This window comes from Brassica napus, chromosome C5, assembly GCF_020379485.1.
Source record: "Brassica napus cultivar Da-Ae chromosome C5, Da-Ae, whole genome shotgun sequence".
Classification (NCBI taxonomy): domain Eukaryota; kingdom Viridiplantae; phylum Streptophyta; class Magnoliopsida; order Brassicales; family Brassicaceae; genus Brassica; species Brassica napus.
This window is the reverse complement of record NC_063448.1, coordinates 10,197,272-10,265,827: the sequence shown is the minus strand read 5'-3', so window position 1 is coordinate 10,265,827 and position 68,556 is coordinate 10,197,272. Positions and strand designations below refer to the sequence as shown.

Genomic DNA, 68,556 nt, shown 5'->3' with positions numbered 1-68,556 from the left:
TTTATTTTTTTGTTCGGCCGATTCATAGGTTCTTAAAATTCTTTGTTATGTTATTGCGGCCATTCTAATATATTGTTTCATAATTACAAAACAAGTTCTGAGGTTTTTTTGAGTCAAGTAAACAAAACTAAATTTTACCAGTTCGAAATGCGAAGCAAATATTCCTCATATCTAAATATTACAATCATAATAGTTGTATAAATTAAAAATTTATTATTAACAATACAAGTATATCATTTCTAACAAAAAAAAAACAAATAGCAACAGTAAATCTATATATCTTATTATATAAAGAAGAGTTAACTCTCTTCTGGTGAGGACACGTCAGCATCCACGTCACTAAGTCGATGGCCCTGAGAGTGACACGTGTCCAAGTTTCTGAATTGTTTTTTTGTTTGGCGAAACAATTGATTTTGAGCTTGGGCAATTTAGTCACTTGGACTGCAACATAAATATTTGGTGCCCAACATTTTTTGTCTTTGTTTTCAACATTGTGACTAATCATTTCTAGGGTTCCAGCCGTTTTTGAACCGATAATGGAGCCTCAATTACGTTACGGAGGAAAACTATGTCCGGCCAATCCCCGGTCTAAGTTGTCGTTGTGTCGAATCGACTAGATTTCTTCCCTCTTGCATTGGAAAATTAGCAACTTTACGGAACTCACCCGGATTCAATATGTGTCATTAAAGTTATTCTTAAGTTCATCTCTTCCACTCCCTACACGATTCTCATTCAATGCTCTCAACTTGTTTCCAGTCAGTGAATCTATAGATATAAATAGGTTAGACTTGATTCACTAAACCTCATCATTTCATTTGTCACAATTATATTTACTCTAAAAACTTTGACAGGCAAACTCTCCTTGCTTATGAACTCTCGCCTATGAGAGGAAGACAATCATCTGAAACAAGTGCGGCACGATAGAAGGAGGAAAGCGGCGGCGATGGCAGAGAGGAAGAGGGTGAAGGCAGTGGAGGATAAAGGAAGCGATGATGGTGAAAAGGATAGAAGAGAGTATTAATGGAGAGTGGGCGGAGGTTTCTGCATAAAGTAGGACCTTTCATTATACTCTTTTGTGATCTTCGTTTTAATTTTTTATAAAAAGTAAATATTTCATATATGATTTCTTGAATCTGAAATAAATATTCATAGTTATCGCTATTGTGATCTGAAATAAATAGGTTCTAGATTCGTTCGGATAAATATCTGTGGGAGAGTGTATAGCCCAATTGATCAGAGACATTTCTTTACGGCCTATAAAATCTACTAAATTAATAATGAGCTCACTTATTAAATTAGCCGACTTATCTAGAATTCGTCCGTAACAAATTTTGGGGCTTACTGATCTTTACCATCTAGCTAGCAGTTTACGTATTTAAAAAATATTAGATTTCGATCCGCGCAATCGCGTAGATTTTTGTTTTCATTTATTTTTATATATACATTTTATTTTCATTTCTAAATTGGTATATATTATAATTATATGTGTCTATCAATTTTAAAACATAATAAGTTTACGGTATGTTTTTTTCATTGAATAAATTGTTTCAAACTCTCACATGTATTTGTATCTTCTTCTATATATATATATTTTCGGATTATTATTTTATTATTAAAATCGTAATTATATACATAAAGATTAGTAAAATATTGTTTTATTGTCATTTGTCATATTCAAAGATATTGTAACATTTCACAAATTTAGAAAGTTTTTTTTAAAAATAAACTTTTCATTTCACAGATTTATATTATCGAGTTAATAATTAAACATTTAGTTTTTGTTTAATTTTTAAAATAAACTATATAGTTTAAAAAAAAAAAATCATTGGTTTAAGGTAGTAAAGATTAATCATTGTTAGATAATATGATTTTTCTTATTTAAAAAAAATCTTTATAATTTTAAAAGTTAACATCGACAAATGTTTATATCTATTTAATTTATACTATTTATAAATCCAACGAGTCATCTATTGTTTAAATTCAATTATTGATATCCCAATAAAATTCTGGTAGGCCAAAAAATTTAATGATACGATTAGAGATTAAATGTAACATGACTTTCTAGAAATAGGTCCATTAGGTCTATTTTTAAAAATATCACACATGAATCAAAGTTGTGACTTATGTTTTAATATATAAGATATTTAACCTAATGGATATATATTGTTAACAGATCAATTGGTAACCCAACAAACAACCTACAATAGCTTCTTTTTTACAACAAAACCTACAATAGCTAACACAAATTGTTAAACTAAAATAACAATTACTAAAAGTATGTTACGATAAAAAGTAGTACTATAAACTGTATCAATACTATTAAAAGAGAAAGATTTCTAAAATATTTATTTATGAAAGGTTGTTACACCTATTCATTAACTATTTATTATATCATGATCCTACCTTTATTTTTTCTAACCAGACAGTAGTCTTGTGATTTGTTTTTATCATGCTGAGATTTCGTATACCTTTAACCAATTATAACCAATAGACACAATTACCATATAAATTCAGTAACCGTTAGTAAAATTCAATAGCCCATTTGATTAATTTCTCATTTTTGTCACGCACACTAAATTTACTATCACCAAGACATGTGTATTTACAGCTTATTAACCTTTTTTATTAATTTTTTAAAAAAATTGAACCTATCGTCGGAACTTATATTTCACCATTTCTTCATTTGCTAAACGGTTACGTAAAATATTATGATTGCTACAAATATTCCATCTACGAGAACAAGATCATACACTCTTTAAAGTTGATATGTTGATATGTTCAAAATTCCAAAAAAGTCAATATTTTGGTTTATGTAAATACTATAATATTTTAACTACTCTTTCAATGAAAAACACTATTATTTTTGGAGTGCATAACTTATGAAGTTTAATATACTACCAATACTGCAATTCAAAAATTACACTAGAATAAATTAATAAATAGTATCAAATATATTAGAGAAATTCTCTAGGATAGACCTAAAAATTTTTTTGTCACAAATATGGACCTTAAAAATAAAAATGACCAAAATAGACTTAAACGTTTTACCAAAAGAAGTAAATATACACTTATACCCCTAGGGTTAATTAATCTAGACATTAGGGTTTAGGGTTTAGAATTAAGGGTTTAGAGCTAAGGGTTTAGGGTTTAAGATTTAGAGTTTAGAGTTGAGGAGTGGGGTTTTGGGGATATGATTTCAAATTTAAAAAAATAAAATTAAACTAAAATTTTCAAAATAAAAATGCTATTTTGGTTATTTTAGTTTTTGAGATCAATTTTGTGACAAAAACTTAAAAATGTCTATTTGAGAGAATTGTCCAATATATTATCATTCCAGAATTAGTGTGTACAAAAGATTTGTTGCCCATAAGTTATACCGAATTTGATCACTATGTGCTAACCAGCTTAATATTTCACAAAATAACTAACTTCAAATTTTGAGCGTTAAAAATATCTTAAAACTATCATAAATTAATTTTTAAATCTAAAATAAATAAAATATAAAATTATAATAGGTGAGTAATAAAAAACTAATATTGTCATATCAATTAATTTTTTTTTCCTTTCTATTACTATTTTTTTCATTTTTTGAATGAAATATAAAAAAATTCATCAAAGTCTAAGGAATCACAAGCTTATTTAATTTTATGTAACATTAAAAATTATCTGAGTAATTTAATCAAATGCTTTAAAAAATATGTTATCAGAGTTTTAGGTTTTTATCGGATCAACCGGTATCGGACGCGGGTACCGGTATCGGACGCGGGTTAATAGGGGATTTTTGGATTTTTACCTTATTTTTACCGTATTTTGTTTTATACTATATATAGATCACTGGATCTATCGGTTCAACCAAAAGTTTAGATTAGATATGAAAACACTATGAAATTACTGTTTAAAACTCAAAACATTATAATAGAACAACTTTTAAATTACTTATTTCTAATAAAAAAAATATGAATTCAATCAAATTTTATCAAACGGTCAACAAAATAACCCGCGCTTAAAAGCGCGGATCGAAAATCTAGTGTAATATTAATTACTTAACCAAACTCTAAAGTAAAAAATTTTATATTGAACAATATCTTATAAACATTTTTGTCATATATAACGATAACCTTATATATAATATATCCAAGCTACATAAATTTATCTTTAACAATCTATAAAAATACATAGAAAATTAATAATACTTATATATAATACATTGGGTTACATAAATTTATCTTTAAATTGTATTGTTTTGGATGTCTTATCATTATCAAAAACTACAATAAGCAATCTTAAATTATTTTTCAATTATATCGTTTTGGAAGTTTAATCATTATTTTTCAATTATATTGTTTTGGAAAATCCCCTATATCACAAAGAAAGAGGATCGTCTACCGAATTCCTCACCACATAAATAATCAACCATTGTGGAAGTAATGTCGGGATTAGAGAAGGTAAGGATTGACGAAGAAGTCTCAGTATTGGATTCCGACTACAAGTAATCTAAAAAATATACGATTTACATCTATATATTTAAAATTTATATTTTTATGATTATATTCAAATAAAGTTATTGATTCAAACTCTATGTTTTTATTTTACTACTATTTTATCTTATAAACGCTATTTTGATTTTTTTCATATTTAAAGCTATTTTTCTCATTTCCAAATGTATAGAATTTTCAGATCTGAAAAATGTTCGATAAAATAGACTTATAATGAAGTTTGCTTAAAATTTAAAGACAGTAGACTTCATAAGCCATAAATTGTAAACAGACTTTATTAAAAGTCTACTAAATATGATTTTAATTTTTTTTTGTTTTATGTTTTTTTATTATAATTTTTTATTATTTTACAGATATTTATTCCATGGTTTTCAAATCCTTTCCAGTAAATGTAAAATTTACATGTGTCAAATATGAATGTGCATTTTGTGTTTATTTAAAATAAATTTATAAATTCAAGCTTTATTTTTTTGCTTTGCTAATATTCTAGCTTAAAATATATTTAACAAATCTAAATCTATTTTTCAAGTTTTGAAGCTATTTTTGCAAGTTTTATAAATTTGCATGTTATTTTCACTCGGGCCTATCCGGAGCGGTACTTGGGCTCACTATCTGATTAGAAGTATGACAGAATCTGAAGTCGATTTGAAGCGTTATTGACTCATCAGCAATTGGGATTCTCAGAGGAGGTAGCGGCAATGCGTGGGAGCTACCAAAACGCAGAAATTAAATATTATAAAGTATACAAAGGTGATAGTATAGAAAAGTTAAAAGAGAAATTAGTTCCACGAAAGACCGCCGTCTAAGATTCTATTTAAACATACGATTATATATTTAGTCAGAGTATTTTTCTTCGCTTTCTTATTTTAATTGTAACATAGATGATTTAAAATATCCCAAAACCATTCAGTTCAGATCGATGACTCTAAAACTCTGTATACGAGATTAAGTAAGAAAATATTTACTTAATCTATACAAGAATTATTATTAGAAAAAAAAACAATTTTGACATTGTAACAAACCCGCAACAAGTACTAAAACATCTTCGCACATTGGAAAACATCAATTGTGGTATAGGTAATTATATCTATACGACAATTTTGCTATGCACAAGAGAGCATGAGGAATGCATGAAATTTATGGATTTCTATGAACGGCAAACTGACATGTTTGGAGCTGAAAAATATCTTTATAAGGAAAAAGAAGTGTTATGGAACTATATATGATCTTTTATAATGCCATCAAGAAAGTGTTATCTCAATAATTTGTGAAATCGATGTAGTGATTATTACTTTAAACAAATGGAGAAGTTCTTTTGAGTTGGTTTTACGGTGACTAACAAGTGCCTACACTCATTGACCACTACTCAATTTTCATACTTTCCAGTTTTAACGTTTTCTTATTTTGATTAGCTTTGTTTGACTACCTTCTTTGCATTCAATATAACATTCTACTTTTAATAAGAAATGCAACTTCAAATAATCACCACTTCCACCCTAATAATATGTTCAAAGACTATGATTTCAACATAATCATTCATTAACCAAAATATTAAACCACAAATAACACACCAAATATGAGATCAATTTTTTTGTAAAAAAAAATAACATGAAAACCATTTGAATCCCTTACAACATATCAATGCTACAACTTTTTAATATAGAAGCAACTATTGTAATCAAGCAAAATATATCTTATCATATATAATTATTCCTCACCTAAAACTTTTCAAAAGACAAAAATCATTATCATACATATCACTTGCATAGGAGTGCGACACGTGTTATAGGGAAAAATATTTGTGTGCTTTGATAGAATATTAAATGGGCTCAACCCATAAATTGTCGTGCATTTAATTTTTAAAGGGCTTGAATTGGACTTTAATTTAGGCCTTTTACCGTAAACAAAGTCTTCTTGGAGACTGCACCGTCTCTACGAAAACTTGGCAAACCGTAAGTTCTGCTTCTGTTCAACTTACCGATGAAAAAAAATCTGGAAACCGTAAGTTCGAAGCGTCACCTTCAAAGGCTTCATTAACAGTTGTTCTCCACTCCTCACACGACCTATCATTGAATGCATCTCCCTTTACTTGCTTTCACAGAATCTTCGACTATAAAAAGGTAAGTCCTATCCCATGAATTTTATCAGTTCTATCCTCCCAATCATAAGTTTATTGTAGAAACTTTATTTCAGAAGCTTTAGTTTACGGGAGATGATTCGTTTTTGTTTCGTTTATTGATTTTGTTTCATTGTTCATGTGTTGATTATCAAAATTTAATAAGCTTTCGTTTATGGGAGATAGTTAAGATTTCGATTTTCTTAGTTGATTTTGTTTCCAAAAAGATTAGTTTTGATATTTATGGGTTCTCTGCCTTCCACGATCTACAAAATCTTCGACATTAACAATTCATTATTTTTTTTATATTAAACGGTCGTTATATATATAATATTCCATTTTTGTTAACTTCTTTACCTTTTTGTATATTTCACGATTTAGATTTTGAAGAAGGTTTTTGTTCAACCTTTAATTTCAGGTTAGGTCACAAAGAAGATATGAAGAAAAAATCCAGGAGGATAAGGAGGAGTAATCTGGGTTAATAGCAACAGTGGTAAAGTGACTTGGATGTGAAACCTGAGCCAAATCTGAAGAACCTCACGAGATTCAATCAGAGGAAGAGATTACAAGTGGAAACAGCAAAGCTTGATCTGAAATTAAAAGATGTCTTTATAATCTTTCTCCAGACGATCCAGTCAAATCCAGTCAAAAATTTGAAATTTTCATTGATGCTTTAAAGGGCTTGAAGCTAAGGAGAAGATGAAGAGATTGAGACAACACATTAAAAATTACAACAAAATCACTGGAAAATTTGCTATGCTTGATGAGATCATCAATGATGTTCAATATCTTCACAGACAAACGCCTTACTTGGTTGGGAGTGAGTAGCCAATAACCTAACCAACCAACATAACTATAAACTCTGAAGCTACTGGGCAACCCATTGTCTTTGCTTTGCTCTGCTTTGATAAGTCTAATCTGACTTGCTTCGTGTCTGTTGATAATTTATAAAAGTTGGTTTCATAATATTCGAAGATATTTTTCATGAATTCTTTCAGGTACCAGTTGATAAGAGTTCCTTCTAGAGGCTTTAAGAAACTACAAATTTGTATATTTGACTGAAGACGTTGGGAAGGTTGTGTTTGTTGATTCAATGAGTGGCTTATGACCAGATTTCAGAACACTTTGAAAGCAAACTCATTTCCATCTTTGAGCACATGGACTTCCTCTTGATACTCACCGGCTCTCCCCACAAGAAATCTAACAATCCAAAAATCCCAATGTTCCTCCAATCTGTCAAACAAAACAAACTATCCTTCCTACCTTTAATCGATACATTCATATTAATGAAACTTTAAGCTCTTCCTGGATATAATATCTAACGTGAGCCTTTCTCTTTGCTTCCTTTATGAGCTTCAAGATATTGGAGAACTATTTGAAACAGTGTATTCTACGTGAGGATGCATGAGCTCAAACTTTATGTACTCCCCTAGAGCAGCATGTAACATGAACTAAGAAAATGTCTTTTTATTTTTTGTCTGACAGATTAATAATCTACTTGATTAACTACATTCACTAATTTTTTTTTTTGTTCACCAAATTCTTCATTCATAGTTTAACTGATTACAAGATTAAAAGCATCATCGTACAAGACACGATGTGCAAGCCAACAGGCTAACTCCCAAGCATATAAACCAACATAAAACAAGGATAGAGACACAAACTTGTGAAAGTTTGATAAAGCGTTATGCAAGATATCAAAATTGCCACTTGCGATCCGATCTATAAGAGACTGATACCGCACTTCAAACTCTGCAAATAACGAACGATTAGTCACAGTAACATGTGACGTCGCAACACTATCCCAAGCCTCGACTCTCAATCCGATGAGGATCGTTGCATCTACTGGTCCCCAGCGGACCTTCACATAAGATAGCAAACGGCTAGGATAAAGGTAAATTTTCCGGATTTTCAACACTGGAAGAAGATCACCTCTTAACAGGAGGGACTGTGGTGGAAAGATTCTCTCCTGTGAGAAGGAGAAAGGGGATGACGATCTCTCTCGGCCCTGTCGAGAGGAAGTTTTAATAAACATACCCACAAAAGATAAATTTATAGGACTGCTTGATTGAAGCTTTAGAAGTCTCTAATTAGAAGATGATACTGAGCATTAACTTGAGCTCAAACTAGCAAGCTTCGGTTGACAAGCTCGAGACATGAACTAAAGCGCTTGGATATAGTGTCTCATTGAATAATTGACGGTGGAGAGCAAGTGAATTTGACGATGAAGCACGAGCCACCTTTACACCGGCGTAACAATAAAAACGCTTGACGAGATTTGGCGGAATGGCGGAAGCTGTGGCCAACAAAAGACTCTGGACACCAATATTACCGTATCGGAGCCAAAGAGTATCGATGAAACCAAAGTTAAGCCTTTTGTCACATGAATCTGTCTTGCTATGGAAAGGAGAGCAAGCACCGGGCTTAGCAACTGTGAACGGTAATGGTGTTGAAAGGTGATTGGTCTTTGGGTCTTCTGACAAGAGTCGATTCGCTTCGGAGGATGCGGAGTAGAGCTCAGAGCAACCAAGGCTTGTAGATCTGGCGAATGAAGATCGGAAAACACCAACACAAAAGCTTCGTTCACAACAAGATAAATTAGAACAGGTCTTCCCCATAGGGAGAAAGTTCATCGCCCACGAGGACGAAGAGAAGAACAGATCTAACAGTATGGCGGTCTTTGGAGAACGAGATAATGCAGTACAAACGCAACCCTCAAAAGTCAGATCTGGTACCAGTGCAGCTGTGACGGACGGAGCTGGACTACAAGTGAGAAACAAGAGCCAACAGGTTAGGATATGACACTAACGACAACTTGTACAACCATGAACAAAAGAAGAACTTAAGAAACCTAAGAACAAGAGACAAATTTGGAGCAAATCTATAAAAGAGACAAAGGGAGAGCTATGATAGAGAAACAGAGAGAAGGGACGGTAACGCCGGCGAGCTAAGGAGCTGCCGGCGTCGGAATCCATGGAAGAAGCGGTTGCCTCGATTTGTGGGCTTGAGAGAGAAGACGATAAGGCTTCTTCTAACTACATTCACTAACTAACATGTCTTTTTTAACCAGTTCTCTTTGACTTTTCCCTCCAGATACTCTATTCTTTACATAACGAAAGCAAGACATTTACATATTAGGGAAGAACCATACAAAATAGAAATTGTAGAATATAATTATGATCTTGATTTCTTTATTCAGAGAATACAGTTTATAAAACCGTGAATATTTTTTTAATTGTCAACATTATGTATTATTAACTTTAAGGCCAAATGATATACTTAGTTATGTTTAATAAAATCGCAAATAAAAAATGGAAACCCGGTGATCCTAAGCCAAAAACAAAATTTAAATCATTTGTAAATATAACCAAATTTTTAATCGAGAACTAAAGTACACAAGATTTTTTTTTTGTCATCAACTTATACAAACTCTGTGAACCAAACCGGGAGATATTGATCCATGTGAACGACGAAAGACAGATGCTTCCTGACACTGCTTGCTAGGCTATCCGCCTTTGAATTTTGTGTTCTTGGTGCATGGACGATCTATGATACACAAGATAGAATACTGATTACATCATAATTAAATTTTATTTTTAAAAATTATCTTTCACTATCTGACATATATATATATATATATATATATATTGGATATTAAAAACAAATTCTAATTTTTAATAGTTTCAAATTCATATATTAATTTTGTTCTTAGAATACAATGGCAATATACATGTATTATTTTAATCAGCCACAAAAAATATAATATATATAAAATTAAAATAGATACATATATGAAATTAATTAAGAGAAATAGTATTTTAAAATGTTATAGATGCATATATCAATATTTAAGAGAAAATGTATAAAATGAAATAAAAGTATCAATAGATTCAAGAAACAAATGCGTAACATTGCAAATAATTTATGTTTGTGTTTTTTTTTTCTTAAAACAAAGAAACATGCATGCATATAACCACGAAAAAAAAACTAATTCAAATAATTTATGTCCAAACAATTAAGCAATTCAACCAAAATCAACAATTATTAAACGAAGATTTTTTAAGCACAAAGAATATCACAACCTCAAGGCATGAGATAGTATATAAGCAAAATGCCTAGAACATATGTAGTTTTGTACTAACAAATTAACCAGCAACTTAACTATACAAATAGTTTGTCTCATCACTAATCAAAGTAAATATCCCGCGCGAAACGCGTACCGACCCTAGTATTAATATAAGCTGAGTAAAAAATATATAAAAGTTTAAATATTTTTTATTACTTTTTCATTTGCAATATAATATTTTTGATTTCCACTAAGAACATCTTATTTATCCGATTGATTTCAATTTGATATTTTCACATGTTTGCAACCCTTCATAATACATATAACTAAACCTAAAAGCCTTTTAATTTTTAAACGCCTTTTAATTTAGTGATAGTTGTAAACTGAAATAATTAAACCTTTATTAACTGCAAATACACATAAGATAGTCCTAAATTTTTAAAACCAAAATTTTAATTTTGATAATATAAATATTTTAAATTATTTCACCATGCGCAAGGTGCATGTCGTTATATTGTAATGTCTGAATTTATTCTTGTAAGTTTTTTTACCTGATAAGTTTTTTTTTTTGCAAACGAAAACTTTAGGGGAAAGAAGGTGATTTTGATGAAGATGATGACGAAGAAGACAAAGATGGTGAGGAATGATGAGAGGGTTCCTTCCCCATAAACCATATTTGCTTACATGTAATGTGTCAAGTTTGTGTGTTTGAATAGTTCTTTTAACTTACGCAAAATGTCTAATGACAACCAAAGACAAGACAAGCTAGTATTATCTTTTGTTTATATGAAAACTCCTTCCAGCCTTTGTTGCAGTGCCCTTACTTAGAATGGTGTGTGAGTCTTACATAATCTTATCTTCTACTGTTCTGCTATAAAAATCCTTCTCTTGCGTATAACATAATCTTATCTTCACTCAGTTTCGATGCTAAAGATAAATGAATCGATCATGAGTTCTTTTTGACATGTTTATAATTTTTTATTGACACATGTCTTGCTTCTTGTATGTTATCTAATACATGCAGCGAGTTAACGAGACCTAACTTTGACTTGGAAGCTATAATTCTTCCTCTGGGCAACTCTAATTATGATCTTCCATCTTCCTCAAGTTTTCTGACTTTACTTGATAACGCAGTTTTGTAAAATTAACAAACAAATCTGATTTTAGCTGTTTGTAATACCTTAGTTAAGTTACCTGTTCTCGCTTAATCAAGACTAGAGTTTCATTCGTGTGAATATCTTTGAATTTTTTACAAGTAAATATTTGCTTTGTATAATGGTGGTATACATTTTTAAAAATTAATATATATTAAATAATTGTTTAATATGATATTTTTAAATACAATAATTTTGTAGTTTATATTAAATAATTTTGTTTTTTTTTTTAACCGTCAAGTGCATCACCTATATTTTTATCATATATATATATTGTATTGCATTCGAATTGGACTATTTTTTAAATGAAAATATACATAAAATAATATTTTGACAGAATAATTTATATTTATTTATATATTATTTTACTTAACTATTTATATTTTATAGTTTAAATAAATATAATTTCATATTTATGAAAATAAAGTAGATTAATCCATTAGTTTAATAAATTCGAGGGAAAACCCCGCAAAAGTTTTGTTATATATGGTTTTCACAAATTATAATACTGTTTTAATTATTTATGTTTCTTTGTTAATAATGAATATTTAAAACTTAAAATTTATTAAAAGCAAGACACAAAATATATGGATAAGTAAGTATATGTATTATGAATAATTATAGAATATACATTTGAGATTATGTGGAAAATTGGTTATCTATATTTTCGGAATATTCTATAAACATATTAGATTTCATTCTAAAAATGGATGATTTGTTTTGAGTCAAATTATTTGATGTATCCAAACTTTTATGCAAAATATAGTGACTTTTGAATTTATCTACCCTTGCATTAATAGTTATGATTGAGAGCAATTGTATATTAAAACAATGATTAATACTTTGCTTAATTTGTGTGCAATCCTCTAAAACATCAACTAAATAAAAACAGAGGGAGTAATGACTAAATCTATGAGTAATTAATGTGTAAATGGAAAAAGATGTAATAAAATACATAAAAATGAGTTAATAAATATATGCGGAATTATTATGTGAAAGACAAATAATGAAGTAATTAGGATGGGTGAAGAAGATGTAAAACCTGTAATAAAATATTTTAAATATGTAAGTTTTGTACTTCTATTTTAATAATATATATTTAAAACTTAAAAATAATTAAAAAGTGATACAAAATATACGAATAAGTAAATATATGTAGTATGAATAATTACAGAAAATACATTTGAGATTATGTGGTGAAATGGTTATCTATATTTTAGGAATATTCTATAAACACATTAGATTGCCTTCTAAAATGTATAGTTTGTCCAAAAATAAATAAATTAGTTAGAATAGTGAATTATAAACCATTTGATTGAAATAATAAAAAACTAGTGAGTAAATCAATTATTATTTAGTTAGAATATCGGTTTATGTAATTTTTATGCTTGTTTTAAACGAAAAAAATAATTAATGATGAAATCTATGAGTAGTTAATAACTTAATATGTTAATGACAAAAACTAGAATAAAATATATAAAAAGAGAGCTCATAAATATATGTCAAATTACTATGGTAAAGCCTATTAGTGAAGTAGTTAAGATGATTGAAAAATGTAAAAACTGTAATAAAACAACTTAAAATTGGTAAAAAAAATTTTGTATTTCTGTTTTAATAAGATAAAATATTTAAAGCTTAAAATTTATTACAAATTATGGATAAGTAAGTAAAAATACTATGAATAATTACAGAATATACATATGAGATTATGTGGTGTACTGGTTATCTATATTTTAGGAATATTCAATAAACATATTAGATTGCCTTCTAAAATGAATAGTTTGTTTAAATATAAATTAATCGTTCGAATAGCGAATTATAAACCGTTTGATTTAAATATTTAAATTTTAGTGAGTAGTCGAAATATTAATTAGTTAGAATAACGAACTAGGTAAATTTTATGTGTGTTTTTAAATGATAAAAATAATTAATGATGAAATCTATGAATAGTTAATATGTTAGTGGCAAAACTGTAATAAATACATAAAAGAGAATTAATAAATATCTGCCAATATTATTATGGTAAATACATTTAATAACTAGTTAAGATGATTGAAAAACGTAAAAACCGCAATAAAACATTTTAAACCGGTAAATTTTGATTTGTACTTTTGTTTTAATAAGATAGAAGATAAATAACTGTCTTTAATTTCAGTGTGTTTCTTTATGATTTCATATCTACTACAAAACACAAAGATAAAGAAAGTGAAAAAGGAAATTGTTAATCTCTTATCTGTTCAAAAAATGAGAAATGTTTACTCGTCTTAAAAAAAAAGGAAATTGCTAGGTTATACTGAAAAAATACAGTTTTGTCACCGACTAAAAAGATCTGATAAACATAAGACCGGCTTAACAATATAAAGGATTCTTGGGCGAATACAATTTTTAGGTCTCTATAATTAATTAATTTTAATTTTATCATCATAATATTATTAAAAGTATATAAAACTTATCTAAAATTATTAATTTATTTGTATTTTGTAAATATAAAAAAAAACAGACTATTATGTCTTTTAAATATTGTGTAAATATGAGATTGAAAGTGGAAAAAGAAAAGTTAGACCCTTGTTGTCATAAAAAAGAAGAAAAAAAAATCTGGGTCCTTTATAGTACTAAATTTGCTTGATTTTAGGTGGGCCCGGGTGATTCCACTGTTTGCCCTCCTACCTAAGCATTGGATAAACAGTCTGGCCCTTGTGTTATAAATATAAGTAACCCTATAGGCTAGAGCAAATCAGCAACAACAAAAAACTTTAAACTCTGTTTCGCCTACTGATATTGCTTCTGTAAGTAGTCATGAAACACAAACTCTCCCACGAAATCGATAACTACCCTGAATCAGACGATGCGGGCACAATCAGAGTCACGGCAAAGATCTTTGGCCAAGATGATAACTCGACATTCACGACTCTGTCCCTTGCCAAAGACTTCATAGATGATGAGAACGAAGAGTGTAAAAGCAAAGAAGACTTGAACTACTTCTTGTTGGAAGCCGGAATCACCGAAGATGTTATCAATAATGCGATATTGGAGCTAATTGTTTATGTTGATGAGGTAACGTGCCCTGCAAGTATCGAGTACTCTCCTGGCTGTGCTTTGAATGTTCGGTTGGATCTTGTTCCTGATTATCTCGATGATGATGATGACTCTGAGATTCAAGAAGCTGCTCAAGTCTCGTTTGATGATACTAGCAATATCCGGTTTGGACCAGCTAGCAAGCTCGTGGTCAAGTCGCTACCCAGGAAAGTATACAACAAGAAGATTAAAAAGGAAAAGAAGAAGAACAAGAAGATGGTTAGCTTGGAAGAGTGCAGGATTTGTTTGCAAGAGTTTAGCAATGGAGGAATGGTTGTGACTTTATCATGTGGACATGAGTTTGACGAAGAGTGTATCGTAAAGTGGTTTGAGACCAGTCATGTTTGTCCATTGTGTCGTCTCGAGTTGCCTTGTCAAGATGATGAGCTATAGCATGTCAAGATTGTTGGGTTGAACTCCGGTTGCTTATTGTAATAAATCATTGTTTAAATATCATTTAAATCCGATATTGTTGTTTTGTTACTTCAGAGTATGTTTTTATGTAGTATCAACATACCATCTTTTGTTGTCTCAAACACCTGGCCAACATCAACATAGGAACAATATATATTGATTATATTAATTATCATTTATACAAAATATAAGGTTCCTAGACAACATCTTTTACATGCAAAATGCCTAAAACTCCCCTGAGTACATGATACAAGCTCTCATACATACTAACACATTATACAGGTACACACTCTATATATATACATTCAAACTAGTCCTTCTTAAGATGTAAGTCCAATCATCATCTATAGAATAGATTACATACTTGAGCCCTCTCTTGAGTTAGTTTGGTTGCTGCAATCACCAAGGATACATAGACATGTTCAGTTTAGTGGATCATATATCTAGATAGTTTCAATGGAAGGTGTGAAAAACGCAAACCTGGTTGTAAGAAGTTTGACCCAAACATTGATTCTGAAACCCAATTTTGATGATGATGATCAGTGGCAAACATGGTTGATCATGAGGGATTTGAAAGCAACTACTACTACTACTAGCTGTTGGATCAAACATTGATGAAGGATCTTGTTGTTGTTGCAAGTTGTTCAAATCCATTTCAGTTTTTATCTTCTTCTCATGATCTTCTTCCATTCCAAGAGTAGTACCAAATGGTGTAGGATACGAATATTCTTCCCCAATTTATTCGAAACCCAAACAACCATCTCCTTGCTGTTCAAACTGCTCAAAGGTTTGTTGCATTTCTGGTCTTCTTGTTTTACAGACTCAAAGAAGCAGTTTGAGTAAACGAGAAGCTAACCATCCATCTCTCTGTTTTCAATTCAGTAGAGCATGACTTGAGAGAGCATTTTTGGAAATGAATAGTAACTATATATTGTGACTTGAACTCTTACCTATTAGGAAGAAAGCTGAAATCACCAGGTAATATTGTTTGCTGGTTACTGTTATCAGGAAGCCAAGTCACGGAGTGAGCCTCTTGCATGGTATTATTACCTCCCATCACCAAGGGCAACTGTATCCCGCTTTGAAACTGCAGTATTAAGGCTTTGGTCTTGTTAAGAAATTGTCCTCATGAAGACAGATAGTGTGTGAGAATATAAAGTTCTCACATTGAGGATTTGACTGGGACATAAGTAATATATAAAGGATTTGAGCCAATCCACTTACATCCACTTACCGCCAATTTGTTTTAAGTTGGAAACCCAAAAAAGTTAGTGAGAGATGGAGAACAAAATGGTTTTAACCTGTGCTCATAAACTTCACACACCTTGTGAAACTGGACTTTTTCTATAGATTTCCTCGATGATTTTCCAATAAAAAGAGGTGCTCAGTGTTTTCTATTCTATTGATGTTTGTTCAGCAACTGAAAACAGCCACCATAAGAAGAAGAAGACTCAAATATGACTGAAACTAGATTTCAAGATAGTTGAAAAACTAAAGAAAGTATAATATTTCCACACCTTAGGCCTTAGCCTCCTATGAAACTCCATAAGCTGAGCTTGGAAAATGGCTAAGTGGTTACTTTGACCCTGTCGTGGGGGTAAAGGTAACAAAACCTTTAGCAATCTGACTCAGAGAGCTTTAAAAGTATCTAACAAAATTCAAGAAACCATGATGGTTGATACATACCTTGATAGTTTGATTCCTGCAACATAAAGAGAAGACACCATCTCAGAGGCTTATTAAACACAAAAGTATGGTTAGTAGTTATATGAATTCATAGCAGGTACCTTGCTCCTAAAAGCTCATGTATGTTTACATCATGATCAAGCTTTCTTAGAAGTCTTCTTTAATGCCTGCAATGGAGCAAAAACAAATAAGCTCAGATACGTATGTCAAACAAAACAAAAACGTTGATGAGAAAGGAAGTAATCAGGTGAGGTTTATTCTTTACTTCAAGGCTCTCCAGCTTCCTGTTATGTCAAAAAAAACACAACACTTTATTTTAGTTCAATAGCACAAATTAGATGATAGGGTTGAGACTTGAGAGTAATCTATACTTTTACATAATAAGGCTTACCTTACCTTTTTGTCCTTTCTTGTGGAGTTAATTGAGCAAACTTAGAAATAACCTCTCAGTGCATTATGTCATCTATATTTCAATTTGTTTTTGTTTTTTGTTTTTATTATTTCATTCCTATTTGTCCTTTCTCGTTTAATCATTATGTCATTTATATTTCAATTTGTTTTTGTTTTTATGATTGCAAGAACATAGTATTTGCAAAAAAAAGGAAAGAACATAGTATTTGCAAAAAAAGGAAATTGTTATTCTGTCGTCTGTAAGAAAAAGGAAATTATAAATCGTCTTGAAAAGAAAAAGGAAATCATAAATCGTATTACTAGGTTATACTAAACAAATACTATTAAGTAACCGACTAAAAACGTTAGATAAAAACTAGTCCTTGTGTTATAAATAAGTCACCCTAGAACAAATCAAGTTCATCGATTCAGTTTCTTTTTTCAGAGCGACTATCAAAGAGAAAAAAAAAGCGTTAAACTCTGTTTTTTCGACTGATATTTGCTTTCGTAAGTAGTCATGAAACACAGATTATCCCACGAAATAGATAACTACCCTGAACCAGACGATGTGGGCATAATCAGAGTAACGGCAAGGATCTTTGGCCAAGATGATAACTCGACGTTCACGGCTCTGTCGCTTGCAAGAGACTTCATAGAGAACGACGAGTGTACAACAAAAGAAGACTTGAACTACTTCTTGCTGGAAGCCGGAATCAACGAAGATTTTATCGATAATGCGATACTGGAGCTAATTGTTTATGTTGATGAGGTAACTTGCCCTGCAAGTATCGAGTACTCTCCTGGATGTGCTTTGAAAGTTCGGTTGGATCTTATTCCTGATTATCTCGATGATGATGATGATGACTCTGAGGTTCAAGAAGCTGCTCAAGCCTCGTTTGATGAAACTATCAGTATCCGGTTTCGACAAGCTAGCAAGCTCGTTGTCAAGTCGCTAACCAGGAAAATATACAACAAGAAGATTAAAAAGGAAAAGAAGAAGATGATGAGCTTGGAAGAGTGCAGGATTTGTTTGCAAGAGTTTAGCAATGGAGGAATGGTTGTGACTTTATCATGTGGACATGAGTTTGACGATGAGTGTATCGTAAAGTGGTTTGAGACCAGTCATGTTTGTCCTTTGTGTCGTCTCGAGTTGCCATGTCAAGATGAACTATAGTATGTCAAGATTGTAGGGTTGAACTTCGGTTACTTATTGTATTAATAACTCATTGTTAAATATCTTTTTCCATCCGAGATCCTTTTGTTTTGTTCTTTTGAGTATGTTCTTTATATAGTATCAATATACCATGTTTTGCAACACCTAGCCAACATCAACATATAAACTATATTTCACAATCTCTCATACATACTAAAACCTTATACATGTACACACTCTCTCTCTCTCTCTCTCTATATATATATATATATATATATATATGGAGATTATAGCAATGACTGGAAGTCTGAAACTAGTCCTTGTTCAGACATAAGTCCAGTCATCATCCTAGAATAGATTACATACATGAGCGCTCTCTTGAGTTAGTTCAGTTGCTGCAATCACCAAAGATAAAGAGACATTAATTTTGGTGGATCATATAGGGAAGAAAGCTGGAATCACCAGGTAGAAAGCTGGAATCACCAGGTAGACATTTATATACTGCGACTTAGGACTCTTACCTATGGGGAAGAAAGCTGGAATCACCAGGTAGTATTGTTTGCTGGTTATCTTTATCAGGAGGCCAAGACATGGAGTGAGCTTCTTGCATAGTATTATTATCTCCCATCACCAAAGGCAACTGTATCTGATGTAGCGTCATCCTCCTCCTTCTTGGCTTTGGTTTTTACTTTATTTTCTTTTCCTTTAGTTTACATAATTTTATCGGCTTCCTTTGTTAACAAAGATAAGGAAACCTTATGATCCTTATTCTTTAGGGCTTTTGCTATTTCTTTTGCTATATATATCGATACCTTCGGTGTTGTAAAAGGCACAACTAATTTGATTTAATAAAAATAGCTTTTATAAAACTCTAAACCTTGTTCTCGGATAGAGCTTCGACTCTCAACGATCTCAAGAAGGCATTTAATCCAGGCATTCTCAGAATCAATAGATTACTTGTGTTATATGTAGCTTGCACTACACTAGTTGGTATCAGAGACTTTAGGTTTTGATTTCTCAATCCAAACTTTCGATCTTTGTTCCTTCCGGATGACCTCTTCAACGAATTCATCCATCATCATGCCCTCCACGAAAACAAACACCTGAAAAACAGCAAGAAGAACTCCGCAATACGTTGGAGAACTTTACCGCCAGACTTCATGATACTCTTCTTCACGCCGTCGAAACAGCCCTCGCAACCGCTATGCAACGACAACAGAACAATCCGGGTCACGCAGCTCAGCATCAACAACAAGGTTTCGCTCATCAACACGCCCGTGGGGAAGACTCTTCTGATGATGATCTTGCAGAAAACTTGTTCGCTAATCCTCAAAACGTCCGTCACCAAGATCGTGTCGCCACTCAAGCTGAGCATCAACTCAATAGACGAGAAATTCAGCCTGAAGAAGGACGATGGGATTCCGGGTTTTGGGTTGAGATTCCTGAGTTTTCGGGAAACCTTAGCACCGAGGAGTTCTTAGATTAGGTAAGCTCCATTGAAGAAATCTTAGAATTCAAACGAATTCCGGGAGATCAATGTGTTCCTTTAATCGCATCACGCTTCAAAAACAGAGCAATGGCGTGGTGGTAACATATTAAAGAATCTCGACGCCGATCGGGTAAGCCTCGTATCGATTCATGGGAACAACTCAAGAAACACATGCGTCGTGCATTTCTCCCATACAACTACGAACTAAACCTCTACAAAAAACTACAATCTCTCAGACAAGGAACTCGTACGGTCGACGAATACGCAACAGACTTCTTTCATATGGTTGCTCGAACAACCCTCGTCAAAACAGAGGAACAACTTGCCTCACGGTTCATCGGCGGTTTGCGCTATCAAATTCCGCATGGTAGCAGTTTAACCCTCTCACGGTTTCGGAAGCACACCAACGCGCTCTCGCGATGGAAATTCAGTACCGCTCTTCTTGGGGAACCTCTACGGCACGATCCCGAGCTGCCACCTCTCAAAACACGGAGACGAGTACAGCGACCGCATCGGAAACTACCAATAAATTTATTATTCCACGTACTGGGAATGCAACAGCTTCAGCAACAGATTCCATCGCCCAAAATCGATCTCGACGAACAAGGGCTCTTTGATGCTTTTCTTGCGGTGAAAACGGACACATAAAATCTGCATGTCCTCATCAAAACCGTCGCGGGTTACTCAACCAGGATGCTAATTTTGAGGAGGAACCACAATATGACACCTCCGGGTCGGACCAAGAGACAGAGACAGAGTTGATTGCCGGTGATACAGGTGCTCACGCACTAGTATTTCGACGCAACTGCCTTCTCCCTCGTTCTAACCAAGAATCGTGACTCCGTACAACCTTGTTTCGATCCACATGCACCATTCATGGCAAGATTTTCAAGCTTATTTTGGATTCGAGCAGTTGTGCCAATGTTATTTCGGCACTAGCCGTTAAGAAACTGGATCTCAAATCCATTGTTTATCCTTCACCATATAAACTTCCTTGGCTCAACAAAGGCGTTGAACTCACAGTCTCTCGTCAAGTCATGGTTTCATTCTCAATTGGATCCTACTTAGACTGTGTTTGCTGTGATGTTGTTCCTATGGATGCATGCCATCTTCTCCTTGGGCCCCCTTGGCAGTACGATAAGGATGTAACCCATCACAGCAAGGCTAATACCTACAGTTTCGAGTTTAAGGGACTTACTATTACCTTATTACCATCTCCAGAGGTAGCTCCTGCAGACGAGACCCCTGCAACACCAGCATCGTCAACGTCAAAACCAGGAGTCACTCTTCTCTCCCCACCGAAAGCAGCTTTCGAAGCTCAACTTCGAAACTCAGAAGAGGTAAGGGCATTGGTCGCGGCACTAGTTTCTTCTTCACCTCTGATGGACACTCCACCAGAGTTCGGCCCACTTTTGTCTTCTTTTGAGGAAGTTTTCCCACCGGACCTCCCTACCGGTCTACTGCCTCTTAGAGACATTCAACATCACATAGATCTCTTGCCTAACTCTACCCTTCCGAACCAACCTCATTATCGGATGGGTACACAAGAGCATGATGCACTACGAAGGCAGGTGGAAGAACTCTTAGCAAAGGGTCGTGTACGTGAAAGTCTTAGCCCAGCAGCGGTTACCGCTTTGCTAATCCCAAAGAAAGATGGTACTTGACGTATGTGTGTCGACAGCAGAGCTACCAATAAAATAACCATTCGTTACCGTTTTCCCATCCCGCATCTCGACGACCTCCTTGATCAAATAGGCAAAGCATCTATCTTTTCGAAGTTAGATCTTAAGAGTGGTTACCATCAGATTCGTATTCCTCCAGGCGATGAATGGAAAACAACTTTCAAAACCCGTGAAGGACTGTTTGAGTGGTTGGCCATGCCTTTCGGCCTCTCTAACGCCCCTAGCACTTTCATGAGCGTTATGAACCAGGCCCTTCGTCCATTCATTGGAAAATGCATCGTAGTCTATTTCGATGATATCCTAGTATTCAGTTGTAGTCTCGACAGTCACCTACAACACTTGCACGATGTTCTTCAAGTTCTGCGACAACAAAAATTATTCGCAGCCTGTAAGAAGTGTGTTTTTGGGACGTCTCAGTTTCTGTTTCTAGGTTTCATAATCGCCGCGAAAGGACTGTAGGTCGATCTAAACAAGATTGAAGCGATTAAGTCTTGGCCGGTTCCACGGACTATCACAGAAGTCCGTAGTTTTCACGGTTTGGCTTCGTTCTACCGTCGCTTCGTGTGAAATTTCAGTGCCATGACTGCTCCTCTTACAGATTGTATGAAGGGAACTTCCTTCACGTGGACGACAGCGGCTGAAGAGGCTTTTCAAATAATCAAAGACCACCTCGTGTCGGCTCCTATTCTGGCCTTACCCGACTTTACGACAGTCTTCGAGCTACATTGTGATGCATGTAAGACTGGCGTTGGCGCAGTCCTAAGCCAACAAGGTCGCCCCATAGCTTTCTACAGTGAGAAGATCGTCGTTTCTCGTGCCCGTTATAGTACCTATGACGTTGAATTCTATGCCATCGTTCAAGCTATCCAACATTGGCGTCACTATCTCTTTCACCAGGAGTTTATACTTTTCACCGACCATGACGCCTTGAAACATCTGGATAGTCAGTCTAAGATATTTTCGTGGCATGCTTCATGGATCGCCTATTTGCATCAATTTACTTTTGTTATTCGGCATCAATCTGGTAAAACAAACAAAGTTTCTGATGATTTAAGTCGACGCCATACTCTCCTTGGAACGTTTCATACGACTGTTCCTGTACTCGCATCAATAGCTGACTTATATGCTACTGATCCTTACTTCGGGCGAATCTGGTTTGAAGTACACTCCCATACGCGTACAGATTTTGCAGTCTAGGATGGCTTTCTCTTTCGCAATAATAAGTTGTGTATACCAGAGGGCAGTTGGCATTTGCGCATCATTCAAGAACTACATACTGAAGGCCACATAGGCCGTGATCGTACACTCAAGATGGTTCTCAATTCCTACTCCTCCGACGATGTTGCTCGCTTCATTGAACGGTGTGTGGTCTGCCAAACGTCCAAAGGTCATGCGTCTAATGGTGGGTTGTACATGCCATTGCCAATACCAATGCAACCATGGACAGATATCAGCATGGACTTCATTCTTGGGCTTCCTCGAACACAACGGGGCCATGATTCAATCTTTGTCATCGTGGATCGCTTTTCAAAGATGGCTCACTTTGTGCCTTGCAAGAAGACTACAGATGCGGTTCAGGTTGCTCAACTCTTTTTTCGCGAGGTATATCGACTCCATGGACTCCCCTTGTCGATTGTTTCCGATCGAGACTCACGCTTCTTAAGTCACTTTTGGCGCACTCTTTGGAAGTTGTTACGTACAAGTCTTGATATGAGTTCGGCATATCATCCCCAGTCAGATGGACAAACCGAAGTTGTTAATCGTTCTTTAGGCGACATGTTTCGTTGCTTGGTAGGCAGTAACATTTGCGCTTGGGATACAATTCTTTGTCAAGCTGAGTTAGCCTTTAATCATGCCATCAACAGGAGCACCAAGTTCAGTCCCTTTCGCATCATCTATGGCATAGTTCCTCGTGGTCCTATTGACTTAGGTGTGGTGCCAGATGCTACGCGTGATCATGGTGAAGCCGTTGATTTCGTGGCTGGCATCTCACATATCCATCAACAAGTACACGATAACCTCCGCCTCACGTCAGCTCAGTATAAGGAAGCCGCGGATAGGCATCGCCGTGATGTTCAGTTCGAAGTGGGAGACAAGGTGTGGGCTGTCTTAACTAAAGAGCATTTTCCTCCTAGTGAATACAACAAACTGAAAGCTCGCAAGATTGGTCCTCTAGAAATTGTGGAGAAAATCAATGCCAACGCTTACCGTCTAGCTTTGCCTGCAAATGTTCGATGTTCAGATGTTTTTAATGTGAAGCATTTGGTTCCCTACGTTCCACATGATGTTCCTGAAGATTCGAGGACGAATCTTTTCTTACCCCGGGAGACTTGATGCAGCGTCATCCTCCTCCTTCTTGGCTTTGGTTTTTACTTTATTTCTTTTTCCTTTAGTTTACATAATTTTATCGGTTTCCTTTGTTAACAAAGATAAGGAAACCTTATGATCCTTATTCTTTAGGGCTTTTGCTATTTCTTTTGCTATATATATCGATGCCTTAGGTGTTGTAAAAGGCATGACTTATTTGATTTAATAAAAAGAGCTTTTATAAAACTCTAAACCTTGTTTTCGGATAGAGCTTCGACTCTCAACAATCTCAAGAAGGCATTTAATCCATGCATTATCGGAATCAATAGATTACTTGCGTTATATGTAGCTTGCGCTACACTAGTATCACACTGTGAAACTGCAGTTTAAAGGCTTTGGCCTGGTTAAGAAGTTGTCCTCATGAAGACAGAAAGTGAGAGAGGGGAGAGAGAACTAATGGTTTTAAAATGTGTTGTTGTACATTCAATTGGTAAAAGCTGGTTCTTTCCGTAATGTTCCTGCAAAGTAAAGGAAACCGTTTTTGTAACTGATGTTCATATGATTGAGTTGAAAGGAAAATAAATTTACTCACCTTGTGAATCTGGATTCTTACAATAGATTTCCTCAGCGATTCTTCTAGTAAATTGAGATGTTCAGTGTTTTCTATTCTATCAATGTTCTTCCAGCAACTGAAAACAACCACCATAAGAAGAAAAGGAAGATTCAAATATGACTAAAACAAGATTTTAAGATAGTTGAAAGACTGAAGAAAGTATAATATTTTCACACCTTAGCCTCCTATGACACTCCATAAGCTGAGCTTGGAAAATGGCTACTTGGTTACGTAGACCCTGTCGTGAGGGGTAAAAGGTAACAACAACTTTAGCAGTCTAACTCAGGAGAAGCAATTATAAAAAATAACCTTAGATGTGTATTTTATTAACAAAAAGGTCATTTTGCTAAGGTGTCAATTCTATATATACTTTCACACCCTTAAATTAAATAGCCATCTATAACTAGAATAATTACAGAAAATGCCATTGGTCTTACTTATTATACATATTACTATAACTTTATATGAACCTTAAATCTTTAATAATTGGGTAATTCCTCCTAGATAATAAAATATGTTGACATGCCGAGGAATTAACGTTACTACATTACATGGCTTTTGATAATATTTTACCACACCTAACAATAGTAATTATACATGTAAAAAGAAAATTTCCTACTAGAAACATTAGTATAACGTCCGGTTGATATAATCTAACTTGAAGATTGTGCACACGAGAAACGTCTTCCGATGTATCTCATAAGCAGTGCCTTCCCATAATTTGGGATGGCCTAAAGCACAAAAAAATATTATGTGGCCTCTTATATAAATACCAACAATAAATAGTAACATTCAGCCAATACAAAAATGTATAGAGTTATCGAATGGTAAAAATTAAAACTATGTTGGACAAAAAGAGAATCAAACTACGGTATGATAACTCATATCAAACTTTTAAACCATTTGACCTAACTATTATTCAGTGACAAATGGTATTAATGTTTTTTCTATATTTTGTGGCCTAAAGCGGATGATTTAGTTGCCTTATTGCAGGGACGAACCTGCTCATAAGAAACATTTTATGAAGAAATGTCAAAGCTTTAAAAGTTGTTCTTCCTCGTGAGAAACTCCTCATCAAAAATAGAACAACAAAAAACTATTCATAATTCATCAAATAACCTAATATGGATATTAACACACAACGTTGAGCTCCATAAAGTATATAAGCATTCTTTTATACTCAAAGTACCATGGTGCCAAGTTCCATTATAGGTTTTGAATAATTTTTTTTTTTTGTAACTGTAGGTTTTGAATAATTATTTTAAGGTCAAGCAACCTATCTATATTCTAAGAAGTGGTAATTTTTTAAATGCCGCTAATTCATTTAGAACTTCAGTTTCTGTTAAAACCTATAATTGGAGTAATGGACAAGTCTAAATATACGGGAATTGAATCACTAATTAATTCACATACCAAATATACATAAAATCTACTATGCTGAATTAGTGTTAATAAAATCGAATATAAAGTGGACTTGCTATGTAGTAATTGGGTTTATGGTCTTATCTATCTATCTATAATAATAAAGGGGGTGATTGGTAGTTGTTATATGTGTTGTCAACAGCTCTATTTATTTCTATAGCACCAAATTCAGAGCAATCAAGCTTTAAATTTCTTTTTTGAAATCACAGCTCTTGAAATAACCTACAGTTGTACAAGTGCTCTGTAGAGCCAAATATCCAAAGCAATTTTTTAGTGCTTTCCATAAAATTCTACAGCACTAAAATCTAAAGCCACAGCAAAAAATCTAAAGATTTTTTTCTACAACAAAATTTTTAAATCTACAGTCATTACCAATTGGACCCAAAGTAGGGTATTCTTCCTTCTCCTGCTGCCACATCACCACAGAGGATGGAACATTTCGCGACACGTGTCTTCATATCCTTAACTTTGAAGTTGTTTTTCGTGGAGTCCAAAGGTGTTGCAGATTTATGTTTTGGGCTTCGTATCTTATGGTCCAACAAAAGATGCTCTTTTTGGATTGATTGGTTATGGTCCATCATCGTACGGTCCTTCTATTTGCTACTTCAGCCGTCGATTCAGAAAAAGAAACCCTAAGAGCAGCATTAGCGGTGGTATGTACAAGAGTCTCTGAACATTAATTTAATAGATTTATTAGATAACGGAGGAAAGGGAAAAAAAAAATAGAAGAGATGGAGAGGGACGATTCTTGACAAAGAAACGTTTACCTAGGTTAGAGAAGCGTCTCTGTAACGTGTCATCACACGACTGACTTAACTTTTTTCTATTTATGTTTTAATTAAAATGTTAAACTATATTATTATTATTTGTCTGGAGTTACTGCTTCAGAAATTCTAACGTTGCTGATGCTCTAAAGATCTCGATTCCATTTCCACTGTCAAGTAACGCGCAAGAGTTATGTCATTTATTGATGAAAACCCAAAAACCCCCACGGTCCGTTCTTCATTACAGATTTATCTCGGTGGTCTTTACCTCTTTATTCATAGTAAGTATATATAAACTTTCCGATTGTCCTCATGTTCTTCTACTTTTCGCCGTTTGAATATCTCTGAAACTCTCACACAAGCTTTCCCATAATGTTAAATTCACAGATTCATTTCTCTGACTTGAAGGCCGTCCGCTGCAAGGCTGTAGTTCAGAGCAGACTCTGGAGGTCAGTTGATGGCCATCGATATGCTCCTTCTTGATGCCAAGGTAAATTGCTTCATAAGTTTAATTCAGCTTCAAGACGCGGCTTTATATTTCGATTAATTTCAAATTGATAACCCGTGTTTTTGAAGAAGTGAAAGTTGGTTCTTAACGAGCAGGTGAGTTAGCTAGGAAGCAGCTACTGTCCATGTCTGCACTTCAGAAGGTAATTGTTTTTGAAGCTACTTAACATATTGTATTCTCAAATTAGTTTATTAGTGTCACATAATAGGCCGAGAGATATCGGGTCTATAGACATTGGCGATTGAGGTCTTAATGGATTTTCTGGTACAGCAATTGTTTTATTGTTAAACCTTTTTATCCTCAAAATTTGGTAATAACCTTGAAGTATTCATTTCTAGATGATAATCTTATTTTTTTACTTTTATGAGATGAAAAAGATTAACGAGCGTTTATGGGTATGATAATGTTACTTATTTGCTTTGCAACTGTTGTAGGACTGTGGATGTAGACACAATGGGAAGAATGCTTTGTTATTCTATCATTTTCTTATAATACTCAATTCTTATTTTGTGATATATATCTAATTGTTGAAATATGCTTATTTTAAAGAGTGGTCTTTACTTTCGGGTGAACCAGCTTCCGATCCTTCTCAGGGACACCCCGTAATGGAAGTAAAAATCAACCAGTGAACAAACTTTTCGAGTTAAGTATTAGGATAGTGGTGAAGACATCGACATTGACGTCTCCAGCTCCCAAACAAAGGAAGTTTTGTAACTTTGTATTATATGTCAGACTTATTGTCATGTATTTTATATATCTTGCTACGTCAATCTCGGTCTCTCTTGATCAATATCAGATACTGATGTTTGGGGTCTCCATATTTTGGTTCTCTTTATGGCTTCTCTAAAATTGGTGTTGTTTGTTGCAGAATCACATATTGTGTTGTTTTTTTACTTTAGCTGCTTTGGTACTTGGTAGTAAGTTACGATATGGTTGCGGATGTGAGAAATTTAACTTTATAAGATGTTGCTCCCTGTTTGAGTAAAACATTGTTTTGTTACTGGTTAAACTATTAGAAAATTTTATTGGAGTCTGATTCTGAAACTTTTCAAGAAGCTTAGTATGTATAATGGCTTGCCAACATGTTTTACTTTACTTTTTTTAATTGTTCACTGTTTTGAATTCTCAGAGGATTTTGACGAAGCGATGTTATACCAAAGAACAAACCTGATCAGGTGAAGCCGTATCTGATACATATTTGTTTACAGTTGTATCTGATACATATTTGTTTACAACTTACAGTTTTATAGTTGCTTATTTTTGAGAATTGACAACTCTTTTTTTTTTGCTAATCAAGGACGTCGGTGCCCAAAACTCACAGGAGTGGGAGCTTCCACAGTGTTCACAAGATATTGTTGGGAGTACTTTAACCTTCCAATTGAACCTATTCCACTTCAACTTGACTGCAAAGCATCAGAGCTTCACTGTTTCCCGCATTTAGGAACCAATCAGCGTCCACCGCAGTCTAATTTGGAGGTTCTGGTAAAGTTCTGTACAAACTTTAGTCCAGTGCAACTTTATGACGTTGGTAATTACAGATTAGGATGCACTTTGACAGGGTAGGAATAACAATCTGGGAGATGATATGTAAGGTGCTGGAGCAGTCAAAAAGAGCAACGTTCCTGGAGTTAAAAAAACCTCTGTGGATCATGGTACCTGTGTTGGCGATGAAGCGGTTGAAGGTGGACTAGCTGATGCAACTGCTCCAGGTCACAACTCGACTCTGTTAATTGAAGGGAGAGGAGAGGAGTCACCAGTTAAGGAAGATGGGTGCTCTGGAAAGAAGGCACCAATTGAGTGACATCGAAAGAGCAAGGGGAACCAAAGTTACAAGACATGATGATTTATACGTTGCATTTTCAGACATTATCAAGTCCGACTACTTCAAAAATTTTATATCATTGGTTTCCTTAGGTTTTTAAACTCCACCATATCAGACTTTTTCAGTTATAAAATAAAGCTTCCTGTTTGCAAAAAAAAAAAAAACTTTTTTCCTAACAAATCATAATCAAATATTAACAATTAGTGGAGAGGATGGACTGATGCGAAATGCATATTTACGAAAACCAAACCTTGTTCTTAGATTTTACATTAACAAGTCTCACCACTTTGAAAGTTTTATGTCATTGGATGTTCTAACGTAAGACGTCCAGTTTGCAACCGTACCCTTTCCAAACAAAAATAATCAAATAATTAGTGTAGGATGGACGGATGCCAAATGCATATTCACAAAAAAATAAAACATTATTCTTGTCGTGAAATATAAGTCGAGAGAGATGTAATTGTTTATTTGTTCGTTTGGAAAATAGAAACGAGAGAGAAAATGACTATATTCTTGGATTCTTAATTATTATTCAAACCATACAAAGATCCACTATTTATAGTAGTCTAAAGTCGGTTCATCAAACCGACTATTAATTAAAAGACAAAAGAGAAGATAAACATTATCCCCTCAAATAGGTAATCATCCTCTATATTATCTTTAACACTCCCCCTTGATTATCTATTACGTATTACGTAGTGTCTCGTTAAAAACCTAGTCATGAAAAAACCCATTGGGACAAAAACCATGACAAGGGAAAAAGAGTACACTGTCCGTAATCTCCCCCTGAGAATAGTGGACCTAGCTTTCTCTTCACAGGTCACGCAAATGCCGCATTCCGATACCATACACGTGTTTTCGGAATATTGTAGTAGGAAGAACCTTTGTAAACAAGTCTGCCGGATTGTCGCATGACCGTACATATTCGATGTCCACCTTTTTATTTTTCTCGAGCTCCCTTATCTACGAGAAGAATCTTGGAGGGATATGCTTCGTTCTGTTACTCTTAATGTAACCTTATTTGAGTTGAGCGACACAAGCCGAATTATCTTCAAATGTTTTCGTCGGCTTTTTCTCGCTGACTATTCCGTTTAATTCTTATATGTGATGACTCATTGACCGAAGCCACATATATTCTCGACATGCTTTGAAGAAGTCGAAACCTAGGATCGTTTCTCGGAACACTATGTAATCGCGGTTTTACCAATTGTAAAACCATATCCAGTTTGTGTTCGACTTTATAAATAGCATGTATCTGCAAAACCATACCAAACTCGGGTTTTCTAGAATAAATCAACCCTAATTTAAAACATACCTTGGAGAGAACGGATATTCTCGACGCCGTTCTAATTTCCATGAATAGGAAATGAGCAGGATCTTGCAAAGACATTAGTGTCTAAAAGTATATTTAATCAAATACAACTCGCAAGATATATAAGCTCACATATGCTTTATTATCATTAGCATCTCCAAAGTACTTATTTATATAAGATCTTACCAGGATCTTTTAAAACAACATCTCTTTTAACATCGAGAGATCTACCAACCATTGGAGTACTCAAAGGAGTCGCTTTATCCATATAAAAGCGTTTCAATAACATTTTCGTATAGTTTGATTGATGCACAAATATTCTTTCTCGGAGATGCTCTATCTGGAGCCCAAGACAAAACTTTGTCTTGCCGAGATCTTTCATTTCGAACTCTTCTTTCATATGAGTTCGAGCATCATCAACCTCCTTTTGAGTTCCAATTATGTTCAGGTCATCTACATATACAACAATGATCACAAAGCCAGATGACGATTTCTTTATAAAAACGCATGGACATATCGCATTATTCACATATCTTTTACTCAAAAGATATTTACTTAAGCGATTGTAACACATGCGTCCGGATTGCTTTAATCCGTAAAGTGATCGCTGTAACTTGATTGAACAAATCTCCCTGGATTTTTCTTTCAATGCTTCAGGCATTTTCAATCCCTCAGGGAGTCTCATATATATATATCGTTATCCAACGATCCATATAAATATGCAGTCACAACGTCCATGAGATGCATCTCAAGATTTTTAGACGCCGTTAGGCTCATCAAAAATCTAAACGTAATTGCATCCATTACCGGGGAATACGTTTCCTCAAAATCAATTCCCGGTCTCTGAGAAAAACCTTGGGCAGCTAATCGGGCTTTATATCGTGTTACTTCATTTTTCTCATTTACTTTTCTCACGAATACCCACTTATACCCAACAGGATTTACGTTCTCAGGCGTTATGACTACAGGTCCAAAGACATTTCTTTTATTTAGGGAGAGTAATTCAATTTGAATGGCCTTTTGCCATTCCTCCCAATCATGTCTTTTAACATTCCAAAATGGACCTTGGATCGGGATCATCATTTTCATGATCGATATCTTTGGATAGAAAAGGAGAACATTCCATCAACATCTTTTATCTATTACTTTTCATCAAGGTCGTAGTTGATGGAATCCTCATACTTTTCTATTCCATTCTCGTCATCTGGATCCATATCTTTATTTGGTTCGTCTTGAACATTTTCATCTATGCCTTCTTTCAGACATTTTCAGTATCAGGTTCTTCTGGAACCTTTCCACTTATGCCTTCTTTCAGACATCTTATAATATCAGGTTCTCTTTGAACCTTTCCACTTATGTCTTCTTTCAGACATTTTTCAGTATCAGGTTCTTCCGGAACCTTGCAACTTTTCTCAACCAATTTCTTTCGGGGATTTTTATCTCTAGAACCCGCTAGTCTCCCCCTCTTTAATTGAACCCTAGGTTCATTTATTTTGTTACCATCACTTTGTTCTTTAGGAACATCAACTCTTGATGGAACATTTTCAGCGGGTATATCACGTCGTATATGTGAACACATCTGGTAACTGGTTTGCCAAATTATGCAAATGCGCAATTTCTTGAATTTCCAGCTCTCTTTGATTCGTAGGGGGATCAAGGTGTAACAACGACTATGTACACCATGTAATCTCTTTAGGAATTTTTCTAATTCCTCCCCCTAAAGCTGGAAATTCATCCTCATTAAATGGCAATCGGCGAACTGTGCCATAAACATATCACCAGTTACTGGTTCAAGATACCTTATATATGGCTTGTTCTAACTCTTCCAGAGTTTGATACATTCCCGAGAGCATCTTTAACTCTCCAGGGACTACTAAATATCAAGATGCAACTCAAGTCGTTTTTGTCCTGCCAGACATTTCAATATACTGCATCTATTTTAAATTTTCTCCAGTGACCTTGGAACAAGCCGTTTTTCATACCTCAAGGTCATCTTTCATTTTATTCTCTGGAGAACTATACCTTGGACTTTTGGTCCAAAAATCTCTCGTTTTTCTAACGAGCTTTATATCGAATTGATGGCCAATCAATTCACTCTACCCTCGTACATAGAGTTAGATTCATAATCCTTATTTATATAGCGCTTTTTCATTTTATCGTCGACAATCTATTTTCTCTTTGGTTCCATCTTTTTATCCGTACTGATATGGTTAATCGAGATCTCTTTATCATCATCAATGATTTACCCAGGTACCTGACTGTAATATTAACCATATCAACGGTCTCTTCACGAGATTCATCCTCTATTCATATATTTGCTCCTTTTCGAGGACTCTCTGGAACCAAAGTGGTCTATCACGTCTCCAGCGTGTTATAGACTCATATATCGTCCTTTTAGGACACTATTTTCTTATTGGAGCATTTCAGCTGGAATATGAGATTTCATTATTTCATCAAAATGTCTGGCAGGCATTTTGTAAATGGATTATCCTACTTTTCATTGTAATCCATTTCACATATCTCATTCCATCAGCTTATCATATGCTTCTAGCAAACTTGCGAGGATATTTCTAATTATCCATATACTTTATCCCTCTGGATTGTATATGTCGTTATTACATGCACAACTGCATTACACCCGATCATGGGGATCATCTTACTTGAGTTTACTTTATCAAGTTCTTTTTCAAGTGCGAACATAATTTTTTCAATGTTCCACTTACTAGGATTCTTTAATTCTCCCCCTCGAGATGATGACAATCCATGTCTAAAATCTCGTACTGAATCCCACTCTAGAACCAATAACATATTCAATTTTCCCATTTGGGATGAATTATGTTTCAAATCCTTTAGAGTGAGATCCTAATTTGGGGTCTGCTTAAAGAAATCACATATTATGAACTTGTTTGATGATTCAACACCCATGATGATTTCATTTATTTTCTTGACATGTTATATGTGAAAAACTTCTGATTTTTCAACATTTCACAATAATGTCGATAACATTATTGGAGTGGCTATATATCAGTAAACTTCAGGTTTACCACTTATTTATAATTTTGCCATTTTTTTTTTCTTATGTATGTCTTTTCATCATAAGCTCCTCTAGAGCCAATAATAATTTTTATAGTAATAGATATTATACTTACTTATTTTGAGAGAGGAGAAATATTTGTTATCTATCTCCATCCTGAATCTCAAAATCTTATTCAGGAAGATAATTCTCATATCACATCGATATTTTATTTTCATTTTCTGGACCAACCAGAAAATCTGAATCATCAAGATGAGTATTCAAGCTATGAAAAGATGGTCTGGGCTCATAAGAGATGAAGTTTATTTCACTTTCTTTCTCTTTTTCTTTTTGAATCTCGATATAGATCGGCTAAATATTTGGCGTACGAAAACTACGTACCCAATTTTCTTTATGGCCATATCTATAGCAAACCTTTTCTGTTTGCCTTTTATCATCCGACCACTTTCATTTTTCGTGGAAGTTTCTATTATTTTCTTAGGGACGGAATCTTCTTCCTCGTCCTCTCCCACGACCACGATAGCGGTTTCAACCGCATCCACACCCTTGTCCTTTTCAAGAAGGACCGATTTGATGGTTTAGTATCATGAGTTTCTTTTCTTTTCAATTCTCACGGAGGATTTACGTCAACTCCAACAATTTGGTGGATCCTTTCTTTCAAGGATTTGATTATTCAAAGATCTTCTAGATCTTTCTTATGATACACCTCATCTTATAAACCATCATTAACGTGGTGTAAATTATCATGGCTTTATTTTTTTCTCATCCGATATAGTTTCAACTTATCGATGATTTCTCAAAGCTCATTTTTTTCTCAGGTGCATCTTTACACCCACTGCCCAGGTCATATAACTATTTTCCGTAAAATCAAGGGCATTTATTTTGAGCTTTGTCAAATTTGATATGATAACCGAATTCATAGAATAATAATATATAAAGACGGAAATTGAATGCATAATTTAAATGCAGAAATTAAAGGCATAAAATAAAAGCATAACTTAAATTGCAGAAATTTAAATAGCATAAATAAAATTGGAGGCTTAGCCTACCACATGATCCGAGGAGTCTTATACTACCATATTGATCATTTTTCAAAGTCCGAGGAGACATGGTCTACCATTTTGACTTTTACTTATTTCAAGGTCCGAGGAGACTTAGTCTGCCATTTTTTGACCGTTTAATTTTATTCAAGGAGGCAAAGCCTACCACGTGTTTCTCTGATCGTGAACTCATAGCCTACCATAACGATCAGTCGGGGAAGGCAGCGCCTATCATCCCGAAAAATAAACGGAGAAGGTCCAGCCTCTCACTCCGAAATAATAATAAAATTTAAATAAATTAAGTATATTGAAATAGATAAATTTAAACATTACCTCGGCTGGTTTAAGAACTTTCGGATTGATAAGCCTCAGTTGGTCAGAGATTCGTGCTGATAACGTGTTGTGAAATATAAGTCGAGAGAGAAGTAATTGTTTATTTGTTCGTTTGGAAAATAGAAACGAGAGAGAGAATGACTATATTCTTGGATTCTTAATTATTATTCAAACCATACAAAGATCCACTATTTATAGTAGTCTAAAGTCGGTTCATCAAACCGACTATTAACTAAAAGACAAAAGAGAAGATAAACATTATCCCCTCAAATAGATAATCATCCTCTATATTATCTTTAACAATTCTTAAATATTAGTAATACGAAAAAAACAAACACATAACACATTCCTATAAAACTTTCAATTACTTAGTAGCTATGCAATTAAATTTTATTTTTTGTTTGGCCGATTCATAGGTTCTTAAAATTCTTTGTTATGTTATTGCAGCCATTCTAATATATTGTTTCATAATTACAAAACAAGTTCTTAGGTTTTTTTGAGGGGCTTTTTGCAGAATTGACCTATAACTTAAAGTCAAACACAAAACTAACCTCCTTTTTTTTTGAAAATTAGTTTTGCCCTATTCACCCCACAAGTTCATATAATTTACGAAAATGCCATCAATTTTTTTTTTTTTTTTTTTCGAAAATGATATTTTTACTCTCTCACCCTCATCATCTTCAAGTAATTACAAGATTACCATTGTCATCAATACCACAACCACCATGAACAACCAATTTGAAGCTCTTAATGCTCCCAAAATCGATTTACCCTTCTTCTTTTTTCATTCTTGTGAACTAAACACAACATATCTCTCACTTTCTCTCCACAATGAGCTAAAAAAACCAAGATTTTGATTCTAAATTTTTTATGGTTCATAGAGTCATAGAAGCTAACGATTCTGGGTGGGTTACTTTCGTTTGTGATTCTGTGTGCTTGGAGAAGCCTTATGTATGCTAAGGAACTTATCTCACCAATTTAAGGTATGACATCGAGTTTTTTTCCAGATCTGTTCGTCAGACGACTTACTTGGGAAGTCGTCTGGCTGTAGACAACTTACCTGGAAGTCGTCTGGTCAACGCAGAGGTTATTTTTGAAATTGACTTTGAAATCTTTAACCTGAGACGACTGAAAGTTAAGTCGTCTATTTTTGTTTGGTTTCAAAAAAAATTTCAAAGAACCTAGACGACTTACATTTCAGTCGTCATAGGTTAGTTTTGCATTTGACTGGATAATTTCAGAAGTTTGACTTCCCCAGACGACTTACATTTCAGTCGTCTGGCGAAAATTAAAATAATAATATTTTTTTAAAAGTAGACGACTTACAGTTAAGTCGTCATAGGTTAGTTTTGCAATTGAAAAAAAAAATTCAAAATTTAATTATACACAGACGACTTATAATTCAATCGTCCACGAGACGACTTACTTGTAAGTCGTCCAGGATTTTTTTTTCCGAGATTCTGGTCAAACCTCGTAAATCCTGGACAACTTACATTTCAGTCGTCTCGTGGACCACTGAATTATAAGTCGTCTGAATATAATTAAATCTTGAAGTTTTTTTTTCAATTGCAAAACTAACCTATGACGACTTAACTGTAAGTCGTCTACTTTAAAAAAAATATTATTATTTTAATTTTCACTAGACGACTGAAATGTAAGTCGTCCAGAAAAGTCAAACTTTTGAAATAATCCAGTCAAATGCAAAACTAACCTATGACGACTGAAATGTAAGTCGTCTAGCTTTTTTGGAGTTTTTTTTAGCCAAACAATAGTAGACGACTTATTTTTCAGTCGTCCGAAATAACAGATTTCAAAGTCAATTGCAAAAATAACCTCTGCGTTGACCAAACGACGTATAGTTTAGTCGTCTGGACAACTTAGATTGAAGTCGTCCGCGTCTTCTCCGCTAGTTTTTAAGTCTTCTACGTTAGTTTTTGAATAACTTGTATTTTTAAGAGTGATAAGTAACTTCAAGATATGTAAAACTCATATTTACAAAATATGTTCTCTCCCTTAGTTTTACTAAATTTGACTAAGTTTTTCAACGCAAACTTATAATAAAATATGATATGCTTTGACTAGTTACTATTGTTTGTTTCCATCTCTTAAGTATTATTGTTATAGACAATAATGATGACTATTGTTATGAGTTGGAAGAAGGGTTAAAATGCTTCTTAAAATGTTGTATCAATATAAAGCTACCAACATTCTTGTTTATTAAGATGAGAAAAAGGCCATTGGAGTTTATTATTGCATATGAGAGATCCAAAGATAAGAAAAAGGCTACTGAAGTCTATTATTTCATTGATTTGCAAATGTGTAAACACATTGTTAGCACATTTAATACATCTTGGAAAACATTATTACTGATTTTACAAAAAAATTCACAACTAAAAGAGTAGACATGCAATTCACAAAACAGACCACAAACAAAACTATTATAGATCATTCCTCTACAAAGACAAGCTTGGATTCCACTTGAGTAGACAAGACCACACGACTTCTAAGAAGTCCAGACGACTTCCAGGAAGTTCAGACGACTTTGTCAGAAGACTTTTAGGAAGTTCAGACAACTTCCAGACGACTTTACAGGAAGTCCAGACGACTTTACAGGAAGTCCAGACGACTTTGTCAGAAGACTTCCAAGAAGTCCAGACGACTAACAGGTAAGTCGTCCCAGAAGTCTTCCAGATCTGAAAAACCTGCATATTAAATCCAGATCTGAAAAACCTGCATATCCAAAAACGTTCAAATGGCTTAAAAACAGAAAAAATGAGTGAAAGATTAGATAAATCTACCTTTACAGAACACACAAAAATACATTTCTAAAAATAATAGATCTACCTTTAAATTAGTGGAAGATGAGTACCATCTAATTAAAAACCTGCAAAAAAGATAGATTAGTAAGAAAGACATGAGACAAAACTGGAAAATTCATATAAAGTTTGGTGTTTTCAAGTCAAAGAGATTAGAGTGGGCTTGGAGAGTTTTAGTTTGGGAAAAAAGTAAGAACTTTATACAACAAGAAGTTACCAAATGAAGAAAAATCAGACATAAGAACTTACCAAAACGCTCAGATCTATTATGAAAGAGAGACTTCGTCAGAAGACTTCCATGAAGTCCAGACGACTTCCTGGAAGTCCAGACGACTTCCTGGAAGTCCAGACGACTTCCTAGAAGTCCAGACGACTTTGTCAGAAGACTTCCAAGAAGTCCAGACGACTTCCAGACGACTAACAGGTAAGTCGTCCAAGAAGTCTTCCAGATCTGAAAAACCTGCATATCAAATCCAGATCTGAAAAACCTACATATCCAAAAACGTTCAAATGACTTAAAAATAGAGAAAATGAGTGGAAGATTAGATAAATCTACATTTATAGAACACACAAAAATACATATCTAAAATTAATAGATTTACCTTTAAATTAGTGGAAGATGAGTACCATTTGATTAAAAACCTGCAAAAGAGATAGATTAGTAAGAAATACATGAGACAAAACTGAAAAATTCATATAAAGTTTGGTGTTTTCAAGTCAAAGAGATTAGAGAGAGGTTGGAGAGTTTTAGAATGATGAACATTACATTTTTGTTGCAGCCATTTGAGAGGAGGAGAGAGAATGTGTAAATTTTTCTTTATATAGGGAGACAAAAAATCTAATTAGGTTAAATATTTTTAACTCAGACGACTTCCTGGACGACTTACATTTCAGTCGTCTGGTGAAAAAATTAAAACAGACGACTTACATGTAAGTCATCCAGAAGAGTTTAATATTTTTAGCGGGAAATTAAATATTTTTAGCGGGAAACTAAAATAGAAGACTTTCCAGACGACTTACAAGTAAGTCGTCTGGTTTAAATTATTTAAGCGGGAAAATAATTTTCTTAAAAAATTTTAGGCGGAAATATTTGGACGACTTACATGTAAGTCGTCTGTTTTAATTTCTTCACCAGACGACTGAAATGTAAGTCGTCCGAGTAAAATGATCCGGTTAGGTTAAAACGTACATTGGTAAAATTAAAGGTTCGGTACGATGTGGACGACTGAAATATACGTCGTCCGAGTAAATTATTCAACAGACGACTGAAATATAAGTCGTCCACACCCTAAACATAACCCCTAAACTTAATTATCTAATTAAAGACTTCATAAAATCAAATCAAACTTGAAAAGTGTTTACTATACACATAAATAAACACATATAGGTGAAAACTAATTTTTGAAAAAAACATTTTAGTTTTCCAAAATCTAACCCTAACAATACATACAGTACTACAACATATGTTTGCCAAACTCCTAAACCAAAGTATTTCATGATTCACTACTTGCACTCATCTATCTTCAAAACAAATCAATTTTATCATATCTTAATTTATATCACTTAAAACTGTTTATAATTACTTGATTTTTATTTTTCACGCATCAAAATATTTTTTTACAAGATTTATAAATTATTTTTAAAATAAACCGGTACCAGACGACTTACACTTCAGTCGTCCAGACGACTTCCAACATCTCAGACGACTCACACGATTTACTAGGGCTATATTCGTAAAAATGGCTTCTGTTTTTTTGTTTGGTCACAAGGGGCTGAGCTGTAATTTCACTAGGCTTTTAGGTTAGTTTTGCATTTGATTCAATTTTGGGTATAGGTTTGGGGTTAAAATCAAGTTGTGGGTTAGTTTTGGCAAAAATCCATTTCTTGAGTCAAGTAAACAAAACTTAATTTTACCAGTTCGAAATGCAAAGTAAATATTCCTCATATCTAAATATTACAATCATAATAGTTGAATAAATTAAAAATTTATTATTAACAATACAAGTATAACATTTCTAACAAAAAAAAAACAAATAGCAACCGTAAATATATATATATATATATCTTATAATATAAGGAAGAGATTGTTTCTCTTCTGGTAAGGACACATCAGAAAATCAGTGTTTCTGGACACGACACGTGACACAATTTAAACATTTCGCAAGTTTTGGTTTTAGGCTATTATCTGGGTTTGATAAATTGATTAATTCATGATGGGTTGCTTATTGTTCGTAGTCCATTCTAGGAGCATCCGTCTTCTCCATAAAAAAAACTTCACTGAAACCCTAAGAGACGATTCCATTCATCCTCTACGAGAAACTTGAAACGCTTGGTGGTTATGCCCAAGCGAAGAGACGTATTCAACGCAGTCATCACAATCCTTCAAGCTTCCCCATTTACTGCCTTCGTCAATATCTACGACTATAAAAAGGTATGTTCTATACCTTGAAATTCATCAGTTTTTTTCTTATCATTCTAAACTTACTGAGAGATCCATCCTCGAAAGTTGAGTTTACTCTCTCCTTAACGAGACACCTCAGCAGACAGGTCATAAAATTGGTTCACAGGAACGCGACACGTGTCATCGGAAAACAAATTTGTGAGCTTTGATGGAATATTAAATGGGCTCAACCCATAAATTGTCGTGCATTTAATTTTTAAAGGGCTTGAATTGGACTTTAATTTAGGCCTTACGTAAACAAAGTCTTCTTGGAGACTGCACCGTCTCTACGAAAACTTGGCAAACCGTAAGTTCTGCTTCTGTTTAACTTACCGATGAAAAAAAATCTGGAAACGTTATGTAGTAAGTCGGAATCGAAGCGTCACCTTGAAAGGCTTCATTAACAGTTTTTCTCCACTCCTCACACGATCTATCACTGAATGCATCTCCCTTTACTTGCTTTCACAGAATCTTCAACTATAAAAACGTAAGTCCTAGCCCATGAATTTTATCAGTTCTATCCTCCCAATCATAAGTTTATGGGAGAAACTTTATTTCAGAAGCTTTAGTTTACGGGAGATGATTCGTTTGTTGATTTTGTTTCATTGTTCATGTGTTGATTATCAAAATTTAATAAGCTTTTGTTTATGGGAGATGGTTAAGATTTCGATTTGTTTCGTTTGTTGATTTTGTTTCATTGTTCATGTATTGATATTTGTTGATTCATGTATTGATATGTATTGAGATGGTTAAGATTTCGATTTGTTTCGTTTGTTTCGTTTGTTGATTTTGTTTCATTGTCTCCAAAAAGATTAGTTTTGATATTTATGGGTTCTCTGCCTTCCACGATCTACAAAATCTTCGACATTAACAATTCATTATTTTTTTATATTAAACGGTCGTCATATATATAATCTTCCATTTTTGTTACCTACTTACCTTTCGTATATTTCACGATTTAGATTTTGAAGAAGGTTTTTGTTCAACCTTTAATTTCAGGTTAGGTCACAAATAAGATATGAAGAAAAAATCCAGGAGGATAAGGAGGAGTAATCTGGGTTAATAGCAACAGTGGTAAAGTGACTTTGATGTGAAACCTGAGCCAAATCTGAAGAATCTCACCAGATTCAATCAGAGGAAGAGATTACAAGTGGAAACAGCAAAGCTTGATCTGAAATTAATAGATGTCTTTATAATCTTTCTCCAGACGATCTAGTCAAATCCAGTCAAAAATTTGGAATTTTCATTGATGCTTTAAAGGGCTTGAAGCTAAGGAGAAGATGAAGAGATTGAGACAATCCATTAAAAATTACAACAAAATCACTGGAAAATTTGCTATGCTTGATGAGATCATCAATGATGTTCAATATCTCCACAGACAAACGCCTTACTTGGTTGGGAGTGAGTAGCCAATAACCTAACCAATCAGCATAACTATAAACTCTGAAGCTACTGGGCAACCCATTGTGTTTGCTTTGCTCTGCTTTGATAAGTCTAATCTGACTTGCTTCGTGACTGTTGATAATTTATAAAAGTTGGTTTCATAATATTCGAAGATATTTTTCATGAATTCTTTCAGGTACCAGTTGATAAGAGTTCCTTCTAGAGGCTTTAGGAAACTACAAATTTGTATATTTGACTGAAGACGTTGGGAAGGTTGTGTTTGTTGATTCAATGAGTGACTTATGACCAGATTTCAGAAAACTACACCAACGAGATGTGACACAAGAACTCTTTGAAAGCAAGCTCATTCCATCTTTGAGCACATGGATACTCACCGGCCCTCCCCACAAGAAATCTAACAATCCAAAAATCCCAATGTTCCTCCAATCTGTCAAACAAAACAAACTATCCTTCCTACCTTTAATCGATACATTCATATTAATGAAACTTTAAGCTCTTCCTGGATATAATATCTAACGTGAGCCTTTCTCTTTGCTTCCTTTATGAGCTTCAAGATATTGGAGAACTATTTGAAACAGTGTATTCTACGTGAGGATGCATGAGCTCAAACTTTATGTACTCCCCTAGAGCAGCATGTAACATGAACTAAGAAAATGTCTTTTTATTTTTTGTCTGACAGATTAATAATCTACTTGATTAACTACATTCACTAACTTTTTTTTTTGTGCACCAAATTCTTCATTCATAGTTTAAGTGATTACAAGATTAAAAGCATCATCGTACAAGACACGATGTGCAAGCCAACAGGCTAACTCCCAAGCATATAAACCAACATAGAACAAGGATAGAGACACAAACTTGTGAAAGTTTGATAAGGCGTTATGCAAGATATCAAAATTGCCACTTGCGATCCGATCTATAAGAGACTGATACCGCACTTCAAACTCTGCTAATAACGAACGATTAGTCACAGTAACATGTGACATCGCAACAATATCCCAAGCCTCGACTCTCAATCCGATGAGGATCGTTGCATCTACCGGTCCCCAGCGGACCTTCACATAAGATAGCAAACGGCAAGGATAAAGGTAAATTTTCCGGATTTTCAACACTGGAAGAAGATCACCTCTTAACAGGAGGGACTGTGGTGGAAAGATTCTCTCCTGTGAGAAGGAGAAAGGGGATGACGATCTCTCTCGGCCCTGTCAAGAGGAAGTTTTAATAAACTTACCCACAAAAGATAAATTTATAGGACTGCTTGATTGAAGCTTTAGAAGTCTCTAATTAGAAGATGATACTGAGCATTAACTTGAGCTCAAACTAGCAAGCTTCGGTTGACAAGCTCGAGACATGAACTAAAGCGCTTGGATATAGTGCCTCATTGAATAATTGACGGTTGAGAGCAAGTGAATTTGACGATGAAGCACGAGCCACCTTTACACCGGCGTAACAATAAAAACGCTTGACGAGATTTGGCGGAATGGCGGAAGCTGTGGCCAACAAAAGACTCTGGACACCAATATTACCGTATCGGAGCCAAAGAGTATCGATGAAACCAAAGTTAAGCCTTTTGTCACATGAATCTGTCTTGCTATGGAAAGGAGAGCAAGCACCGGGCTTAGCAACTGTGAACGGTAATGGTGTTGAAAGGTGATTGGTCTTTGGGTCTTCTGACGAGAGTCGATTCGCTTCGGAGGATGCGGAGTAGAGCTCAGAGCAACCAAGGCTTGTAGATCTGGCGAATGAAGATCGGAAAACACCAACACAAAAGCTTCGTTCACAACAAGATAAATTAGAACAGGTCTTCCCCATAGGGAGAAAGTTCATCGCCCACGAGGACGAAGAGAAGAACAGATCTAACAGTACGGCGGTCTTTGGAGAACGAGATAATGCAGTACAAACGCAACCCTCAAAAGTCAGATCTGGTACCAGTGCAGCTGTGACGGACGGAGCTGGACTACAAGTGAGAAACAAGAGCCAACAGGTTAGGATATGGCACTAACGACAACTTGTACAACCATGAACAAAAGAAGAACTTAAGAAACCTAAGAACAAGAGACAAATTTGGAGCAAATCTATAAAAGAGACAAAGGGAGAGCTAAGATAGAGAAACAGAGAGAAGGGACGGTGACGCCGGCGAGCTAAGGAGCTGCCGGCGTCGGAATCCATGGAAGAAGCGGTTGCCTCGATTTGTAGGCTTGAGAGAGAAGACGATAAGGCTTCTTCTAACTACATTCACTAACTAACATGTCTTTTTTAACCAGTTCTCTTTGACTTTTCCCTCCAGATACTCTATGCTTTACATAACGAAAGCAAGACATTTACATATTAGGGAAGAACCATACAAAATAGAAATTGTAGAATATAATTATGATCTTGATTTCTTTATTCAGAGAATACAGTTTATAAAACCGTGAATATTTTTTTAATTGTCAACATTATGTATTATTAACTTTAAGGCCAAATGATATACTTAGTTATGTTTAATAAAATCGCAAATAAAAAATGGAAACCCGGTGATCCTAAGCCAAAAACAAAATTTAAATCATTTGTATATATAACCAAATTTTTAATCGAGAACTAAAGTACACAAGTTTTTTTTTTTGTCATCAACTTATACAAACTCTGTGAACCAAACCGGAAGATATTGATCCATGTGAACGACGAAAGACAGATGCTTCCTGACACTGATTGCTAGGCTATCCGCCTTTGAATTTTGTGTTCTTGGTGCATGGACGATCTATGATACACAAGATAGAATACTGATTACATCATAATTAAATTTTATTTTTAAAAATCATCTTTCACTATCTGACATATATATATTGGATATTAAAAACAAATTCTAATTTTTAATAGTTTCAAATTCATATATTAATTTTGTTCTTAGAATACAATGGCAATATACATGTATTATTTTAATCAGCCACAAAAAATATAATATATATAAAATTAAAATAGATACATATATGAAATTAGTTAAGAGAAATAGTATTTTAAAATGTTATAGATGCATATATCAATATTTAAGAGAAAATGTATAAAATGAAATAAAAGTATCAATAGATTCAAGAAACAAATGTGTAACATTGCAAATAATTTATGTTTGTGTTTTTTTTTCTTAAAACAAAGAAACATGCATGCATATAACCACGAAAAAAAACTAATTCAAATAATTTATGTCCAAACAATTAAGCAATTCAACCAAAATCAACAATTATTAAACGAAGATTTTTTAAGCACAAAGAATATCACAACCTCAAGGCATGAGATAGTATATAAGCAAAATGCCTAGAACATATGTAGTTTTGTACTAACAAATTAACCAGCAACTTAACTATACAAATAGTTTGTCTCATCACTAATCAAAGTAAATATCCCGCGCGAAACGCGGACCGACCCTAGTATTAATATAAGCTGAGTAAAAAATATATAAAAGTTTAAATATTTTTTATTACTTTTTCATTTGCAATATAATATTTTTGATTTCCACGAAGAACATCTTATTTATCCGATTGATTTCAATTTGATATTTTCACATGTTTGCAACCCTTCGTAATACATATAACTAAACCTAAAAGCCTTTTAATTTTAAACGCCTTTTAATTTAGTGATAGTTGTAAACTGAAATAATTAAACCTTTATTAACTGCAAATACACATAAGATAGTCCTAAATTTTAAAACCAAAATTTTAATTTTGATAATATAAATATTTTAAATTATTTCACCATGCGCAAGGTGCATGTCGTTATATTGTAATGTCTGAATTTATTCTTGTAAGTTTTTTTACCTGATAAGTTTTTTTTTTTGCAAACGAAAACTTTAGGGGAAAGAAGGTGATTTTGATGAAGATGATGACGAAGAAGACAAAGATGGTGAGGAATGATGAGAGGGTTCCTTCCCCATAAACCATATTTGCTTACATGTAATGTGTCAAGTTTGTGTGTTTGAATAGTTCTTTTAACTTACGCAAAATGTCTAATGACAACCAAAGACAAGACAAGCTAGTATTATCCTTTGTTGCAGTGCCCTTACTTAGAATGGTGTGTGAGTCTTACATAATCTTATCTTCTACTGTTCTGCTATAAAAATCCTTCTCTTGCGTATAACATAATCTTATCTTCATTCAGTTTCGATGCTAAAGATAAATGAATCGATCATGAGTTCTTTTTGACATGTTTATAATTTTTTATTGACACATGTCTTGCTTCTTGTATGTTATCTAATACATGCAGCGAGTTAACGAGACCTAACTTTGACTTGGAAGCTATAATTCTTCCTCTGGGCAACTCTAATTATGATCTTCCATCTTCCTCAAGCTTTCTGACTTTACTTGATAACGCAGTTTTGTAAAATTAACAAACAAATCTGATTTTAGCTGTTTGTAATACCTTAGTTAAGTTACCTGTTCTCGCTTAATCAAGACTAGAGTTTCATTCGTGTGAATATCTTTGAATTTTTTACAAGTAAATATTTGCATTGTATAATGGTGGTATACATTTTTAAAAATTAATCTATATTAAATAATTGTTTAATATGATATTTTTAAATACAATAATTTTGTAGTTTATATTAAATAATTTTGTTTTATTTTTTTGAACCGTCAAGTGCATCACCCATATTTTTATCATATATATATATATATATTGTATTGCATTCGAATTGGACTATTTTTTAAATGAAAATATACATAAAATAATATTTTGACAGAATAATTTATATTTATTTATATATTATTTTACTTAACTATTTATATTTTATAGTTTAAATAAATATAATTTCATATTTATGAAAATAAAGTAGATTAATCCATTAGTTTAATAAATTCGAGGGAAAACCCCGCAAAAGTTTTGTTATATATGGTTTTCACAAATTATAATATTGTTTTAATTATTTATGTTTCTTTATTAATAATGAATATTTAAAACTTAAAATTTATTAAAAGCAAGACACAAAATATATGGATAAGTAAGTATATTTATTATGAATAATTATAGAATATACATTTGAGATTATGTGGTAAATTGGTTATCTATATTTTTGGAATATTCTATAAACATATTAGATTTCATTCTAAAAATGGGTGATTTGTTTTGAGTCAAATTAATTGATGTATCCAAACTTTTATGCAAAATATAGTGACTTTTGAATTTATCTACCCTTGCATTAATAGTTATGATTGAGAGCAATTGTATATTAAAACAATGATAAATACTTTGCTTAATTTGTGTGCAATCCTCTAAAACATCAACTAAATAAAAACAGAGGGAGTAATGAGTAAATCTATGAGTAATTAATGTGTAAATGGAAAAAGATGTAATAAAATACATAAAAATGAGTTAATAAATATATGCGGAATTATTATGTGAAAGACAAATAATGAAGTAATTAGGATGGGTGAAGAAGATGTAAAACCTGTAATAAAATATTTTAAATATGTAAGTTTTGTACTTCTATTTTAATAATATATATTTAAAGCTTAAAAATAATTAAAAAGTGATACAAAATATACGAATAAGTAAATATATGTAGTATGAATAATTACAGAAAATACATTTGAGATTATGTGGTGAAATGGTTATCTATATTTTAGGAATATTCTATAAACACATTAGATTGCCTTCTAAAATGTATAGTTTGTCCAAAAATAAATAAATTAGTTAGAATAGTGAATTATAAACCATTTGATTGAAATAATAAAAAACTAGTGAGTAAATCAATTATTAATTAGTTAGAATATCGGTTTATGTAATTTTTATGCTTGTTTTAAATGAAAAAAATAATTAATGATGAAATCTATGAGTAGTTAATAACTTAATATGTTAATGACAAAAACTAGAATAAAATATATAAAAAGAGAGCTCATAAATATATGTCAAATTATTATGGTAAAGCCTATTAGTGAAGTAGTTAAGATGATTGAAAAATGTAAAAACTGTAATAAAACAACTTAAAATTGGTAAAAAAATTTTTGTATTTCTGTTTTAATAAGATAAAATATTTAAAGCTTAAAATTTATTACAAATTATGGATAAGTAAGTAAAAATACTATGAATAATTACAGAATATACATATGAGATTATGTGGTGTACTGGTTATCTATATTTTAGGAATATTCAATAAACATATTAGATTACCTTCTAAAATAAATAGTTTGTTTAAATATAAATTAATCGTTCGAATAGCGAATTATAAACCGTTTGATTTAAATATTTAAATTTTAGTGAGTAGTCGAAATATTAATTAGTTAGAATAACGAACTAGGTAAATTTTATGTGTGTTTTTAAATGATAAAAATAATTAATGATGAAATCTATGAATAGTTAATATGTTAGTGGCAAAACTGTAATAAATACATAAAAGAGAATTAATAAATATCTGCCAAAATTATTATGGTAAATACATTTAATAACTAGTTAAGATGATTGAAAAATGTAAAAACCGCAATAAAACATTTTAAACCGGTAAATTTTGATTTGTACTTTTGTTTTAATAAGATAGAAGATAAATAACTGTCTTTAATTTCAGTGTGTTTCTTTATGATTTCATATCTACTACAAAACACAAAGATAAAGAAAGTGAAAAAGGAAATTGTTAATCTCTTATCTGTTCAAAAAATGAGAAATGTTTACTCGTCTTAAAAAGAAAGGAAATTGCTAGGTTATACTGAAAAAATACAGTTTTGTCACCGACTAAAAAGATCTGATAAACATAGGGCCGGCTTAACAATATAAAGGATTCTTGGGCGAATACAATTTTTAGGTCTCTATAATTAATTAATTTTAATTTTATCATCATAATATTATTAAAAGTATATAAAACTTATCTAAAATTATTAATTTATTTGTATTTTGTAAATATAAAAAAAACAGACTATTATGTCTTTTAAATATTGTGTAAATATGAGATTGAAAGTGGAAAAAGAAAAGTTAGACCCTTGTTGTCATAAAAAAGAAGAAAAAAAAATCTGGGTCCTTTATAGTACTAAATTTGCTTGATTTTAGGTGGGCCCGGGTGATTCCACTGTTTGCCCTCCTACCTAAGCATTGGATAAACAGTCTGGCCCTTGTGTTATAAATATAAGTAACCCTATAGGCTAGAGCAAATCAGCAACAACAAAAAACTTTAAACTCTGTTTCGCCTACTGATATTGCTTCTGTAAGTAGTCATGAAACACAAACTCTCCCACGAAATCGATAACTACCCTGAATCAGACGATGCGGGCACAATCAGAGTCACGGCAAAGATCTTTGGCCAAGATGATAACTCGACATTCACGACTCTGTCCCTTGCCAAAGACTTCATAGATGATGAGAACGAAGAGTGTAAAAGCAAAGAAGACTTGAACTACTTCTTGTTGGAAGCCGGAATCACCGAAGATGTTATCAATAATGCGATATTGGAGCTAATTGTTTATGTTGATGAGGTAACGTGCCCTGCAAGTATCGAGTACTCTCCTGGCTGTGCTTTGAATGTTCGGTTGGATCTTGTTCCTGATTATCTCGATGATGATGATGACTCTGAGATTCAAGAAGCTGCTCAAGTCTCGTTTGATGATACTAGCAATATCCGGTTTGGACCAGCTAGCAAGCTCGTGGTCAAGTCGCTACCCAGGAAAGTATACAACAAGAAGATTAAAAAGGAAAAGAAGAAGAACAAGAAGATGGTTAGCTTGGAAGAGTGCAGGATTTGTTTGCAAGAGTTTAGCAATGGAGGAATGGTTGTGACTTTATCATGTGGACATGAGTTTGACGAAGAGTGTATCGTAAAGTGGTTTGAGACCAGTCATGTTTGTTCATTGTGTCGTCTCGAGTTGCCTTGTCAAGATGATGAGCTATAGCATGTCAAGATTGTTGGGTTGAACTCCGGTTGCTTATTGTAATAAATCATTGTTTAAATATCATTTAAATCCGATATTGTTGTTTTGTTACTTCAGAGTATGTTTTTATGTAGTATCAACATACCATCTTTTGTTGTCTCAAACACCTGGCCAACATCAACATAGGAACAATATATATTGATTATATTAATTATCATTTATACAAAATATAAGGTTCCTAGACAACATCTTTTACATGCAAAATGCCTAAAACTCCCCTGAGTACATGATACAAGCTCTCATACATACTAACACATTATACAGGTACACACTCTATATATATACATTCAAACTAGTCCTTCTTAAGATGTAAGTCCAATCATCATCTATAGAATAGATTACATACTTGAGCCCTCTCTTGAGTTAGTTTGGTTGCTGCAATCACCAAGGATACATAGACATGTTCAGTTTAGTGGATCATATATCTAGATAGTTTCAATGGAAGGTGTGAAAAACGCAAACCTGGTTGTAAGAAGTTTGACCCAAACATTGATTCTGAAACCCAATTTTGATGATGATGATCAGTGGCAAACATGGTTGATCATGAGGGATTTGAAAGCAACTACTACTACTACTAGCTGTTGGATCAAACATTGATGAAGGATCTTGTTGTTGTTGCAAGTTGTTCAAATCCATTTCAGTTTTTATCTTCTTCTCATGATCTTCTTCCATTCCAAGAGTAGTACCAAATGGTGTAGGATACGAATATTCTTCCCCAATTTATTCGAAACCCAAACAACCATCTCCTTGCTGTTCAAACTGCTCAAAGGTTTGTTGCATTTCTGGTCTTCTTGTTTTACAGACTCAAAGAAGCAGTTTGAGTAAACGAGAAGCTAACCATCCATCTCTCTGTTTTCAATTCAGTAGAGCATGACTTGAGAGAGCATTTTTGGAAATGAATAGTAACTATATATTGTGACTTGAACTCTTACCTATTAGGAAGAAAACTGGATTCGCCAGGTAATATTGTTTGCTGGTTACTGTTATCAGGAAGCCAAGTCACGGAGTGAGCCTCTTGCATGGTATTATTACCTCCCATCACCAAGGGCAACTGTATCCCGCTTTGAAACTGCAGTATTAAGGCTTTGGTCTTGTTAAGAAATTGTCCTCATGAAGACAGTGTGTGTGAGAATATAAAGCTCTCATATGATTGAGTTGAAAGGAGAATAAATTTTATACACCTTGTGAAACTGTACTTTTTCAATAGATTTCCTCAATGATTCTTCCAAAAAGTGAAGTGCTCAGCGTTTTCACTTCTATTGATGTTTGTCCAGCAACTAAAAACAACCACCATAAGAAGAAGAAGACTCAAATATGACTGAAACTAGATTCCAAGATACTTGAAAACTCAAGAATATAATATTACACACCTTAGCCTCCTATGACACACCATAAGCTGAGCTTGGAAAATGGCTACGTGGTTACTTAGACCCTGTCGTGGGGGTAAAGGTAACAAAAACTTCAGCAATCTGACTCAGAGAGCTTTAAAGTATCTAACAAAATTCAAGAAACCATGATGGTTGATACATACCTTGATAGTTTGATTCCTGCAACATAAAGAGAAGACACCATATCAGAGGCTTATTAACAACAAAAGTATGGTTAGTATATGAAGTCGTAGCAAGTACCTTGCTCCTAAAAACTCATGTATGTTTACATCATGATCAAGCTTCTTAAAAGTCCTCTTTAATGCCTGCAATGGAGCAAATACAAATAAGCTCAGATATGAAACAAAAACGTTCATGTGAAAAGAAGTAATCCAGTGAGGTTTATTCTTGACTTCAAGGCTCTCCAGCTTCCTGTTATGTCAAAAAACCCAACACTTTATTTTAGTTCAATAGCACAAACTACATGATAGGGTTGAGAGTAACCTATAGTTTTACATAATAATGCTTACGTACCTTTTTGTCCTTTCTTATGGAGTTAATTGAGCAAACTTAGAAATAACCTCTTCAATGCATTATATCATCTATATTTCACTTTGTTTTTTGTTTTTATGATTTCATTCCTATTTGTCCTTTGTTTTTTTTTTTTTTTTTTTTTGATGATTTCATTCCTGTTTATAAAACACAGAAAAATGTGAAAGGGAAAGAACAGAGTAGTTACACAAAAAAGGAAAGACCATAGTAAAAAAAGGAAATTGTTAATCTGTCGTCTGTAAGAAAAAGGAAATTATCAATTCGTCTTGAAAAGAAAAAAAGGAAATTAGTAAACAAAATACTATTAGGTAACCGACTAAAAACGTTAGATAAAAACTAGTCCTTGTGTTATAAATAAGTCACCCTAAAACAAATCAAGTTCATCGATTCAGTTTCTTTTTTCAGAGCGACTATCAAAGAGAAAAAAAAAAGCGTTAAACTCTGTTTTTTCGACTGATATTTGCTTTCGTAAGTAGTCATGAAACACAGATTATCCCACGAAATAGATAACTACCCTGAACCAGACGATGTGGGCATAATCAGAGTAACGGCAAGGATCTTTGGCCAAGATGATAACTCGACGTTCACGGCTCTGTCGCTTGCAAGAGACTTCATAGAGAACGACGAGTGTACAACAAAAGAAGACTTGAACTACTTCTTGCTGGAAGCCGGAATCAACGAAGATTTTATCGATAATGCGATACTGGAGCTAATTGTTTATGTTGATGAGGTAACTTGCCCTGCAAGTATCGAGTACTCTCCTGGATGTGCTTTGAAAGTTCGGTTGGATCTTATTCCTGATTATCTCGATGATGATGATGATGACTCTGAGGTTCAAGAAGCTGCTCAAGCCTCGTTTGATGAAACTATCAGTATCCGGTTTCGACCAGCTAGCAAGCTCGTTGTCAAGTCGCTAACCAGGAAAATATACAACAAGAAGATTAAAAAGGAAAAGAAGAAGATGATTAGCTTGGAAGAGTGCAGGATTTGTTTGCAAAAGTTTAGCAATGGAGGAATGGTTGTGACTTTATCATGTGGACATGAGTTTGACGAAGAGTGTATCGTAAAGTGGTTTGAGACCAGTCATGTTTGTCCTTTGTGTCGTCTCGAGTTGCCATGTCAAGATGAACTATAGTATGTCAAGATTGTAGGGTTGAACTTCGGTTACTTATTGTAATAACTCATTGTTAAATATCTTTTTCCATCCGAGATCCTTTTGTTTTGTTCTTTTGAGTATGTTCTTTATATAGTATCAATATACCATGTTTTGCAACACCTAGCCAACATCAACATATAAACTATATTTCACAATCTCTCATACATACTAAAACCTTATACATGTACACACTCTCTCTCTCTCTCTATATATATATATATATATGGACATTATAGCAATGACTGGAAGTCTGAAACTAGTCCTTGTTCAGACATAAGTCCAGTCATCATCCTAGAATAGATTACATACATGAGCGCTCTCTTGAGTTAGTTCAGTTGCTGCAATCACCAAAGATAAAGAGACATTAATTTTGGTGGATCATATAGCCATAGATAGTTCCAATGTAAGGTGTGAAACACACAAACCTGGTTGTAAGAAGTTTGACCAAACATTGAACCTGAAACCCAATTTTGATGATAATGAAGATCAGTGGCAAACATGGGTTGATCAGGAGGGATTTGAAAGCAAACGCTACTACTAGCTGTTGGATCAAACATTGATGAAGGATCTTGTTGTTGTTGTTGTTGCAAGTTGTTCCATTCCATTCCAGTTTTTATCTTCTTCTCATGATCTTTTTCCATTCCAAGAGTAGTACCAAATGGTGTAGGATACGAATATTCCTCCCCAATTTGTTGGAAACCCAAACAACCGTCTCCTTGTTGTTCTAACTGCTCAACTTGTTCTCCAGGGATGCTGCGTTTCTGATCTTCTTGTTTTACAGACTCAAAGAAGCAGTTTGAGTAATCAGGAAGCAAACCATATATCCATCTCTCTGTTTTCAATTCATTAGAGCACGACTTAGAGAGCATAGTCTGGAAGTGAATAATTTTTATATACTGCGACTTCGGACTCTTACCTATGAGGAAGAAAGCTGGAATCACCAGGTAGTATTGTTTGCTGGTTATCTTTATCAGGAGGCCAAGACATGGAGTGAGCTTCTTGCATAGTATTATTATCTCCCATCACCTTATGATCCTTATTCTTTAGGGCTTTTGCTATTTCTTTTGCTATATATATCGATGCCTTCGGTGTTGTAAAAGGCACGACTTATTTGATTTAATAAAAAGAGCTTTTATAAAACTCTAAACCTTGTTCTCGGATAGAGCTTCGACTCTCAACGATCTCAAGAAGGCATTTAATCCAGGCATTCTCAGAATCAATAGATTACTTGCGTTATACGTAGCTTGCACTACACTAGTTGGTATCAGAGACTTTAGGTTTTGATTTCTCAATTGAGACTTTCGATCTTTGTTCCTTCCGCATGACCTCTTCAAAGAATTCATCCATCATCATGCCCTCCACGAAAACAAACCTCTGAAAAACAGCAAGAAGAACTCCGCAATACGTTGGAGAACTTTATCGCCAGACTTCATGATACTCTTCTTCACGCCGTCGAAACAGCCCTCGCAACCGCTATGCAACGACAACAGAACAATCCGGGTCACACAGCTCAGCATCAACAATAAGGTTTCGCTCATCAACACGCCCGTGGGGAAGACTCTTCTGATGATGATCTTGCAGAAAACTTGTTCGCTAATCCTCAAAACGTCCGTCACCAAGATCGTGTCGCCACTCAAGCTGAGCATCAACTCAATAGACGAGAAATTCAGCCTGGAGAAGGACGATGGGATTTCGGGTTTCGGGTTGAGATTCCTGAGTTTTCGGGAAACCTTAGCACCGAGGAGTTCTTAGATTGGGTAAGCTCCATTGAAGAAATCTTAGAATTCAAACGAATTCCGGGAGATCAATGTGTTCCTTTAATCGCATCACGCTTCAAAAACAGAGCAATGGCGTGGTGGCAACAGATTAAAGAATCTCGACGCCGATCGGGTAAGCCTCGTATCGATTCATGGGAACGACTCAAGAAACACATGCGTCGTGCATTTCTCCCATACAACTACGAACGAAACCTCTACCAAAAACTACAATCTCTCAGACAAGGAACTCGTACGGTCGACGAATACGCAACAGACTTCTTTCATATGGTTGCTCGAACAACTCTCGTCGAAACAGAGGAACAACTTGTCTCACGGTTCATCGGCGGTTTGCGCTATCAAATTCTGCACTGTAGCAGTTTAACCCTCTCACGGTTTCGGAAGCACACCAACGCGCTCTCGCGATGGAAATTCAGTACCGCTCTTCTTGGGGAACCTCTACGGCACGATCCCGAGCTTCCACCTCTCAAAACACGGAGACAAGTACAGCGACCGCATCGGAAACTACCAATAAAGCTATTATTCCGCGTACTGGGAATGCAACGGCTTCAGCAACAGATTCCATCGCCCAAAATCGACCTTGACGAACAAGGGCTCTTTGATGCTTTTCTTGCGGTGAAAACGGACACATAAAATCTGCATGTCCTCATCAAAACCGTCACGGGTTACTCAACCAGGATGCTAATTTTGAGGAGGAACCACAATATGACACCTCTGGGTCGGACCAAGAGACAGAGACGGAGTTGATTGCCGGTGATACAGGTGCTCACGCACTAGTATTTCGACGCAGCTGCCTTCTCCCTCGTTCTAACCAAGAATCGTGGCTCCGCACAACCTTGTTCCGATCCACATGCACCATTCATGGCAAGATTTTCAAGCTTATTTTGGATTCGAGCAGTTGTGCCAATGTTATTTCGGCACTAGCCGTTAAGAAACTGGATCTCAAATCCATTGTTTATCCTTCACCATATAAACTTGCTTGGCTCAACAAAAGCGTTGAACTCACAGTCTCTCGTCAAGTCATGGTTTCATTCTCAATTGGATCCTACTTAGACTCTGTTTGCTGTGATGTTGTTCCTATGGATGCATGCCATCTTCTCCTTGGGCCCCCTTGGCAATACGATAAGGATGTAACCCATCACGGCAAGGCTAATACCTACAGTTTCAAGTTTAAGGGACTTACTATTACCTTATTACCATCTCCAGAGGTAGCTCCTGCAGACGAGACCCCTGCAACACCAGCATCATCAACGTCAAAACCAGGAGTCACTCTTCTCTCCCCACCGAAAGCAGCTTTCGAAGCTCAACTTCGAAACTCAGAAGAGGTATGGGCATTGGTCGCGGCACCAGTTTCTTCTTCACCTCCGATGGACACTCCACCAGAGTTCGGCCCACTTTTGTCTTCTTTTGAGGACGTTTTCCCACCGAACCTCCCTACCGGTATACCGCCTCTTAGAGACATTCAACAACATAGATCTCTTGCCTAACTCCACCCTTCCGAACCAACCTCATTATCGGATGAGTCCACAAGAGCATGATGAACTACGAAGGCAAGTGGAAGAACTCTTTGCAAAGGGTCATGTACGTGAAAGTCTTAGCCCAGCAGCGGTTACCGCTTTGCTAATCCCAAAGAAAGATGGTACGTATGTGTGTCGACAGCAGAGCTATCAATAAAAAAACCATTCGTTACCGTTTTCCCATCCTGCATCTCGACGACCTCCTTGATCAAATAGGCAAAGCATCTATCTTTTCGAAGTTAGATCTTAAGAGTGGTTACCATCAGATTCGTATTCGTCCAGGTGATGAATGGAAAACAACTTTCAAAACCCGTGAAAGACTGTTTGAGTGGTTGACCATGCCTTTCTTCACAAGTCGCCATCAGAGCCATTGTAGTTGATGTCAATGGAGCCTCATGTTGTTGTCGTTGGTGATTTACAATGGAACTTAAAGGTTTAGACATGTAGAAGAGACGCACGTATTAGAGCCACCGCGTCAGGACACTTCCAGTGCCGATCTACTTTTTTAACCAACCGTGAACCATTGGAGGAGAGGTCCATGTCACCGGAGAGCCATGACATTGCTGTCCGAGCCGTCGCAAGTCACCGCCGTCAAGATCCGAGAAATAACCTCACGATCTCCACCCTTGCTTGCTCAACAAGCTTCTTCTCTTCACTTGGCTTGGTCGCTCACCAATGACCTATCCACCTTCAGCCGTGAGTCTATGCATGAGGTTTAAGTGTCATTCCCATCTTCTTGTACGATCACATGATCTTTGGAATTTTTATTATGGTGCAAGCAACCTGATATGAAAAACCCTAGACCTTTCTTGTGCAGGAAGAAATCCTCTCAAGTTGTGAATCTCAAGTTGAGTCATGTTAGTCGAGGCATGTCTGTGTTTCCAAGCTTTCCGATCTATATCCAGTTTTGGCTAAGGTGAGGGTCTATTCCATAAATCCCGTACTAGTGTAGAATTATTCCTATGTTAGTTTAGATTTCGAATCATGATCTGTCTGTTTGAATTGAGTCTGTTTGAGTCTTGATTGTTAGTTAGTCTATTCATTGTAAACTGGAACTAGGGGTCTAGAGGATTCAACCGGATTGAGTAATGTTAAAAATGATTTATTTATTATATATATGTATACATAGTTATGAGTATGGACTATTGTGAGAGGGCTGGGGTTCAGAGATGTTTGGACTAGCGACGCAGCTTTGGTGGGCGGGGGCTCAGAGACGTCTGGGCTAGCGACGCAGATTGTGTGGGGCGTGGGTGCAGAGACATTTGCATTCGACGCAGCTTTGGTGGGCGGGGGTACGGAGACAGACTGTACTATCGACGCAGCGTATGTATATATATATCCGTATGAGGAGATGCGGGGTGTATGGACTAGCTATATGCTATCATCGCATTGTTTGTGATGTGTGATGCTTTAGGCGTCTTGTTTGTTCATGTTAGAGCTAAACTTCCATAGTGGAAGTTCTATTTACTCAAGTCAGTGGTTTGCGCGTTTAGCATCCCATACCTCACAGAGTAACTCCCCTGTTGTTCACCCCCCCCATCTTCCCATTGCAGGTGAGCTTGCCGAGTAGTTGGATATCTGGACGGTTTGGTGTCTTGGGGATCACATATTTTATTCCGGTTTTACATTTGATTTATTAGACGTAATTTTATAAATCAATTTAAAGATGTATTTCTTTTGTATTTATTTTATTAAATGCTTTGGTATTTTATTCGGTTTTGAATAACTCGGTTTGATTCGGTACTTTTCGGTAAGTAGCACGCCGGTCTCGAAAGAGGAGGAGACGGATGTTACAATTTGGTATCATAGCAGGGTTCTGTCCCGGCTCTGACCTGGGATGGCGATTTGTGGGACTCGGATTTAATTGGTTTTTAGACGATTTCAAAATATTTTTGGGGACTTGGGAATTTTTTTTAAAAAATAGCATCTTTCCGCTCAGTAAGTTCTACCTCAATTGTCCTTTTATATCGATGAGTAACTCATCGTCATTCGTCCTTCAGCTAACAGGGTTCCAGCCAGATGTTCAATAGATGGATGATGTCATAGTTTGCCAGATTGCTTGGGGTTTTATCAGTTTCTTCAGTCGTGTTCAGAGATGGTCCGTGAGTGGATATGTGACGTTTCCGCCACCACCTAACTTTAAGCCATCACTCCACGAGTTTTTGTTACTGGAGCTTATTTGATATGAGAGGTGAGCCATTGGTTGGCATGTGTTATTGTTGTGTATGAGGTAATTGACTATTGGAGGTATGTTCAGTTTGTAAACTCGTGGGGATTGCTTTGGAATGGGGGTGCGACACCTTGTGTTGTGTTTATATTGGAGTTACACTTAGTTTGGTGTGCTAGATTTTGGATGTGTTGATCGTTTCAGAGTGTTTAAGTTATGAAGATTCAGACAGCTGCACAGAGACGCTGGAAGCTATTTGTATTCATTGAGATGTGCCAGTTCTACTCGGAGTTGACGAGTTCATTGGGGATCTAGCAGAGTTAGAGTATAACTAGTACGATGTCATTCTTGGGATGGATTGACTGTCTCCATAAGGCAAGAATGCATATTCATGGAGCATTGGAGAGATTATATTGCCTCCATGTTACATGTTGATGAGTTATTGGAGAGAGGAGCAGAGAGATTTTTGGTGATCATTTCGATGGTTTAGGATGATGGACAACATGAGCTGCAGGATATTCTAGTTTTTACAGATTATGAGGATGTATTTGAAGCCTTAAAACGGCCACCACTAGCCAGAGGAGATGCTCCTACAATTTAGTTGGAACCGAGGACAGTATCAGCTTCTCGAGCTCCATACAGTCTAGCACCAGCAGAGATGGCTGAGTTGAAAAAGCAGTTGGAGGAACTATCGGATATGGTTTTCATTTCACCAATTGGAGCATGTACGGAGGACGTATTTCAGTACACATTATAGACATTATGAGTTCGTGATGATATGAATTGGGTTGTCGAATGCACCTGTAGCATTCAGGAAATTTATGGATGATGTCTTCTGTGAGCACTTGGATAAGTGCGCAATTGTCTTCGTTGACGACATCCTGATTTGTTCTCAGAGCAGAGAGGAGCATGTTAAGCATTTATAGATTGTATTGGGTAAGCTTGGAGAGCATCGGTTGTTTGCTAGCTGAATAGTAGCTTGTGGAAATGGGACATGGTGACAACAGATCTTGTGACTAGACTCCCGATAACCTATTGTGGGAGGAATACTATTTGGGCGATTGTGGATAGACTCACCAAGTTTGCCCATTTCCTAGAGATCAAGAAGACGAACAGTGATGATCAGTTGGCGCAGATTTACATTAGAGAGACTGTGAGGTATCATGGAGTTCTCATCAGCATTGTATAAACCATGATGCAAAAGTTCACATCTACATTTTTGAGAGCCTTTCAGAAGGCACTTGGGACAAGGGTTCATTGAGTACATCATATCATCCGCAGACAGATTGCCAGTCAGAGAATACTATTCAGACATTAGAGGATATGCTCAGGGCTTGCGTCCTAGATTGGAATGGAAGCTAGGAAAAGTATTTACCTCTAGCAGAGTTTGCCTACAACATCTATCATTCAAGTATTGAGATTGCACCGTATAAGGCGCTTTATGGTAGGTCTTGTCGTACGCCACTTTGTTGGACATAAGTGGGGGAGAGGCGAGACTTAGAACCAGCAATGGTTCAAGAGACGGTAGAACAGGTACATATGCTCAAGACTCAGCTTAAGGAAGCCCATGATCGTCAGAAGAATTATGCAGATAAGCGACGTAAAGATTTGAATTTTCAGGTAGGAGACTTAGTATACCTGAAATGAGGATATTTCAGGAGGATCTAAGACTCGGAAAAAAAGAAGAAGTTTAAACGGAGATATGTGGGACCGTACCCCTTTGTGGAGGGTATTAGAACATTGGCTTTTAAATTGCAGTAATCAGTAGAGATAATAGACTTTCATGATGTGTTTCTTTGTCAGTTTTGAGGACGGGTGTAAGAGAGGAAAATCTCATTTTGCAGCCAAAGGACTTTGTTAAAAAAAAAAAAAAAAATTTTGAGGAAAGCATCAACCGCTGGAATAGTTCATGTACAGTTACAGTTATCTGTTAGACATTCAGATATCACTTTAAGAAGCTTTTTATGGAAGATCATTCACACACATGCTATGATGGACCAAAGTGGGGAAACACTATGATATAAAACATCCAATGGTCTAAAGGACGTTGAAACAAATAAAAATGCTCAAGAATCACCTAAATGAAGTTGATGGCAAAAAAAGGGCAGTTAATGCTGGAAAGGTTTGGAAGTTAAGTTGGATTAGATGAAAATTTTCAAGGGGATCTAAGTCTTAGAAGCAAGAATTTAAGCTGAGATATATGAGACCATATCCTATTTTGGAACGGACTGGAGCAGTGCTTATTGTTTGAGTTTATCAGCAGAGTTGTCAGACTTCTATGACATGCTCCATATGTCAGTTTTGAGGAAATTCGTGAGAGAACCAGAGCTCTTTTAGCAGCAGCCGCAAGTGATCTTGGTAAAAAAAAAGCAAATTGTTTGTACCTTGCAACCAGTAGAAATTTTTGATCGGAAAGTAAAAGGTTTAGGAGATGATGACCGTGTTGGTCAAAGTTTGTTGAGAAAGAGACATAATCGAGGAGGAGATCTGGGAGACCGAAAGTCATATACGGATTGACTATCTAGGGCTTTATTTCAGGATGATATTTGACAGCAGCTCATGATTTGAATTCGAAGACGAATTCCTTGTTAGTGGGGAAGAATTGTAACGACCCGGTTCTGTCAAAACCGGTTTGATTTTAGTTAACCATAATTAATAATATCAAGCCCGGTTGTCGTTCAACTATGCGTTTTGGTGTGTATATACTCAACACGCAAGCCTCCATTTTTCCACAAACCCTCGCCGCACACCTTCACGCCTCCATATTCCAATAACCCCTTGAGACACCGTTCTTCACAAGTCGCCATCAGAGCCATTGTAGTTGATGTCAATGGAGCCTCATGTTGTTGTCGTTGGTGATTTACAATGGAACTTAAAGGTTTAGACATGGAGAAGAGACGCATTGGAGCCACCGCGTCAGGACACTTCCGGTGCCGATCTACATATCTAACCAACCGTGAACCATTGGAGGAGAGATCCATGTCACCGGAGAGCCATGACATTGCTGTCCGAGCCGTCGCAAGTCACCGCCGTCAAGTCACCGCCGTCAAGATCCGAGAAATAACCTCACGATCTCTACCCTTGCTTGCTCAACAAGCTTCTTCTCTTCACTTGGCTTGGTCGCTCACCAATGACGTATCCACCTTCAGCCGTGAGTCTATGCATGAGGTTCAAGTGTCATTCCCATGTTCTTGTACGATCACATGATCTTTGGAATGTTTATTATGGTGCAAGCAACCTGATATGACAAACCATAGACCTTTCTTGTGCAGGAAGAAATCCTTTCAAGTTGTGAATCTCAAGTTGAGTCATGTTAGTCGAGGCATGTCTGTGTTTCCAAGCTTTCCGATCTATATCCAGTTTTGGCTAAGGTGAGGGTCTATTCCATAAATCTCGTACCAGTGTAGAATTCTTCCTATGTTAGTTTAGATTTCGAATCATGATCCGTCTGTTTGAATTGAGTATGTTTGAGTCTTGATTGTTAGTTAGTCCTTTCATTGTAAACTGGAACTAGGGGTCTAGAGGATTCAACCATTGATTGGATTGTATGATGTTAAAAAATGATTTATTTATTATATACGTGTATACATAGTTATGAGTAGGGACTATGTGAGAGGGCGGGGGTTCAGAGATGTCTGGAATAGCGACGCAGCTTCGGTGGGTGGGGGCTCAGAGATGTCTGGTCTAGCGACGCAGATTGTGTGGGGCGTGGGTGCAGAGACGTTTGCATTCGACGCAGCTTTGGTGGGCGGGGGTACGGAGACAGACTGTGCTAGCGACGCAGCGTATGTATTTATATATCCGTATGAGGAGATGCAGGGTGTATGGACTAGCTATATGCTATCATCGCATTGTTTGTGATGTGTGATGCTTTAGGCGTCTTGTTTGTTCATGTTAGAGATAAACTTCCATAGTGGGAGTTCTATTTACTCAAGTCAGTGGTTTGAGTGTTTAGCATCCCATACCTCACGGAGTAACACCCCTGTTGCTCACCTCCCATCTTCCCATTACAGGTGAGCTTGCCGAGTAGTTGGATATCTGGACGGTTTGGTGTCTTGGGGATCACATATTTTATTCCGGTTTTACATTCGATTTATTAGACGTATTTTTATAAATCAATTTAAAGATGTATTTCTTTTGTATTTATTTTATTAAATGCTTTAGTATTTTATTCGGTTTTGAATAACTGGGTTTGATTCGGTAGTTTTCGGTAAGTAGCATGCCGGTCTCAAAAGAGGAGGAGACGGATGTTACAATTTGGTATCATAGCAGGGTTCCGTCCCGGCTCTGACATGGGCGTTGGAGGCTAACCATGATTTGCGTTTATTAAACGTTTAGGAACTAATATTAGCATTTTAGTTTGTCCTGTTAAGGAAGAATCTACTCGTCTGCTCGACATTTGTTGCCCTGGTCTAGCGAAACAAATGAGATAGAGAACTATCTATCAACATGGTTTTGGATGAAACGGACGTCCCTGGAGAGTTTGATTTTTGATTCGAGGTTTATGTCTTTGCTTTGCATGTAGAAGATATTATCCCTATGCTTTATGCTTCATTTACTTGTAATCATCGAACACAATGCAGATCATAACCAATATAATGAAATGACTTTTCTTTTCCATCTGTATTATACTTTTGTCTTCTGATGGGTGTTTTTGATAATTCATAAAACAAAATAGAACGTTAAGCTTTTAGCAAACTGTATCAGCAGCATGTATCCTTGGTTTCGGTCAAACACTAAAAAAGCTAGGCAAGTAGCTACACAAAGAAAAACATCATCTCTATCAGCTTCACAGAGAGATAAGAAGAAGACTTCTACACTCTTTCTTACAGTGATCAAAAAAGATAAAAAAAAAATCCGAATATGAATGAATCATCATATTAGGACAAACAAACATGTTCAGGCCAAGGCCATTAACAAAGAGAATCAAGATTCTCGGTTCTGCTTCGAACAATCCGATGGAAAACTTCTCTCACTTTCCTCTCAAACGGATCCAACCCATTTTTCAAAGCCTCATGAACCTCCACAAGCTCCTCCACTCTCTGTTTCACCTCAATCTCCTTCTCCTCGCTCATCGGAAAATGAATCGAATCGATCAGCTCGTTCATCACTCTCGAACTCTTCTCAATCCGACCAATCTCTTTAAGCAACCCACAACAATTCTTCCTGTCCCTCCTCTTCGATTCCTCCACGATCTTATCGTGCAGCGACATAACCGGAGCCGCCCACTGGAACTGCCTCGGCACGAAGAAATTAACTTGCAACCCACGATCCTGACAAGGAATCGCAGCCACCAAAACCCACATCACGAACAACAAAACTGACGCCATCGTGTAAACCGGTACGGCTAAACCGTTGCTCGCGACGACGTCGTTTTGCCGAGGCGTATTTAAGTTGCTCGCCAAGGCTTGCAACTGCTTAGAAGCAGACCACGACCTCGAGACGCTCCACGAGAGCGATCTGAAGTGTCCCATCGAACGGTGGTGATTGTGGCTGTCTTTGACTCTCCCGAACGAACGGTTGCGATGAGCCAAACTCGTTTCTTTCTCGTCGAGCATCCCGATCGCTAAATCGATCAGAGCCTTCTTCGCTCGCCGGAGCTGACCTTCTCCGACGGGACGGCGGCTGTCTAGAGCCGAGATCACGATGTCGGAGAGCTTCTGCCATTGACGGATCTGCTCGATACCGTCGCGGATCGCGTTGCAGACGTCGAGGGCTTTGATGCTCCGTTCGAAGTAATCGGAGATCAGACGGTTCATCGGAGACGTGGAGATTTGAGATCGGTGGTTGAAGACGATGGCTCGGAACTCCTCTTGGCAGCATAGAAACGAATCCAGAAGCTTTCCGATCCATTCTAGAGAGAGAAGCTCGCCGTCGCCGTCGCCGGAGGCGTTGAGATCGGTGAATTTCTCGGCGACTTGTCTCTGGAAAGAATCTAGCTCAGCCTCCATGCTGTGGCTACTACTTCCGGCGGCGGGTGTGTTAGAGTCAACTTGGTGGTCTCGCCGGAAACTTAGCAACGACCTCCCGAATGTTCCCTGAAAATCCGTAGCTGGCATCCTCAGTACAGATGCAAAGTCGGGATTGTTCTTTTGGTTGAGAGAGAGAGAAAGAGAGAGTGATGATGAAAGAGTTAGGAGAAGAAGAGACGAGTTTATAAAGCGATCATTTTGACCGCGTAATTTTAATATATGCTTTGGAAATATTCAATATATTTTAGATATCTTTCCTCTTTTAATTTCACTTTTTAAAAATTTATAAGAAAATAAAAGCTACTATTTGATTTTTGTGTGTTCTCATTCCTTTAAATCTTGTTGTTTCTCTTTTTGTTTACTCGTCACGGAACACGCAATGTACACGTAGAGCGGGGGTAAACAAATCTACAAGCTTCATTTGTAATGGGCACTGTAAAAGAAGTCTCAGTTGCGGGGAACCTTAGAGTCACGGGGCTGTGATGTTTGATGTCGAGAATGAGATACTAGTGGCTGCCACGTGGAGGTAAATTCAAGAGATGGGAGCTGTGACGGGAGACTAAGTCAGTGCACTGTACATGTGGGAAAAAAACAGCCAAGTCTTCGTTGGCGCGTAATGAAGAGAGAGGGTAATAAAGGGACTCGGTCTTGTTGATCCGTTCTTGTCTCTCTAGAAAGCTCAAAATTGACAAACGCTGACATATAATTCCTCTTCTTCTCTTTTTTTCCTATTCTTCTTGTGATTTTACTTTTTGCAAATGTCAGATGATAAAATATCTACTATATTTTATAAATATAGCATTCTAACATTACGTTTATATATATATATATATATATAATATTAGATCTTGTATTGAACTATCTAAATGGATAAATGATTTAAAAAGAATGAAATAAGGTGAATAATATCGCTATCAGTCCAACATCATGTTTGGGCCAGAATTATTGCACAACCTACAAGAATTAAATTCATACAAGACAATATATACTACCATACAGATATCAGAGTATTAAAAAGGTGAAAATTCTATTACATAATATCCCCTGATTTTCTGTCATGTGTGTTCCAAAAAAAGCCAGTTGAAAAAAAAACAAATATCTGAAGATTGAAAGAAAAAACATAAACAAATAAAACCCACACGTGGGATTCACAACTCACAAGGTCGAAGAGGCTTTGTTGTAACATGAAAGCACGTAGATTATTGACCAAGACATGACAAGCTCTCTTTCTTCTCCATATTATATTACTTTTCAAGTTTGATTAGTTTAGTATACTTTCTTTCAGTTAAAGGACAGATGAAATCGTGCAAAAGCGTATTTCCCGCAAATGGTTCCTCATGAGACTCGCTGCCCAGCGTACACGACCAATTAATTTAAGCCCCAGTTGAGACAAAAATCTGAAGGAGACGATTGCTCCTAACATGCTCATTCAATGATCCAGAACACTAAACAGATAACTTATATTATATAAATGAAGAGTGGGTTATGACCGTTATCAGAAAACAAAAAGTATATGTATAATTTGTGTATGATTTACATGTTAGTTGTCTACTTATTAACAGCTTCTTCGAGCTCTCTTAAACCACCAACTTTCTGTTCAATTTCTTCGATAAGCTCTTCACGCCATAGCTCTGCTCTTGCCTTCTCTTCTATGTCTTCTTGCTGCATCATAGAAGCCAAAGCACAATAACAACCCTTTCCAATTTTAGAATAGTTGTGCGTAACTAAATTGTGATGTACTAAAAGTCTATGGCCCAAATTAGCCCAACCTGTCCCGAACGGGCGGCCTAAATTTACTGTACATGATTCTGTAGAAAATATTGTCCCCAGGTCCACCCCGATCTTTACTCAAATTACATCAAATCAGTTAGGTTTGAATTCATTGTTGCCAGAGTTCACATTTTCTTATAAATTTCAGTATTTCATCAAATGATATAAGTTTTAAACATAAACTAAACCTTTTTCATTCCATTTGTGTGTAGTAAGGTCCTGGAGATATATAATAAGCATAATGTACGCAAATGCTTGAGATTGTGACACCTAAAGGCAAACCTAAAGCAATCACCATAATGGAGGGACCGGACCTAAACCAGTCCACGAGGTCAGGGTCTATAAAGACCAGTGTGGGGATAGTCGATTACAACATCCCAAGTTACAATTTGAATGTTTTAGAAAGAAATATACTTACAGTTTCATAGACCCAATATCCAGTTCCATCACCTCCATCTCCACGGTACTCCTCCGAGTCATAGAATGGGTCCTATACATACACCATTATCGACAAATAACTAATTAAAGAACAACTAAGATCCCAAATGCAGCAAATGGGGATGAAATGATTTGATTTATTTGAGTTTTTCCCATACTTTTGCGGAACCGAAGTACAGACATCCCCAACAAGTGAACATGATGTAGAACAAATCTGCCACATCAAACGACCAACAATATTATATCAAAACATTCAAAAACCAAACTGAAGACAACATTTTTAATTTCTTAATGAACTAAATTTTTTTTTGCTACTTACAGACATTCTTGATGGCTTTATCACTTAGATGCCACACGTGTTTCTCTGTAATGATATCACGCATCCCCTCTATTTGTTGAACCATCACAGCCATTAGTGGCAAATCATGTGGCAGTGCCTTTCTTACACACAAGCTTCCTCTCATCAGATTTTTTTCCCTCTTCTCATTCTTTTTCATCTAATTTTCAAAATTCTTAAATGTAAAATTCATATACCGAAATAAATATTGAGATTCTTCATTAAATCCGTAGTTAAAGATTGTTACTTACAGAGAGCCAACATCCATGATTTGGCCCTGAAATCTGCTTAGGCTACAAACAAGACTCAAGTCATATGTTCTATTATAGATGATGAAATAATTAGTTAGTATATGAAAATAGTTAATACCGAGTAACTTGATGAAGAAGGGATATGAAGGTTTGTGAAGGTGAAACTTTTGAATGCTGAGGCCATTGATACTTCTTTGATTAGTGGCAGCAACGGAGGAACGAGAGGAGACAATGTTGTTGCAATATTTTTTTATTTCTAAGTTTTAAGATTAGATTTTTGGAGGCAGAAGATGTGTGGATAAGGGAATCGGTATCGTCCACTCTTTAACTCTTGCGATACATAACTGATGCAACGTACCATCCTATTTCTATTTGGATTTGGATTTGGTTTTATAGTTTCCTTTTTATTCTTGTTCTAGATAAACATTAGCATTTTTAATCTTATTACTAATAAAAGAGACCTTTTGAGGCTTCATAGAGCGTCCACATCAACGAAAAAAATTCTCTCCAAAGATGACACGTGACAATATTAACAAAAAGTAAAAAATAACTAATAAGTAAATATACATATAAAGAAAAATAAATAATAAGTAAATACACATTATAAGAAATAGAAAATTTACATTAAACATTTATGTGAAAAAGTATAATAAAATAAATAAATAAGTAAAACAGAAAATATTTTGGTTATTAAAAAATAAAAAATAAATAAATAAGTGAATATACAATATAAAAAATAATAATAAGTAAATATACAATGTAAGAAATAGAAACATTACATTAAACAATAATATGTAAATATACAATATAAAAAAAAATATGTAAATATACAATATAAGAAATATAAATATTACATTAAACATCTATCATAATATTGTTATTTGATATAAAAAGAAGAAAATTAGTATAAGCAAATATACAGTTAAGAAATGAAAAAACTAAATTAAACATCTATAAATTAATAACCATATACAAAATATAAGAAATATAAATATTATACTAAACATTATCTTATTACTAATAAAAGGGACCTTTTGAGGCTCCATAGAGCGTCCACATCAGCGAAAAAAATTCTCTCCAAAGATGACACGTGGCAATATTACCAAAAAGTAAAAAATAACTAATAAGTAAATATACATATAAAGAAAAATAAATAATAAGTAAATACACATTATAAGAAATAGAAAATTTACATTAAACATTTATGTGAAAAAGTATAATAAAATAAATAAATAAGTAAAACAGAAAATATTTTGGTTATTAAAAAATAAAAAATAAATAAATAAGTGAATATACAATATAAAAAAATAATAATAAGTAAATATACAATGTAAGAAATAGAAACATTACATTAAACAAAAATATGTAAATATACAATAAAAAAAAATAATATGTAAATATACAATATAAGAAATATAAATATTACATTAAACATCTATCATAATATTGTTATTCGATATAAAAAGAAGAAAATTAGTATAAGTAAATATACAATTAAGAAATGAAAAAACTAAATTAAAAATCTATAAAATAATAACCAAATACAAAATATAAGAAATATAAATATTATACTAAACATTATCTTATTATTAGACTAAGTATATATCAAATATAAGAAAAATAAATAATAAGTAAATATAGTATATAAGAAATAAAAATATTACATTAAATATATATCGTAATATTATCTTTTATATAAAAACAAAAAAATTAGAATAAATAAATATAAAAATAAGAAAAGATAAACAGTAAGTAAATACACAATATAAACCTTTTGAGGCGTCCACGTCAGCCAAAAAAAACTTCTCTCTGAAAATGACACGTGACATTATTACCAA

General features: G+C 34.9%; 6 protein-coding genes, 4 long non-coding RNA genes and 2 pseudogenes across 19 annotated transcripts; 7 read left to right on the top strand and 5 right to left on the bottom strand.

Annotated features, from left to right (window-relative positions):
• Positions 1–6,369: 6,369 nt before the first annotated feature.
• LOC106364206 lies at positions 6,370–8,123 on the top strand. Its single transcript, XR_002662214.2, has 2 exons — positions 6,370–6,616; positions 7,031–8,123. It is a non-coding gene; the product is annotated as an uncharacterized LOC106364206 (long non-coding RNA).
• Positions 8,124–14,382: 6,259 nt separating this feature from the next.
• On the top strand, positions 14,383–15,426 carry LOC125587539 (E3 ubiquitin-protein ligase RNF181-like). Its single transcript, XM_048758249.1, has one exon. The coding sequence runs from the start codon at positions 14,629–14,631 to the stop codon at positions 15,298–15,300; it is 672 nt and encodes a 223-aa protein (XP_048614206.1). The 5' UTR covers positions 14,383–14,628; the 3' UTR covers positions 15,301–15,426.
• Positions 15,427–15,462: 36 nt separating this feature from the next.
• Positions 15,463–17,821, bottom strand: LOC106362780 (annotated as a pseudogene).
• LOC125587540 (RING-H2 finger protein ATL79-like) lies at positions 16,745–18,860 on the top strand. Its single transcript, XM_048758250.1, has one exon. The coding sequence runs from the start codon at positions 17,915–17,917 to the stop codon at positions 18,569–18,571; it is 657 nt and encodes a 218-aa protein (XP_048614207.1). The 5' UTR covers positions 16,745–17,914; the 3' UTR covers positions 18,572–18,860.
• A 7,895-nt stretch (positions 18,861–26,755) lies between these two features.
• LOC106366409 lies at positions 26,756–29,362 on the top strand. 8 transcript variants are annotated; one of them, XR_007323814.1, is made up of 6 exons: positions 26,756–27,108; positions 27,190–27,317; positions 27,404–27,477; positions 27,770–28,510; positions 28,633–28,817; positions 28,894–29,362. It is a non-coding gene; the product is annotated as an uncharacterized LOC106366409 (long non-coding RNA). The 8 variants fall into 8 exon arrangements; XR_007323811.1 differs by having other exon boundaries at positions 26,757–27,108; positions 27,215–27,317; XR_007323810.1 differs by having other exon boundaries at positions 26,757–27,108; positions 27,431–27,477.
• Positions 28,488–35,544, bottom strand: LOC125587541. The gene is made up of 2 exons (XR_007323808.1): positions 34,877–35,544; positions 28,488–29,502 (listed from the first exon to the last, which is right to left on the bottom strand). It is a non-coding gene; the product is annotated as an uncharacterized LOC125587541 (long non-coding RNA).
• Positions 35,545–40,194: 4,650 nt separating this feature from the next.
• On the top strand, positions 40,195–42,523 carry LOC106364207. 2 transcript variants are annotated; one of them, XR_007323807.1, is made up of 3 exons: positions 40,300–40,619; positions 41,132–41,533; positions 41,712–42,523. It is a non-coding gene; the product is annotated as an uncharacterized LOC106364207 (long non-coding RNA). The 2 variants fall into 2 exon arrangements; XR_002657224.2 differs by lacking the exon at positions 41,712–42,523 and having other exon boundaries at positions 40,195–40,619; positions 41,132–41,698.
• Positions 42,524–47,726: 5,203 nt separating this feature from the next.
• Positions 47,727–49,503, top strand: LOC125587537 (E3 ubiquitin-protein ligase RNF181-like). The gene has a single exon (XM_048758245.1). The coding sequence runs from the start codon at positions 48,706–48,708 to the stop codon at positions 49,375–49,377; it is 672 nt and encodes a 223-aa protein (XP_048614202.1). The 5' UTR covers positions 47,727–48,705; the 3' UTR covers positions 49,378–49,503.
• Positions 49,504–49,779: 276 nt separating this feature from the next.
• Positions 49,780–51,373, bottom strand: LOC125587068 (annotated as a pseudogene).
• A 440-nt stretch (positions 51,374–51,813) lies between these two features.
• LOC106362781 (RING-H2 finger protein ATL79-like) lies at positions 51,814–52,470 on the top strand. Its single transcript, XM_013802627.3, has one exon. The coding sequence runs from the start codon at positions 51,814–51,816 to the stop codon at positions 52,468–52,470; it is 657 nt and encodes a 218-aa protein (XP_013658081.2).
• Positions 52,471–62,708: 10,238 nt separating this feature from the next.
• Positions 62,709–64,231, bottom strand: LOC125587536 (protein ROH1-like). Its single transcript, XM_048758244.1, has one exon. It carries the CDS (start codon positions 64,007–64,009, stop codon positions 62,864–62,866), a length of 1,146 nt encoding a protein of 381 aa, XP_048614201.1. The 5' UTR covers positions 64,010–64,231; the 3' UTR covers positions 62,709–62,863.
• A 1,137-nt stretch (positions 64,232–65,368) lies between these two features.
• On the bottom strand, positions 65,369–67,087 carry LOC106346927 (photosynthetic NDH subunit of subcomplex B 4, chloroplastic). Of its 2 annotated transcripts, none has more exons than XM_013786392.3 (6): positions 66,837–67,087; positions 66,719–66,760; positions 66,450–66,627; positions 66,289–66,344; positions 66,111–66,182; positions 65,369–65,584 (listed from the first exon to the last, which is right to left on the bottom strand). In XM_013786392.3, the coding sequence occupies exons 1-6, from the start codon at positions 66,900–66,902 to the stop codon at positions 65,471–65,473; spliced, it is 528 nt and encodes a 175-aa protein (XP_013641846.2). In that variant the 5' UTR covers positions 66,903–67,087; the 3' UTR covers positions 65,369–65,470. The 2 variants fall into 2 exon arrangements, with proteins under 2 accessions (XP_013641846.2, XP_013641847.2); XM_013786393.3 differs by having other exon boundaries at positions 66,719–66,751; positions 66,837–67,077.
• Positions 67,088–68,556: the final 1,469 nt, after the last annotated feature.

Coding starts and splice junctions, on each gene's coding strand:
- LOC125587539 (XM_048758249.1), top strand. CDS start 14,629: ATGAAACACAAACTCTCCCACGAAATCGATAACTACCCTGAATCAGAC.
- LOC125587540 (XM_048758250.1), top strand. CDS start 17,915: ATGAAACACAGATTATCCCACGAAATAGATAACTACCCTGAACCAGAC.
- LOC125587537 (XM_048758245.1), top strand. CDS start 48,706: ATGAAACACAAACTCTCCCACGAAATCGATAACTACCCTGAATCAGAC.
- LOC106362781 (XM_013802627.3), top strand. CDS start 51,814: ATGAAACACAGATTATCCCACGAAATAGATAACTACCCTGAACCAGAC.
- LOC125587536 (XM_048758244.1), bottom strand. CDS start 64,009: ATGCCAGCTACGGATTTTCAGGGAACATTCGGGAGGTCGTTGCTAAGT.
- LOC106346927 (XM_013786392.3), bottom strand. CDS start 66,902: ATGGCCTCAGCATTCAAAAGTTTCACCTTCACAAACCTTCATATCCCT. Junction 66,345..66,449: donor TAAAGCCATCAAGAATGTCT/GTAAGTAGCAAA, acceptor TTGATGTGGCAG/ATTTGTTCTACATCATGTTC. Junction 65,585..66,110: donor GATATTGGGTCTATGAAACT/GTAAGTATATTT, acceptor TCTATGATGCAG/CAAGAAGACATAGAAGAGAA.